General features: G+C 32.7%; 2 protein-coding genes, 1 long non-coding RNA gene and 1 pseudogene across 17 annotated transcripts; 3 read left to right on the top strand and 1 right to left on the bottom strand.

Annotated features, from left to right (window-relative positions):
• Window positions 1–43,370: 43,370 nt before the first annotated feature.
• LOC112744824 (polygalacturonase inhibitor 1) lies at window positions 43,371–45,648 on the bottom strand. The gene is made up of 2 exons (XM_025794570.3): window positions 45,060–45,648; window positions 43,371–44,033 (listed from the first exon to the last, which is right to left on the bottom strand). Exons 1-2 carry the CDS (start codon window positions 45,613–45,615, stop codon window positions 43,588–43,590), a joined length of 1,002 nt encoding a protein of 333 aa, XP_025650355.1. The 5' UTR covers window positions 45,616–45,648; the 3' UTR covers window positions 43,371–43,587.
• A 718-nt stretch (window positions 45,649–46,366) lies between these two features.
• On the top strand, window positions 46,367–53,677 carry LOC112744760 (uncharacterized). Of its 14 annotated transcripts, none has more exons than XR_011872875.1 (10): window positions 46,367–46,930; window positions 47,367–47,398; window positions 47,872–48,065; window positions 48,201–48,411; window positions 48,505–48,834; window positions 51,082–51,216; window positions 51,827–51,885; window positions 52,163–52,219; window positions 52,560–52,652; window positions 53,090–53,677. XR_011872875.1 is itself a non-coding variant. In XM_025794488.3 (10 exons), exons 5-10 carry the CDS (start codon window positions 48,810–48,812, stop codon window positions 53,569–53,571), a joined length of 861 nt encoding a protein of 286 aa, XP_025650273.1. In that variant the 5' UTR covers window positions 46,367–46,930; window positions 47,367–47,398; window positions 47,872–48,065; window positions 48,201–48,411; window positions 48,505–48,809; the 3' UTR covers window positions 53,572–53,677. The 14 variants fall into 14 exon arrangements, 12 of the variants coding, with proteins under 12 accessions (XP_025650273.1, XP_025650306.1, XP_025650314.1 ...); XR_011872876.1 differs by having other exon boundaries at window positions 48,505–48,839; XM_025794488.3 differs by lacking the exon at window positions 51,827–51,885 and adding an exon at window positions 50,905–50,973.
• Window positions 53,678–55,268: 1,591 nt separating this feature from the next.
• On the top strand, window positions 55,269–59,458 carry LOC112725630 (ABC transporter I family member 10-like; annotated as a pseudogene).
• Window positions 59,459–61,894: 2,436 nt separating this feature from the next.
• Window positions 61,895–66,709, top strand: LOC140173131 (uncharacterized). 2 transcript variants are annotated; one of them, XR_011872864.1, is made up of 7 exons: window positions 61,895–62,765; window positions 64,067–64,153; window positions 64,232–64,302; window positions 64,557–64,630; window positions 64,726–64,830; window positions 64,985–65,090; window positions 66,539–66,709. It is a non-coding gene; the product is annotated as an uncharacterized lncRNA (long non-coding RNA). The 2 variants fall into 2 exon arrangements; XR_011872865.1 differs by having other exon boundaries at window positions 62,063–62,765; window positions 66,542–66,709.
• Window positions 66,710–72,089: the final 5,380 nt, after the last annotated feature.

Below are 72,089 nucleotides of genomic sequence, written 5' to 3'. Positions count from 1 at the left end.
AAAGTGAGCTGACTTCGTCAGTCGGTCCACAATCACCCAGATAACATCAAAACCAGTCCTAGTCCTTGGCAATCCTGACACAAAGTCCATTGCAATGCTTTCCCACTTCCGTCGTGGAATCTCTAAAAGTTGAAACATCTCGGAAGGTCTTTGATGTTCAATCTTTACCTTTTGACAAGTTAAGCACTTTGAAACATATTCCGCCACATCATTCTTCATACCTGGCCACCAAAACATCGCCTTTAAATCATGGTACATCTTAATATTTTCCGGGTGAATGGAGAATCCGCTTTTGTGTGCCTCCTTTAAAATATCTTGCCTCAAAGTGTCAACATTCGGCACAATGATCCTACCCTTGAATCTCCATAACCCATCTTTTTCTTCCGACACTCTCCACTGTTTTTCTTGCTCAATAGCAGGTAACACCTTCCATAACGCTTCATCATTTTGATGAGCCTTTAGGAGTTCAGACTTAAAGTCACTTGAGATTTCTAATCGGCTCAAACACAAAGTTCCGAATACTTCTCGAGTACCAATTTTCAGACTCTCGAATCCCTTGAGCAACTTCTCCTCTTGAAGCATCATCCAAGCCGCATATAATGACTTCTGACTTAACGCATCCGCCACTACGTTCGCCTTTCTCGGATGGTAATGCAACTCAAAGTCGTAGTCCTTCAACAATTCCATCCACCTCCTCTGCCTCATATTAAGCTCTTTCTAATCAAATAGGTACTTCAAGCTCTTATGATCAGAGAAAACTTGGAACTTAACCCCATAGAAATAATGCCTCCGCACCTTCAAGGCAAACACAACCGCAGCGAGTTCCAAATCGTGCATAGCGTAACTAACTTTATGAAGTCTCAACTGTCGTGAGGCATACGCCACCACATTATGATGCTGCGTCAGCACGCACCCTAGACCTTTCAATGAGGCATCACAGTACACCTCAAATGGCTCGTTCGGCTCAGGTAACACTAACACAGGTGCAGTGGTCAACTTTTTCTTCAATGTCTGAAAGCTCTCCTCGCACTCAGGAGTCAAAACAAACGGAGTGTCTTTGCGGGTTAACTTTGTCATTGGCAAAGCTATCTGTGAAAAGCCCTTGATAAACCTTCGGTAATAGCCAGCTAAGCCCAGAAAGCTCCTTATCTCCGTTACGGTGGTTGGTTGCTTCCAATCCATCACAGCCTCCACCTTAGTTGGATCTACGGCTATTCCCCTCTTACTCACCACGTGGCCTAAAAACTTCACCTCACTCTTCCAAAACTCACACTTAGACAGTTTTGCATAGAGTTTTTTCTCCTTTAGAATCTGCAACACGGTCCTCAAGTACTCCGCATGCTCTTCTTCAGTCTTGGAGTAAATCAGTATGTCATCAATGAAGACAACAATGAATTTATTCAGAAATGGACGGAAAACTCTGTTCATGTAATCCATGAATACTGCTGGAGCATTCGTCAATCCAAAAGACATTACAGTGTACTCATAATGACCATAACGAGTCCTGAAAGCGGTCTTAGGGATATCCTCACCTCTCACCCTTATCTGGTGATAACCGGATCGCAAATCGATTTTGGAGAAAACTCCAGCTCCTTGCAATTGATCCATGAGATCATCAATTCTCGGCAATGGGTACTTATTCTTTATTGTAATCTTGTTCAGCTGCCTGTAATCCACACAGAGCCGCATACTCCTATCTTTCTTCTTTACCAGTAGCACTGGCGCACCCCATGGAGAGACATTTGGTCGGATAAAATTCTTACCCAACAAATCCTCTAACTGAGACTTTAGCTCGTTCATCTCTAACGGTGACATCCTATAAGGAGCACTTGAGATTGGTCCCGTCCCAGGCACCAACTCAATAGCAAACTTAACCTCTCGATTAGGTAGAAACTCATCAATATCATCGGGAAACACTTCCGGAAACTCACACACAACCGGAATCTGTTCCAACCTTTGATCATTCCCCCAAACACCCGTGATTAACAACAAGATACCCTGACATTCGATTTCGGAACAGTTCACCATCATCGAATTCAAGTAATAATTATTCACCATGACCGACTCTTTTGTATCTTCCGGCATAAAGTACACCGACTTTGTAGAACAATCAAGCAGGACATGGTTCTTAGATAACCAGTCCAATCCCAAGATAAGATCAAGACCGATCATCGGCAAGCAGACTAAATTATGAACAAAATCACGCTGCTTGAATCTAAAGGAAACTTTCGGGCATCCTAGCCTAGTTACCATGGCTTCATGGGTAGCATTATACACTTTTAGGTCATAACCTAAGGTTACGATCTTCAATCCTAACTCATGGGCTTTGTCAAATGCAATGAATGAATGCGATGCTCCCGAATCAAATAAAGCATTTAAAGTTTGACCAGCCATTTCACAGTTACCTCGGATGAGTGTCTCGGATCCCACGACACCTATAGCTGAGGTGGTGAACATCCGACCAGTCTATTGTGCTTTTCCAGCACCTTGTTTCTGCTTCTCTGGACAGTTTGGGATCTTATGTCCCGCCTTACTACAGTAATAGCACAAACCCCATCCGGCCATACACGGGGCTCCCGGATGGTGACTTTCACATCTAGCACAAGCTTGCTCATTCTGAGGTTGCTTCCCAAACCTTTTCCCTTGGGAGTTGTTGTTGTTGGGCCTCCTGAAAGAACTTCCCCACTTGAAAGGCGGATCTCTAGGTGCAAAGTTTTTCCCTCGGTTCTGTGGGAATGGTCCCTTGTGATTTCCTCTCTCAGCGGCTGCCTTCTTCACACACTCTTCAGCAACCCTACACTTGTTTACCATCACAGAGAAAGTTCTGACCTCTATTGGTCCCTGAGCTCTATTTCTATTGTTGCCATGATTGTTTATCCGTTGCCCAAGAGCTTCAGCAGTGGCTTGCATCGCAGCAGCCATGTTTTCCAACGTAGTCATAAGGTTCACCGGGTCATTAGGGTTAACCTCCGGTGCACGAGCATTAGTACGACCTCTACCACGGCCTCTACTACATCCACGAGGTGCCATCTGGTTCCTATACACACCAAACAATCGATATTAAGTTGATCAGTCTCAATATCGAAAGTTTAGTGCTTCAAGTCTCAAATGCATGCTCATGAACGTTTATGCCAATTATATCAAGTAGATATACTAATAGCACATAACACACATATAGAGAATGCATAGAAGCATAGTCAGTCCGTCCCTCAGGCTCTACAGGAACGAACTGCTCTGATACCATAATGTAACACTCCACCATACAAAGTCTTATGCTTAAGTCATAATTCAGAGATGGCAAGGTATTACGACCTCTAAAATAAAAATTTAGTACGTATAGTAATATGAATGATTGATTATAACTAGGAGCCTTTTTAGCAAAAGGGGGTAAATAAAAATCGCAACTCGGAAGCGCAACACTCCGAACGATAACGAAACGAACAAGGATAAGCCAGCACGAGATTATATATATACAAAGGAGTATCAAAAACGGGAATATCAAGACTCAAAAGCCGGTTGCGAAGATAACCGGTCCGAGCATAGCAACATATGTATATATACGAGTAAATAAAATAGGAAGCCCAAGGAAAACCCAAAGGGACACAAATATATAAAACCTATTCTCCAAAATCTCCTATAAGAGGAGTCATCATAATTTGTATTATTTAATGGAGATAAAAGTATCTAAGCAAAACATATAAACTAAAACAGAATCCCCAAGAACAAAGGATCTTCGCTAATTCAGAAGTCTCCAGCAAGCCTCAGTGAGAAACCTCACGTCCTGCATCTGAAAATCACAAAATCCGCATGGGTGAGAACCAGAGGTCCCCAACATGGTAACAGCTTCCACATATATAATACATAATAATAGAGGAAAGCCAAAGGCAATCCTAGAACTTTCTCCAGATAATATCAAAGCTTATAAACAAGCTAAACCATATAAGGGCATCTGACTAAAGATTCTTCAGTCTAACTAATACTTCCCTTTCCAATTCCTTCAAACCTCCCAACCACCAGTAGGAGTATAATGTAGCAAACACAGTTATATCAAACAAGAAATATACAAATAGGAACAAATAAGGCATTTAGATAATTAGCAAGTAATATGCAGTCAATTAAGCAATCTCAAACAATTCATATAGTATGCATATGATGAATGCCTATCCCTAGTGGCTGATGATATCATCTGTCGGTTATAGAGCCAACCCGACAAGTCCTGGCAGCTAACCATTGGACTGTCCCTCTGTCGTGTCTCCCTAACTCGAGTTATACTCAATATAAACTTGATCATAATCATGATCCACATCCATCACCCTCACTGGTGAATATTTATGGGGGTGAGCTCATCCGGGGCTTTCACAGTGCCCGGCCACCTTCACGACATAGGGTCAAAAGAGCTTCAAGTCTCAACCTGGAGCACATGGTGGCTAGCCACTGCTTTCTCCTAGGGAAACTCTCATCTCCGATAATGGAAGTGCAACATTCACAATTCATTCAACAGCATATATATGCATTATACTTGGCCATAATCATGGCTCCGCCGTAACACGGCAATAATCTAGCCATCTGGCTCACGGTTAAATCCATAACCAGCCACCCGGCTCACGGTTAAATCCATAACCAGCCGTTTCGTTAACAATTACGGCCTTTCGGCCCATAGCATAACAAGCACTTCCACCACCATCCTCTGCCTTTCACATAATCATCTTTGATCCTCATTGATCATTCATTTTTTCTTGCTTCACTTTCAAGTTACCACATCCCCTAGCTCCTCCTCCCATTGCTAGGCATATCATAATGATTTAAGACATAAATGGTGAGATCGGAGGCTTAGAAGTATGAGATTTGGCTTTTAAAACTCAAAAATCAACTTTGGGATGAAAACAGGGCCACGCGTACGCGCACTCCACGCGCACGCGTGGATGGCCACGAAACTCATCGACGCGTATGCGTCATGCACGCTAACGCGTGGATTGAAAATTAGCCAATCGACGCGGACGCGTCAGCCACGCGTACGCGTGGGTACTCTCGTGGCCCAGGCACAAAACTGGCACAATTCAGGCACAACCCTGTGGAAAATGGCTGGGCATTGGGTGCAGCACATCGGCGCGCCCGCACACACCAAGCGTACGCGTGGATGGCGCTTTCTGAAAGAACGGCGCGTACGCGCCAAGTGCGTCTACGCGCGGGGGATTATTCTGCTAAAATTTTTCTATGTTAAAAGCTGCAGAATTCACCGATTCAACCCCCAATCTTCCGACGGACATAACTTTCTCATTTTAAATCATTTTTCACTCGTTCTTTGAACGACATGGACATCCCGGATCCAATTTCATTTCTAAATAGATTTGGCACAAAATGGAGATCCGTAGTCCAAGTTATGTCCTGTCAAAGTATGCCCAAAAACTATATTTTCATACAAAACCACAAAGTGCCATTTTCAAAACAAACCATTTTCAACTCTTTTCAAAATCAATCAAAACATGCCAATTTCATCCCTTTTCTTTGAAATCAATCAAAACATACCAAAGTCAACATCAAGCCTCCTCAGCTCACACATTGACACTTTACCACAAATCACCAAAATTACTATCCCATCATTTTAACCCACTTCACCCAAGTGGCTCAAACTCAAACACATTGACATATCATATACTCTTCCTCATGCCAATTTTCAACAACACCAATTTCAATAAATCATCATTGTACACAATCAATATCATACTCACCATCAACATGGTTCCACCCACAATTCAACCATAATCTATCATCAAGCATATATCACAACATGCATATTTCTCATACATCATACCATCAAGGTATCAATAATCATCATCACATATATGACCACATCATATATATCAACCATTCAACAACATCAACAATTCAATGCCTATCTTAGGGCCTCTAGTTTAAGTATTTCCTTCCACATTACATATTAGATACGGAAAACCGAGACCATAACTTAGCCGATTTCCCAAGCTCAACCGGAGCACTTCCAAATCACTTTTTCCTCAATCTCTCAAGGCCTCAACACCTCCAAGAACAGATTTTTCACCACCAAACCCTTTTCAAGCTTTTCAATATCACCAAGCAAGCTCCAATATTCACATATACACCACCTAAGCCACAATCATCACACCCATACACAATATCTCAAAACTCAAACATCATAGAACCACAAATTACACTAGGGTTGAGAATCTTACCACACCCAAAGTCCAAGAAGACAAGTTTAACCTTCTCCTTCAAGAGAGTTGGGTCGTATAACATCAAAGAGCCCAAAATCTCAATATTTTTGCTCATGAAACTCGAAATCAAGGCTAGAAATTCGAAGAGCAAAACGTGGCTTACCTCAAGATTAATTGTATGGGTTTTATAGAGCTCTCCGCGGTGAACGCGTGGCCGCAAACGGTGCGGCAATCGGAGCTCTAGATCAAAAGTTATGGTGGTTTGAAGATCAAGTGAGAGAAAGAACTTGAGAGAGTGTTCTTCCCCCCTTGTGCCTCCAATTTCAGCGTGTAAGAGTGTTATGTGAGGAGAGAGAGTGCTGAAAACTAGGGTTTTGGTTTAGTTATGTTGGGCCAAGGGCCCACTTTAGGTCCGGTTGGCCCGGTTTGGCCCGTTCGGTCCAATCTTGGTCCGAATTCTATAAAATTGGTATTGAAATTCTCGTCTCAACCTCCTCTATCACATTAAGCCATAAAAATCACATTTTGGGCTTTCTAGAATAAATTCTCATTTATGGGTTAATTAGCCGTTAATTAACCAGGTCTTACACCCACTTTATTCTGATAGTATAAATTATGCATGACACGAAAGATTTATAAAATCAAATTATTTTTACAAAAAAAAAGTCATAGGTTGATAAAAGTCTCTGACTAAGAAGACTAAGGTATCTGTAGATAAAAAAATCAAATAATAAGATTTTTAGTTATTATTTTTATATGAAAAAAAATCTAATTTTTTTATTAATAATTAATTTTAACATTCGTTATCTAAAATTTAAAATAATTTAACGTGTATATTTTTACATTTAATTAGGTGTTAAGTTTATTGCACAAATAAAAATAATTAATTTTTATATTTTCTATTTAAAAATATTTTTTTCTATGTATATAAAAATATAATTAGATATTAGTATAAAAAAATTATACTGATAGTTATAAAATTAACTCATCTATAATTTTTTTAAAACAATTGAATCTTGATTTTAACTTTTAATTGTAACATTAATATTCTCTTCAAATTATATGTACTAAATATTTGAAAGAAAAAAAAATATAGATTAAAAAGATAAGCGGTAAAAATTTAAAACTAAATAAAAAAATAAAAAAATGTATATAATAATAATAATAATAATAATAATATTTTTTATATGAATTATATTATTTTGTTAATTTTACTTTATGTAAAACAAAAAGATAGAAAAAATAAAAAATGAGAGAAAAGAGAAAAAAAATAAAGAATTAGAGTGAGAGTGAGAGTTTGTTAATTATTTTAGAAGAAAAAATATTATTTTAATTGTAAAAAAATATCGGATGACATATTTTGAATTATCAAATTATCAATATAAAATATAAATTATATATAGAGTAAAAATAGTAGAGAGAGTAGAAAAATGGAGAGAAGTAGATGAGAGAATTTAAGAAGGGAGTTTATTTATTTTGAAAAAAAAATATTTTTTCTCAATTTTAATAAGATGGTGTCATGTGACACATTTGATTATTAAATTAGATAGTAATAAATAATACATAATATAGGTATATTTAAATTTTAATTTTAATATTTTAATTTTAATTTTAATGCAATTAATGAATGTCATGTTGTATATTTTGATTGAAAATTAGTAATTAGTTATTGATATTGATATTGATAATGATGATATATAAAATAGATAGAGTGGTTGAAAGAAAAAGAGAAATAGAAAAAGGAAGAGGGAGGATAAGAGAACTCTTTAATTTTGGAGGAAAAGATTTTATTTCAATTGTAATGAGAGAGTGACATGTGGCACATTTTGGTTGTAAAATTAGTAAGAATGGAGAAAGAATTCTTTAATTTTGTAGGAAAAAAATTAATTTCAATTACAATGAGAGAGTGACATGTGACATATTTTCGTTATAAAATTAGTAAAAAAAAATTTAATTTTAAAAAGAAAAATTTGATTTTAATTACAATGAAAAAGTGACATGTGGCATATTTTAGTTGTAAATTAATTAGATATATATTATAGATTTAAATTGTATTTTGTTGTTAATAATTGATATTGATGTATATAGTTAAAAGGGACGAACTATTTTAATATTACAAAGTTAATTAAATATTTGTATTGCCTTTTCTCCAAAGATGATTTTTTTTAAATGAAAACCATGTAGTGTTTCATCTGAAATAAGTATTATTTTTAAAAATTTTTGGTGATTGGCATCTTTTCAGTTCAACATATTTATTAAAAGAGTCTCGTTAGGGAGCTAATAAGGTATTTGTACAATGTGTACAATGGGCTGCTTATTTTAAAAATTACCCACGAAATAATAAATTTAAAAATTCTTATTCAATTATTTTACATCAAATTTCAAATTTCAAATTTAAAAAATATCTCGTTAGTTATTTCAAAAAAATAACCATCTAAAATCCTCCAATACTCTCTTCTTTTTCAACCGGCGGCTATTCCACCTTCATCAATAATCATTCCATTTCACCATCGCTACTTGACTTGCCACACGCCACTCACCCTTAATAAAAATAACCATTCACTTAAGAATAAAAATAATCATCCGCATACCTAATAAATTGAACATCTAATATATTTTAATTACATATAACTAAACTCAATCCAATCAAAATAATCATCTACATAAAAATAAAATAACCATATGCATACCTACTAAAATGACCATCCTAAATTGACCATTAAAATAGAAGAAGATGAATAAACAAAAGAAACTATTATTGTGGTGAAACATAATTTTGGAATGACTAGTCATGACAAAAGTGGCACTGTTGTAAAGCATAGGGTTCAAATCATGAAAGAAGTAACCATGCTTGGATCCGAAGAAGAAGAGCATGGTGGTATCATCGGTGTGAAGAGACTTGAAGAAATGGGAGAAAGCGAAGGCGCATCGGAGGAGGTGAGGACAGTGTCGGGAAGAAGGCACACACCGGCTGCAACGGAGGCGCTGGACGTCTGGGTTGCTGCGGTGCTGTTAGTTCGACCCACACAATATGTGCGTCCTCCTTTGGCGGTGGCCTGTACGGCAACAGCGCCAGTCGAAACAGTGTCGGTGCGATTTCCGATGACGGCTGGTGACCGTGGCGTTAGTGTACTGGCGAGACTCCATGAGAAAGACATAGAACGCTGATAAACCGTATTGAGAGAGAGAAGTGAAAGAGAGAGGTAGTTTATTTATTTCCAAAACCGACGATAATCCTAATATTTGATTTAAATTTCAAATTAAAAACTATTCAAAATTAATTAGTTGCCTATAATTTAAAATTAATTAATTATTTATCAAATATTTTAAATTTTAAATTAATCCCATTGTATGTATTGTACAATAACTCTATTATCTCTTCCTACTTTCCCTTATTAAAAAGTTATCTTATCCATTTTACCATGTTGGCTTCAATGCATTTTTAGTTTGATTAATGCTTTATCTATAAGTAAAGAGAGAATTTGATAATAATTTTGTAATTCTAAGAAGAAAGGAACAAAAAATGGAAATCGGATTGGGGAGACTGAAGAATAACAAATAAGTGAAATAACACTTCGCTTAGTTCACGTGCCTACGTGTTAAATATATTTTAGTTACTGACACTTATTATCATTTGTCTGACATGCATATCTTCTGTGTCTTACCAGCATTGCTCGAGAGGGTCTTCTTTCATGACACCTACATGAGCTTAGTGTGCATCACGAATTCCTGGTTTGCTTGTCATTTCTCTCCTGTAAATAGAGTGTGACATTGAGATGACTTGAGTTGCTGTTGGAAGCACGTATTAAGCCTAAGATTTGTTATGTAATTCTTTACCTAGCGGTGGTTACGTTACGTATTTCACGTTTATTGCTATATGATAGATATGAGTTACATTACTTCCTCCATGTCCAATTATCCATGTACCCTCTTTACAATTTGCCCATCAAATTAACCATTCAGTGTGAATATCTGGGCCTGAGGACCCAAGTCTTTGTTTTCTCAGATTTTCGTGTCATGGTGTTAAGAGACAGCAGCAATCCTCGATTTGCATATCAATTACTTACTATATAAATCATTATTTTCTTGTTAAATAACGCCAAAAATTTTGGAGGATAAAATTTTGTTATGTTATTCGGTTGTATTGACTATTGACTTTATCATTTAGAAACGTACCTTACATCATTAGTTAAACTTAATTTTAGTTTTGATCGTGCTGTCATGTAAAATAGACCGAATTTCAGTTTTGATCGTGTTGTCAAGTAAAATAGATCGGAAAAGCCCTTGCCGTTGACTTTATGGGTTGTATGGCACTTGTTTTACATCTTTCAAATTTTCAATACACTGCATCGTCCACTTTTCAGTCTACTCACTTTTGACTTTTGAGAGGTTGGGAACTTGTCATGTTAACGTTAAATTATGAAACTTAAAAACTATATAAATTGGGGTATATTTTGAATTACCTGTATGCTGGTTGGGTTGTGCTACGCTGTCGAAGTAAATTTTTCTCAGCAACTGCTAAGATGAGGTGTCAACAAGGTGAGTTGAACGCGTCGTACTGTTTTACTTGCAATCGCAGATAAGGACGGAGGGAGTAGAGCAGGTGCAGGATTGTCTCAGTTTGTTTTGGATTAATTACTTAATAAAATATATTAATTTAAAAATATGAACACATGATTAAGAAAGATAATATTTTTGTTTATAAATGATATTTTTTTTATTTGTAAAATATATATTTTTTATAATTTTTAAAAAATCTTTTTTAATTTATTTTAAATTTTGTGTCAAACTAATGTTAATTTTATTCATTTTTTTAAAAAATAAATTATTTTTTATAAAAATACTTTTTAGTAAAAATTTTGTTTTTTGTCATTAAATTTTGTTTACTAAAATACTGTATAATAAATTATTTTTTTATTAATTAAATTATGTTTTTTTAAGATATCTTTCAGTAATTTTTTAATTATTAAATAGTAATTTTATCAAAATTTTTGCTAAAAATTACTTTTATATTTTACTATTAATTTTTTGATATCAATATATATTATTTTAATATTAAATAAAAAAATATTACCATTATTAATATATATAACAATTAATATATATTGATATCGAAAAATAATTTTATCAAGATTTTTTTATTTATGATTTTTGTAAGACCCCTAAATTTTTAAAAATTATTAATAAATTATTTATGATGTATTATATTTATTTAAGACTATATTTTAGAAATTTTTATATAAAAATTGAATAAACTTCTATTTATTATTTAGAGTTCTTATAATTAAAAAATAATGAGTATTTTATATGCCTGAATTTTAATATATAGATTTTTAATCTTATTTTATAAATGAAGGAAAATTAATCTAATTATAATCAATTTTTGTTGAATTATTATTTATTCAAAAATAAATTTCAAGTTGATAATAAAATAGTATTTTAAAGATAATCATTTTATATTAAATTTTAATTTGAATTATTACTTAACCCTATTATCTTATTAATATTTTTATACAAATCCTAATTTTTTTACACAACACAACCCTAACTTTAATGTTTTTTATTTCCCTTTTCCAGCTGCTATTACCCTTCCCATTTCTTCTATTCTAGAAACCCCAAACAAGGGGAAAAATCAAAAGGGAAAAAGACAGAAAAGAAAGAATGAAAGAAAGGGAAAGGAGGGAGGGAAGCCGCAGGAAGAGAAGGAGGGGGAAGAGGAAGGGCAGCGCCGGCGGACATTACTGCCGCCGTAGAGAGAGAGAGAGCGCAAAGAACGGAGAAGCAGGAGAGGAAGAAGGGCATCGACATTGTTGCAGAGAGGGAGACGTGAGAAGCTGCCAAACTCCACTGGTGTCACGAAGCCGTTGATGTCGTGCTCCGTCGCCGTTGCCTCAGACTGTCGTCGTCACTGTCGCACCGCTCCTGCCGAGCCACCGCCGAGTCGGGAGATTGAGGCAGAGAATGAATGACATAGAGAAAGGGAGAAGCGCGACAGATGAGAGGGATGGAAGCGTTCTCGTTACCATTTTCTCATCTATTCGCCGCCACTGGGATTTGACGCTACCACGCCGCCTTAGAGACTCTGCCGTTGCTGAGAGTCCTTCGCAAGAGAAAGGGGGACAGCGAGAGAGGATGAAGTGGGTCCTTCGTTGCTGCCATGACCGTCGTTGAGTTGCAAGCTGTTGCTGGAAGCATTGGTGGAGATGTTGCCGCTGCCAAAACTACCGCGGAGGTTGTTAGGACTGCTGCTTGTGTGGCTACGCCATGGTGGTTATAACTACCATCACAGTCACCGTCCAAATGCCCTGGAATTTCTATTGTCTTGCCCCCAATTCAATGTTATTTCTGCATTTGATTTCATCAAATTCGAATCCTACAGCAACCATTGTCATTACCGTAGGAAAATTGACGTTGCTGCAAATTAGGAAGAAAAGGGGATTGTCATGTTTAAATTCCACGATTTTGGTTAATCGAGGTAGGGGTTTTTTTTTAAAATATATTTTATATTACAGAGTTATTATAAATAGATATTAATACAAAAAGATATACTTCTGTGATTATATTTATCTTGTTGATGTGATAGTTTGTTAGACTGAATTATTGATTGCTTGAGTGGTATACGGTTGTTGATAAAAAATTTGTTTGAAAAGTTATTTACTTAGTTATTATGAAAGGTGGTTTTTCTTGGTTTTGAAGTTATTTAGTAATGTAAATGAATTGATTTTGAAAATAATTTGAGATATGAAAATAAATTGATTCTGGAAGTGGTTTTATTTTGAGTTAGTCTAATTTTATAAATGATTTAATATTTGAGCTGGTTTGATTTTAAAAAAAAGTTTTATTATTAGAATTAGTTCGATTTGAAAATAATTTGATATTGAAACTAGTTAAATTTTGGGAAATGATTGAGATTTAGAAATGGTTGAAAAATGTTTGGATGAGACCAAAAAGGGTAGCAGAGTCCATGTTTTAGAGGAGATGCTGTCGAAATTTTATAAAAATTGGAAGATTCGTTTGAGGTAATTATTTAAAAAGATTTGGTTTTAAAAATTGTATGTTTCAAGTTTGATTTATTTAGAAAAGAAAGAATTATGTTTTGAATTGAGATTGTGGATGTACGGAATGGAAAGAAGGATGATGAGGATTGACTTTAAAACATGATTTTTGATTGAATTTGGAAATGAGATATGGATTGACGAATGATGATGTTATTGAGAATGACTTAGATATTAATGACTGTATGAACGGTTTATAATGAATTTGAAAATGAAATTATTTTTGAGCTTGACATGGCAAGGATCGTGGTGATTTATCGCTTGTCCAGTGTCGATATGTTGTGGGGATCATGGTTATTTACTGCCCACTCGTGTGTTATTTTCTAATTGAAAACGTCTGTGGGGATCGAGGTGGTTTACCGCCCACAAATGGTGGGAATCGAGGTGGTTTACTACCCACCAAGTGAGGATCGTGGTACTGTACCGCTGACCAGTTTTTGAGAGGATGATGCCCGGGTTAGCTACCGGACATGTCGGGTTGGCTATATAACCGACAAATGAGCTCATTCACCATAGGACAGGAATGCATCATATGCATTTGTATGTTTTGCTTGGGTTTGAACTTGTTTTGGCTTGCCTAATTGCTAAACTGTTCTTAACTGCTATCTGAACTATTTGCTGTAACTGCTACCTAAATCTGTGCTTTCCTTGTCTGTCTTGCCTGTGTTTGTCTTGGTGTGCTACATTTGAGAATGAACTTTGGTACTGAATTAATGATTGTGTTGATTGATTACATGATTGGTTTCAAATTGAGATTTTCTTATAAGAAAGGGAAGGTTTAAACGATTACTTATTGGTTTTAAAAGATTCATAAGACAATGATAATTACTGAGCTGGAAAACAGTTTTCTTATTAAATATCTTCTTATGACAATTTTGAAACTCCGTGGTGAGACCGTGTGGTTAGGTTCTCACTCCCCTACAGCTTTACCTTTTCAGGAATCGGAGAAAGGAGCGTTAGGGAGAGTTATACCGCGAATTGGTTTATAGGATGTTGTATTAATTAGATAATTTTTTTCTTCCCTCATCTTTCTTATTACAATTTGTAAGAGGGATAGGAGTTGTATGTTTTATATATATATTATGTTATAAGCTATTATGTAAGAAGTCTTGTATATGAACCTATGCCTCTTTATTTTTTTTATGGAAAGTATTTATTTTCGGTTTTGAATGAGGTCAGCGTTACGGTGTCGAGTCAAAGGCTCTTACTTTAATATTAAGTATATAAAGTTAGTCATAATACTTCTTGTTATCAGAGTAACGCAATCGGAAGCGTGACATTTTAATAGTGAGGGTGTTACATTTATTGGTAGATATCTGAGAGTGTGAAGCATTTAAGATTTAAGATCTAGGATTTAGGATCATGTAATTAGAGTTTAGTCATTAGAATTTACAGTTTAGAAATTAGGATTTATATTTAGAATCTAGGGTTAATAATTTGAATTTTAAGATTTAAAATTTAATTTATGGATGATGATAAAGGATTTAAGGTTTAGAGTTGAGCAACTATAGTTTAGCTTTGAGGGTATAAAGTCTAGGGATTACAGTTATGTAAATAAATTCAGTTAGTTAATTATCTTTTTTTTGTCATATTTTTACTTTAGGAAATACATAACAAAAAATTTCATACTTTTATCCTTTTTTTTTCATACTTTTACTTTAGGAGAATAATTTATTTTTATTAAAGATGTAGTTTGCAAAAAATAGAATTAGAAAATTGGGAGGTATATATTAGACTTAGGTCGATAAACTATATATTTGAAAACATTATATTTTTTATGATAATAGTAAATAATAATAAATCTATTGTAATACTATATACATATCATAAATTAGATATTTTTATGTTAATAATAAATAATAATAAAATAAACTAATATGATACTATACAAAAGATAAATAGTGTATGATATATTTTTTATCTTAATAATAAAAAAAATAAATCTGTTATGTTACTATACAAATGGTAAATAAAATATTTAATTTTTCATATTTAATATTAAAGTACTTTATGTTGGTAATAAATAATAATAAAATTACTGTAATAAAGTACAAATAACAAATAAAATATAATATATTTTTTATTTTCATTATTATATTTTTCATGTCAATAATAAATTAAATATTATATTTTTTAGGTCTAGTATCATATTTTTTGTCTTAATAATGGATAATTATAAAGAATTTATTATATACACAAAAAAACCATGAATTCAAATTGTTATTTGAGTTAATCAAGGTTATAATAAAAATTGATATTTATTTATTGAATTAAAATTAGTATAAGAAATTGACAAAATGTATTTTATATGAAAAACATAAATAATTAGTATATGAATAATATATGAAAATATATTTTATTAAATTAGATTACTCATAATTTATTTAATGTTGTTTTATTTAGTATTGTTTTAGGTTATAAATGTTATTTTGATATGATTCTATTGTTAGTTATAGTTAGTTTTTTTTATTTTATCTTTTTTAATAAAGTGAATAATTTATTATATTTTAAGAAAATTCCAATAATAAACATAATATACAACTATCATAATTATAAATTTTAATAGAGGTAAAAAAATAATATAAAAAATTTGTGCAAAGCAAAGACAAAGTACAACAAAAAAAAATATAAGACAAGAATTTGTATAAGGAGAAAAATAAAAATTCTATTAAAAAATTGTTATATATACAAAAGATGTGAGAATTAAAGAGACTATGAAAAAAAAATAAAAGTCAAACTTGGTAGGAATGAAATAAAAATAAATCAATTGTTGAACGTAATTTTTTTAACATAGAAGATAGAAGTTGTTACATTAACATTAATGTGAGTTTAAGGTTTAGAGTTTAGGGTTTATGATTTAAAATTTAGGTTTTAGGGTTTATGGTTGAGAGTTTGAAGTTTGAAGTTTAGGATTTTAGATGTAGGGTTTAAAATTTAAGGTTTATAATTTAAGATTTAGGGTTCAGGGATTAATAGGAATGACAATACCACTCGAACTTGTGGGTACTCACTCCACTCCTATTCATTCGAGACGAATTTTTAGCGAGACGGGTACTTGGACGGAACGGGACGGGGCCGGATTTAGGTAATACCCGCCCCTATCAGCTCCGGTATATATATAATATATATAATTTTAATATATAATATGTGTAATATATGTAAAATAATTAGTAAAATAATTAATAATATTGTATCATATTTAAAATTTTACTTTAATTTATGTTATGTATGTGATGATGGTTATATAAATTTTGAAATTTAATTTTATTTATTAGATTTTAATAATTATAGAAGCGGGTATAGACGGGATAGATATCCGCAAAAGTGAATTAGGCTTCAACTTTTTACTATTTGCGAATATAAAGGGAGAAAATTTTATGCGAATTGTTATAGAGTGAGTAGAGATAAAGTTGGATAGAACAAAAATTTGCTCCTACCCGCTCTGTTGTCACCCATAGAGATTAGGGTACAGAAAATTTATAATAAAAAATTTTTTACTTTTATTTAATAAAGTGTGCTGAAAATTTAGGGTGAATGAATGAAGGGTTTAGGAATTTGTGTTTAAAGTCTTAAAATAGCCGTTTTTATTATTTCAGCATAGAAATCATGATGACGGAGTAAGTATGTATGATGATATAACTTTGTGAAACTTATTTATGTATTTGTGTGTATATATATGATGTAACTTTGGGAATGCGTAGAAAATTTTTTTAATCATAAAAAATTTCTTTTTTTTACTATTTGACAATAATTTAAATTTAAAAAAAATAAAAAAAAAATATTTAAAATATTAAAAATTTTGGTCTTTAAAATTTTGTAACATTTTAAAGTGTTAATAAATATTGTATAATTACTAGAAGGAATTATAAGTTTTATTTATTTGAAGAATATAATGTCTAAATTATTTATAAATATGAGACAATATTCAACTCCTCTCTTAAAGAATTAAAATTATGTATTCTCACTTTTTACAGGTTAAGATTTATGGTTGTAGTGTTTATGATGTAAAATTTTTTACGTAAGATTAATAGTTTAAAATTCAGAGTTGAGATTTTAAGATTTAAGATTTTTAATTTATAAAGAGTCAATTATATTTATCGTTTTGTAATTAAGTGTAAAATACAATATATAATTTTATAATTTGTAACTAAAATTAAAGTTACTCGGTTAATGAATTAAAATTAAAGAAACTAAGTACTTGGTCATCTAGTGATTTTGATCTTTTGTTTTTTATAAGAAAGTTGAACAACATAGTAAAGAAAGAGTAATTGTTGTTAATAAACAAATTTTTTTTATGTTGGATTAAAATGAAATTATTATTGTTATCGTTATTATGTAAATTTGAATTAAACTTTTTTTTATGGCGCAGAATGTGATTTATTAAATTATACAATAATTTATATTTCGGTATCGTAATTGCACCAAGAAAATTAGAAATTCATCTAATATTATTAAGCTAATTATTAGGATAAGGGTTTAGAGTCTTAGTTGTGGGTTTAGGGTTAGTGAATTCATCTAATGTAAATTCTAATGGCTAAACTCTAATTACATGACCCTAAATCTTAGATATTAAATCTTAAATACTTCACACTTAGATATCTAATCCAATAACCATGAAAAAATTTTTTTTATTAAGATTATTTTTCGATATCAATATATATTAATTGTTATACATATTAATAGTGGTAATATTTTTTCTAATGTTAAAATAATATATATTGATATCCGAAAATTAATAATAAAATATAAAAATAATTTTTAACGAACATTTTCGTAAGATCACAATTTAATAATTAAAAAATTATTGAAAAGTGTTTTAAAAAAAATAATTTAATAATTATTTTTTTAAAAATATTTTGATAAAAATATAATTTAATTAATAAAAAATAATTTATTAAACGGTTAGTAAGTAAAATTTAATGACAAAAAAATTTTTTTTGTTAAAGAATATTTTTGTAAAAAATAATTTTTCTAAAAAAATAGATAAAATTAATATTAGTTAACACAAAAAGTTTAAACTAGATTAAAGAAAAATTTTTTTAAAAAATATAAAGGAGAAAAATGTACATTTTATAAATAAAATAGAGAAAAATATTATTTTAACATCTCTTAAAGGAAGGAATAAAATTTTCTTCTACTATTATTATTATTATCGCAACCAAAATAGTTTTTTGTCTAAAGTCACGGATTCTCACAATAGGTCACTTGAAAAAGAAACAGCATATCCATACCATTAACAATAAAAACAGACAAAAATATTATCTTTTTTAATCATGTGTTCACCTTTCTAAATTAATATAGTTTATTAAGTAATTAATCTAACACAAACTGAACAATCCTACACCTGCTGCTACTCCCTCAATCCTTATCCGCCATTACAAATAGTACCACGCGTTTAATTCCCCTTGTTGATACTTCATTTAGTAGATGTTGAAAAAATTTTACTTCAACACTGTAGCACAGCCCTTATTCCTTAGAGTGAAACGTTCAATTATTAAAATTGGTAGATGAAATTGAAAGCTTTTATTAAGAGAACATGGCTGACATGTGAGTATACAATATGAGCTGTGTAATTTTTTAATAAGGCGAAATTTTTTTGTATAGATGGCCTGTTAACTTCTACAAGTATAAATTTATGGTGGCAGCTTATATTATGGTTACAAGAGGAAGAGGCGAATTTAGGAGGACTAGCGAAATGATTGAGTTTTAGACTCCCTCAAGAATTAGTTGGCAAGTTCCAGAGGTAGCCATTAGCAAGTGAGGACTAGTGCCCCCTTATTCTGCACTATACGAGGATAATGAATTTCAAAACGAAAGAAGTTGACCTCAAATTGACAAATGTTCCTCTCATCCTCAGTCCGATTTTATACTTAGGCTTGTGCGCCTTTAAAGAAGTACAGATAGAGTTGGGACTTTTGCGGCATCTCTATAGTCTTCCTGAATTTTTGTAATTTAAAAAATATTTGATATGATATCTAAAATTTTTAACAATATATCTTTTAGTATAGCAGTTGAAAAGAAATATTTTATACTTTAAAACATGAATTCAAATTCCATTTCATACATTTTAAATTTTTTTTTGTTCTTTCAAATTTTTCTTTTTTTTTTTTTGTAATTCTTCCATTTATTATCATATGAAAATTCTTTAGTTTTTATAATAATTCCTAATTGAATTTTCTTTTGTTCTTTTAATTTTTTTTTGTAATTCTTCCATTTATTATCTTATGAAAATACTTTAATTTTTATAATAATTTCTAATTGAATTTTCTTTTGTTCTTTCATTTTTTTGTAATTTTTTCATTTATTTTCATATGAAAATACTTTAGTTTTTATAGTAATTTCTAATTGAATATAATAAAAAAATATATACATAAAAATAAATTAAATTAAATTTTATTTTTTATAATATTAAAATAAGAATATACTAAATAAATTATTTATTAATATAAATATATCTTACATATTATATTCACTAATTTATTTTAAATACATATATTAAAAGTATTAGAGAAATAAATTTATAGTATTAGAGAAATAAATTTATATTATTTATGTTATATCTTTTATAATAAGGATAAAAATTAAAATTTTATGAAAAAAACTTTGATATGAATAAAATTTTTTAAAATATGAAAATATGAAAAATTTTAAGAACATGTTTATGCATTCAAAACCTTAATCATATGCATTGAGAAGAATAAAAAAAAAAGCAAGTAATAAAAGGGGACAAAATGCCCCAAAGTAAGTGTTGGTATCAATGCATATGTATTAAACTCAATTTTAGGATGCATGAACATGTAGTAAACACAGTTAATAGGAAGTTAGATTTTGTATTTTAATTAAATGAATTGTCTTAAGTTAGGTGAAAATTTTTTGTTAATTAAGGATTCAGATTTTAGTCCACTTGGCCAAATACAATCCTACCTTGACCCTAACCCCATTACAACCCTTAAAAGACCTCTTGATTTGTGTATTGGTGCATTAAATTTTTGTTGATTGTTAGATGAAGAGCAAGCTATAGAAAGAAAGATTAGTAGAGAATTGAGAGAATTGACCCTAGACACTTGAGAATTAGAATGATATACACTACTAGTAAGGGTTCAGTGCTTAATTCTATGTTCCCTTTATATTGTATTTTGTGATTTGAATTAGTGAAATCCAGTTCATATTTATTCTTGAAAGATTTATTTACTTTTTCACCAAGTAGGTAGAATCATTTTAGCATGTAGTTGCATTCACATTCATAGGTTGCATTGCATGAGTCTTGCCTTTCCCTACTCATTTATTTGGTCTCCTTGAGTTTAGCATGAGGACATGCTAATGTTTAAGTGTGGGGAGGTTGATAAACCACTATTTTATGGTTTATATTGTATTTAATTGAGTGGTTTTATCAAGCTTTTCACCCACTTAGTCATATGATTTGCATGATTTTACAATTCCTTCCTAGTTTAGTTCTATGATTGAAAACATGCTTCTTTGGTCTTAATTTAGCTAATCTTAATCTTCTCCTATTACCATTCGATGCCCTAATCTGTGTGTTAAGTGTTTCAGGCTTTATAGGGCATGAATGAGTGAGAGATTGGGAAGGAAGCTTGCAAAAATGGAAGAAACACAAGAAATTGAGGAGATGACCAGCGAGAAGTGACGCGTGCACGTCAGCGACGCGACCGCGTGGAAGAAAAGAATTCGCAGTGACGTGGCCGCATGGCTTAGCGACCGCACGGATTGGAAAAGCACAAGTGACGCGGAAGCGTGGACGACGCGAACGCGTGGCAGGGAAAAACACGAATGACGCGTCCGCATGGATGACGCGATCGCGCGATGTGCACGATTTGCAGAATTATAAAAGTCACTGACAGAGATTCTGGGCCGCATTTCAACCCAGTTTTCGGCCCAGAAACACAGATTAAAGTCAGGGAACTTGCAGAGACTCATCAAGCTTTCATAATTCACTTTTCATAGTTTAGATGTAGTTTTTAGTGAGAGAGGCTCTCTCCTCTCTCTTAGGATTAGGATTAGGATTTTTAGAACTGAGGAATATTTTTATCTCATCTTTTTATCAGGTTCAATATCTTTTTATTTCGACTTCTCTTAATTTTTTATTATTGATGTTGCTTATTTGGCATATGACTCTTCATATTTGGATTGATTTATTTTATTAATGCAATTGAGGTATCTCAAACTTATGATTGTTTTCTCTAATTTATGTTATTGATGCTTGTGCTCTATCCAAATTATTTTCATTCAAGTAGATTTTATTCCCTTTTGGCTTTGGTTGATTAATTGGTAACTCTTGAGCTATCAAACTCATTGTTGACTGAAAATTGGAATTTTTCAAGAATTAATTCGAGATCCAATAACTCTAACTTTTCCCAAGGAAAGACTAGAACTTGAGGATTCGAATTAATTCATTTACTTAACTTACCTTCATAGTTAGAGGTTAACAAAGTGGGAGAAAAATCAAATTCTCATCACAATTGATAAGGATAACTAGGATAGGACTTCCAGTTCTTATATCTTGCCAAGAGTTTATTTTATAGTTATTTATTTATTTTAATTGTCATTTGAATTACTTGTCATACTTCTTCCTTATTTCCAAAACCCCCAATTTTACCTTTTTCATAGCCAATAATAAGAACACACTTCCCTGCAGTTCCTTGAGAAGACGACCCGAGGTTTAAATACTCGGTTATCAATTTTAAAGGGGTTTGTTACTTGTGACAACCAAAACGTTTGCACGAAGGACATTTTGTTGGTTTAGAATCTATATCTACAACACGACTATTTTTATAAAATTCTTTACTAGCAAAAATCCTAACGTCATCAACACCATCATTGTTGGCTTGGATGCTATGGGAATAACACATTCTGATTCTGTGCTTGTGAGAAGAGTGTTGAGATGTCTCACTAAAGAGTGGGAAACAAAAGCTTTAATTATTTCTGAGAGCAGTAACCTAGATTCCATGACATGTGATGATTTGAGAAGAAACTTACTTGCTTTTGAAAATACTTATTTGAAAAAAGATTCAAAAAAAAAAAAGAATTGCTTTTTCTTCTGTAACTAACCCCCTGGATGATGAATCCAGTGATAATTCCTCTGAAAATGAGTTTGTGTTGTTTGCCAAAAAATTCAGGAAAATGGTGAAGTTCAAAGGGAAAGGCAAAGGTAGCAACTCAAGGAAAATGAAGAAAGACCTAAGCAAAGTTACTTGTTATAACTGCAAGGAAATGGGACATTTCAAATTTGATTGTCCCAAATTGAAGAAGGAGGAGAAGCCAAAAGGAGGAAAGAAGAAGGGACTGATGGTTTCATGGGAAGACTTGGAAAATGACTCAGACGATGATGAAGAATCAGAAACCAAGTCACAACCTTGTCTCATGACAGATCACATAGATCAGGTAGTCTTTCACAACCCTAACACTGAAGATCTTCATCTTATGATAGACCACCTTTCTGGAAAAATAAGATATTTTTTACTTGATAACCATGATCTTAAACAACAAATTATCATTCTTAAAACTGAAAATGGTTTTCTCAAGGAAAAGCTAAGAGAGGCCGAAACTGCTTGTGATATTGTTGAAGAAAATAAGCAGTTAAAAGTCCAACTTAGAAGTTGTGAAAGTAACCATTCTGTTGTTGCATATGTAAATTGTTTTAAGGAGAATGAAGAGTTGCTAAAAAAAGATTAAAAATCTTGAAAATGACTTAGCCAAGTTTACTCAAAGTTCTAAAAAATTAAATCAAATATTGGCTAGTCAAAAATCACTCTTTGATAAAGGTGGTTTGGAGTTCTATAAATCTAATGAGAAATCTTCTTTTGAAAATAGAGCTTCATCTTCTAATGACCCAAGGTATCAAGATCCCACCTACTTTAACAAATCAGCAACTCCAAGGTTTTGTAGACTATGCAACCGAAATGGACACTTTCCCATTCAATGTTTTTTTGGTGAAAGAATGATTGGTGACAAAGATTACAAAGTTATTTTTTATTACAATGTCTTGGGTCATAGGAGATGGTTTAACGTGAAAGGATCCAAGAAGATTTGGATACCTAAGATCACTTGAGCTTGTTTTGTAGGTGTGTCTGGCATCCAAACGGAAGGAAAATATGTGGTACATGGACAGCGGATGCTCTAGGCACATGACTGGAAAGACAACCTTCTTCATAAAGCTTGATGAATATGATGGAGGACTTGTCACTTTCGGTGATGATGGTAAAGGAAAGATAGTGGCTGTTGGTAAAGTTGGTAAAAGCTTTTCATCTTGTATAAATGATGTTCTTCTTGTAAATGGTTTGAAACATAATTTACTTAGTGTAAGCCAATTGTGTGATTTATGATTTGAAGTTATTTTTAGAAAGTTTGTGTATTTGTTTGTGAAAAAACTAGGATATTCTTTTTGAAGCTAAAAGATGCAACAATGTGTATGGACTAACTCTTGAGGACTTGAAAGAACAAAATGTAACATGTTTTACTTCTCTTGAATCTGAAAAATGGCTATGGCATAAAAAGTTGGGTCATGCTAGCATGTACCAAATTTCTAAGCTAGTAAAGAAAAATCTGGTTAGAGGAATTCCTAAAATCAAATTTGATAAGGATCTTACTTGTGATGCTTGTCAATTAGGCAAACAAGTTAAATCCTCTTTTAAACCAAAAATGGAATTTCAACCAAAAGGCCATTAGAGATGTTACACATTAATCTTTTTGGTCCAACAAGAACTCAAAGTTTAGGAGGTAAACACTATGGTTTGGTAGTGGTAGATGATTACTCTAGATTTGGTTGGGTACTTTTTCTTGCTCATAAAAATGATGCATTTCATGCTTTCTAAACTCTTTGTAAGAAAATTCAAAATGAAAAAGATTTAAAAGTGGCCTATTTGAGAAGTGATCACGGAAAAGAATTTGAAAACCAAGACTGAAAAATTCTGTGATGACTTTGGAATTACTCACAATTTTTCATGCCCTAGAACACCTCAACAAAATGGGGTTGTTGAAAGAAGGAATAGAAGCCTTCAAGAGATGACTAGGGCTATGTTGTGTGAGAATGAGGTTCCAAACTTTCTATGGGCTGAAGTTGTAAATACATCATGTTATATTTTGAATAAGACCATTATTAGAAAAGGGTTAAAGAAAACTCCTTATGAGCTATGGAAAGGAACCCCTCCAAATCTTAAGTATTTTCATGTTTTTGGATGCAAGTGTTTTGTGCTTAATAACAAAGAAAATCTTGGCAAATTTGATCCAAAATCATATGAATGCATGTTTGTTGGATATTCCACTACTAGCAAAGCCTATAGAATTTATCTCAAAGATCATAGAACCATAGAGGAATCCATACATGTTACTTTTTGTGATTCTAATTTAATTCCCAATGCTGTGATAGATAATGATTCCGATTGTGAAGAAGCTGGAACAAGCAAAGAAAATCCCAAGTCTGCCCAAAATGAAGAATCTGCCAGTCCAGTTTTGTCTCGTTAGATTGGAGGAGATATTTCCATTTTATCTCCTGAGCCAGCACGAGAAACTGAAACAGTGAGATCCACAGAAGCTCATCAAAGTTCAACACCACTCCGGAAGCCTAGAGAATGGAAGTTCATGAGGGGTTATCCTCGTGATTTTATCATTGGTGATCCCTCTCAAGGTATAACAACAAGATCCTCAAACAAAAGGCAATCCGAACGAAGCAATCTTGCCTTCTTGTCACAAATGGAGCCCAACAATGTGAGACAAGCTCTTGAAGATCCATCATGGGTCAAAGCCATGCAAGAAGAGCTTGCTCAATTCGACAAGAATGAGGTTTGGACATTAGTACCTCATCCTAATGGTAAGAAGGTAACGAGTACTAAGTGGGTTTAAAAATAAACTTGGTGAGGATGGACAAGTTGTTCGTAACAAGGCTAGATTAGTGGCCCAAGGTTACGATCAAGAAGAGGGTATAGATTTTGATGAGTCTTTTGCTCCGGTAGCTAGAATGGAAGCAATTAGGTTGCTTCTTGCCTTTGATGCCCATAAGGGTTTTAAAATGTTTCAAATGGATGTAAAATGTGCTTTCCTTAATGGCTTTATTGATAGAGAAGTGTTTGTGGCACAATCCCCCGGTTTTGAAGATAAAGAATTTCCAAACCATGTTTTCAAACTCTCTAAGGCTCTTTATGGTCTTAGACAAGCTCCAAGAGCTTGGTATAAAAGGCTTAGTGCCTTCTTGTTGGAAAATCAATTTCAAAGGGGTGTCACGAATACTACTTTATTTATTAAAGCATCTAATGATGATATTCTCCTAGTTCAAGTTTATGTGGATGACATTATGTTTGGGTCGGCCAATGAGTCCTTGTGTGAAGAGTTTGGAAAACTCATGAATAGTGAGTTTGAAATGAGTTTAATGGGTGAGCTAACTTTCTTTCTTGGCCTCCAAATTAAACAAACTCCTAGTGGTACATTTATTCACCAAGGAAAGTATGCACTAGAACTAATCAAGAAATTTGACCTAGAAAATTCTAAACCAATGGGAACACCAATGCATCCTAACACTAAACTTGAAAAGGATGACAATAGGAAAGATGTGGATGAAACAAGATATAGAGGAATGATTGGTTCACTCATGTATCTAACCTTCTCTAGACCGGATATTGTTCAAAGTGTGGGTGTATGTTCAAGATTTCAATCTCACCCAAAAGAATCTCATCTTTCAGCCGTTAAACGCATCATTAGATACATTAAGGGAACTAGTGATTGTGACTTGTGGTATCCAAAATCTGATTATTTTTGTGTAGTAGGATTTTGTGATGCAGATTATGCGGGAGATAGGGTGGATAGAATGAGCACATCCGGCATGTGTTGCTTCCTTGGGAGATCACTCAACATGTGGTCAAGCAAAAAACAAGCAACCGTGGCCCTATCCACAGCTGAAGCTAAATATATTTCTGCATCTGCATGTTGCTCACAAATAATTTGGTTAAAAACGCAGTTGGAAGATTGCAAATTAAAGATCAATAGTATACCATTATTTTGTGATAACATGAGTGCTATAAATATTTTAAAAAATTCTGTTTTGCACTCAAGAACAAAGCACATTGAGATTAAATATCATTTTATTAGAGAACATGTGCAAAAGGGTACTATTGATATTCAAATTGTAAAATCTGAAGACCAACGTGCAGACATTTTTACAAAACCCCTCTGTGAAGACAGATTCTGTTCACTAAGAAAAAGTTTGGGAATGATTGATTTAAGTTATATTAATAACTTGTGAAATTCTGATTCTGCTCAGTTTTGTCTCGTAGGAATGTACGAGATAAAAATAAGAGTGATGGAAGGGCTGTGATCAAGGGGGAGGTTGCACAGAATTCAATTTTCATGGGCCCCACCAAATTTCTTTGACCTCACCATGACCGTTTTGTTAGTTCCTCATTTTTTTTGACAATCACAATCTCTTTGTTGTCTCATCAAATCTTGTTGGAAGAAGCATTGTGTCAAATCAAATCTTTCCTTTCACCAAATCCCTTGATTCTAGGAAACCACCTTTTTCAGTTTATTTCAAATAAAAGAGAAACTCCTTGGGTATTAACCGCCACTTAATGGACATTTAATTCCCTCAATTCTCTCTCCAATCCACATTTATTGCCTCTCTAACCTCCTTCCACTCACCACACCCTTCGGCCTTCTCTTCAACTTCTATCTCCATTCATCCTCTTCACATCATGAAAAAGAAAATGGCTCCAAGAAGAAGTAGCCGAACCACTCTTCCAAAAAGTCCACCATTCTCGTCACCCTAAACTCACACCCATATACACCTCCACTCCATATCTTCTTCTACTCATACACCTCCCTCCAAACAAACCGAGACAATGCGCCGGAAAGTAATCGCCTAGAAAACTTCAGGGAGAAGAAAATCTGGAAAAAACAAACAACTAAGCGTTGAAGAAGAGGAAGAGGAATCTCACACATCACCCCCTCCATCACCACCAAAGAAGTCCACTCCACATGCATCTGGAAAAAGCTCTCAGAAGACAAAAAGTTTCATGTTACATGACACCAGAGAACCTACAAACTTGGAATCACTGGATTTCAAAAACAAATTCCATAAACCTCACTCACACTATGATCCCTCTCGGTTCTATTCTTGTGCCTTCTACGAATTCCACAAGGAGGTATTAGAAAAACGTCATCTTTGCTCATCATTTTTGGTGAATCTTGACTCTCTGGCTGCTAAAGGGATCAATTTCACTCCTCTGTTCGATGCCCTGAAGTGGACTCCCCTGCTCCATATTAAGAAAATGGTTTACCCGGGGCTGGTCCGGAAATTCTATGTGAACATGCGCCTGATAGATGGCTCAATCCACTCCTATGTAAAACGTGTTTACATGACTCCTCAACCCTCAGACCATAAGCGCTGCTCTAGGGTACACGAATGAAGGATCAAAAGTATACATGACTGAAAAATGGGATGACCAGGTTGGAGTCACTCATCAAACTGTTCTGCAACACATTTGTGCAAACTTGTCTGGCTTAGATGGATCAATTCCCACTCATAAAGCTCTTGGCCCTGAGAACTCACTGCTACATCGGATCATCACTCACATCCTGACACCACAAAGTGGTTCTCACCACAGAGTAATGGTTTCTGACTCCATTATTCTCTTTGCTCTTGTTACCTCTTCTCTAATTTCCTTTGCTTATCTTATGATTCGTCACATGTGGGAATCGGTTAAAAGTACTAAAAAGGCTAATCTTTCTTATGGAATGTTCTTCACTAGTATCTTTGAGTATTTTAAAGTTGATTTAACTAATGAGGCTGTTGAGAACAAGGTTTCACAGATCAAAGGAGGAGGAGATTCTGGTAAGAAAAGCAAGCGCTCAATGCCTTCTGAGCCGTCACTCAGCGACCTTGAGAGCTGCCCTACCGAACCATCTAAAGTGACTGAATCCATCAGAAAATTTCTTAATGAATTCCTTAATATGTCCAAGCTAATGTTTCAATCACACAAGGCCGCACGAAAGTTAGCATATGAAAATGAAAGATCTTGGCAGAAATGTCAAAAATGGGTGGGCTTAATGATTCGAAGCTTTGAAGATGAGATAGGGACAGAGGACAAGGAAGAAGACTCTGGCTCGGAGTACAACCTCTCAGATGATTGATGGCTGTTCTTTCTTTCTTTATTGATATTGGCATGTTTTAGGCTCAATGTGATACTTTGTTTTGTTTGTGTGAATACTGTTAGTCCCACAACTCTGAGACACACTGTGGATACTTTTGAGAAATATTCTGGCTATTTTTCTTGCTATGTCAAAATTATTTTTGCAGGTGCCCCTTGATGACAAAAGGGGAGAGAAAGTGCTAAAAATTAAAATTGGAAAATAGGGGATGAAATTCTTTTTAAGAGTTCATGATCACCCTTGTTGATGCTTGATAATGCATTTGGTTTATGATATTTGATAATGCATTGCTGCCGTTACTTGATGTTTATCTTGGTAAAATGCTTAATTGATTATAATTGTGATTCTTTTGTCTTACCTTGATGAAATAAATGCTATTTTGGATTTATTTTTGACAGTTCCTTTAAATTGAAATGTATGAAGCTTGATTGTTGCTAAGGATTGAGATGACCATGCTTGTTTAGAAAATTTTCCTTTGTCATTATAAATTTGCTCTGATTTGATTGGAAAATATTTTAAAACAGGAATTTTTTTGGTTAATTATGATGTGAGTTTGAGCAGAAAATCAAATTATTGATAACAAATGAGTTTTGATTATCATTCAATTCTACTCATAAATCAAGCCATTCAACATTACAAAATTTTATATGTTGAATAACATAGTTGCCTTAGGCTTGATAAAAATTGTTACAGGTTGGAGCTTCCCTTGGTAAAAATTGTATATATTAAGGGGGAGCCATGTGACAATTAGAAAGGGGAAAAAATTCAAATATTTAAGGGAGTACTCTATACTCTAATTTTTAATTTCTTTCCATTTCAATTTTAATAATGTTCGTTATCAAGGGGGAGATTGATGAGTTTGGAAAACTCAAATTTATTTTGATGGTGAACAAACATTATTGAAATAATTAATTACAAAATTATTAATTTGATTTTCATTTAACATATGTTAATTAATAATTTTGTGATGCAGGTTTTCTTATTGGGCCGAATAGAAAAGCAAAATTATTTCAAGCCCAATATGCTTAAAACCAATCAGCCTTGATTAATGTTTCCTATATTATATGGCTGAAGCAATTTGTGACTATTTGGGCCAAAATTCAAACATTATCATAAGCCAAATTAAAGTTAACATTCAGCATTGATATAAAAAATCCTTTGATCCATATGGCTGAATTAATGGTTACATTAATTGGGCCAAAATTTAATTATTGTTGCTACAAGCCCAAGTTAATAATTGTTGCTACATGATCCAATGCTTGATCCGAAACCTATTGTGAAAGGAAGCAAAATAGCTTCTTGCCTCCAATGGATCCCATTCCTTCTCTTGGGATGGATTTCAAAATTTAATTTGCTAGTATTGGAAACATGAGAGAGATTGTCATTAATATGATTGATGGCATTGAAAGCTACACACTTTTCAGGGAAGTAAAAGTAACTTTTTCCAATTAATTTGTTTAACTCATTTAATTGCTTTTCTTCTAGCTCTATCTTCTCTCTCATATCTGTCTTCTCTTCGGTCATATCACAAGAAACTATAGAAGCTAAATTAAGCTACCAAAAGAAATAAGGAGCTACATGCATCAAGACCATGGAGCTGATGGCAAGAAAATATAAAAAATATAGTGGCTAAGATTCTTATCACTTATGGTAAGATACGGTGATGAGATCTTGGCTTCTCCATACCAAAAATGGTTGAAGGAGATTCGGCCAGCAAGGAGAAGATCCTTGGAGGAATGGCTTGTCTCTGCTTTTGCGTTCACTCATCACAGAAGGTAGCTAGGGTGGCTACGTGAGACAGGAAGCAAAAGCGGAGCAGATGAAGCTATCATCATCATGAAGCATCAAGGGCCAGAAATTTATCTTGGAGAGCAAGCCAAGGATGGAGCGCTCGGATTGATGAAAATTGATGACCAAGGAAGGACTAGAGGTAATTGCATGTTGGGTTTTGCATGTTGGGTTTTGCATGGGTTATCTCTTCTCTCTCTCTGGCTGAACCGATTTTGTTCTTGGAGAAGAAGAAGTTAGCTTGGTTTTTGGCTTCAAAGGTGGAGGCTTCCCTCTTCTATAAAAAGAGAGAACAGCCACAGTTTGGAGTAAGGAGAAAGTGTGAGAGTGCAAGGCACAGTATTCTCAGAGCTACCTGAGCTAACAGATTTCTCTTCTCCTTCAATGTATTCTATTTTGTATTTTTCTGTTTAATTTTGTCATGTCTTGAGTCTCATGGAAAAAGGCAAACAGTGAGGTTTGAATGAAAAAGCCATAGAGCAGAAAAAGGTAGAGAGTGCAAAATTAAAAAAAAAAAGCCATAGATGTCCTTAGAGGTCCTTTGTTCATCTATGTTGTGTTTCATGATTCTTTGAGAATCCCCTTGTAAGTTGGGTTAGCACTTTACAATCTGTAATCCAGAAGATTATAGTGAAATTCCATCATTGTTATGATGGAGACTGGATGTAGGCTGCACTGCACTTAGCAGCTGAACCAGGATATATCTGGGTGTAATTTTCTCTCTTCTCTACTCCATTTCTGTTTCTACTGCACAGGAGCTAAAACTAAAAATATCTCGTGCCAAATAACGAGACAAAAATAAAAGTCTCGTGGCTAGGGATGAGACAAAAATAAAAAAAGTCTCCTGAAGTTATTATAAAAGGACAGCAATTGTTACTGAGCAAAAAGGGGGCTAAGATTCAACCCCTCTCTCCCTCCTTCTCTTAGCCACTGAAAACCATCAATGATAATAACAACTAAAGAAAGCAATAATGACATGGAAACTTAAATTTGCATAAATTGAAATTAAAATTAACAAAGAGTGTTCATAAAATAAAAATGACAAAATAAAGGGAATAACAAGAGAAATGAAGAAGAACAAGATAAAAGAACATGGAAACATAAAGGAAACTACACTAGAACAAGAATTAAAAACTGAAATTAAAGAGAAATTAACTAAACTTAACCTAATTCTAGAGAGAGGGGGGAGCTTCTCTCTCTAGAAACTAAGAGAAAAGCATGTAAAATCTAAACTTAATTTCTCCCCTTCATTCCTCTTTGCTTTGTCCTCAAATAGCTTCAGAAAATGAGTTGGATTGAATTTTGGGGCCCATAAATTGCTACTAGCGAGTTGCAATTAATGAGGTCATGTGCCAGGACCTGTGCGTACGCACAACACACATGCTAAATTCTGACTTGTGCGTACACACACTTAGACTTATGTACACTATAGCAAATTCTATATCATTTTGAAGCCCTAGACGTTAGCTTTCCAATGCCACTAGAACCGTCTCATTTGGACCTTTGTAGCTCAAGTTATGACCAATTTAGTACAGAAAGGTCAAGACTGGCAACTTTCCAAATTCTATTTCCTTCATGATTTCTTCCTTTTTGCATGCTCTTTTTCTCACTTCTTCAACCCATACTTTCCTTGGAAACCTAAAATCACTCAACAAATACATCAAGACAACAAATAGGATTAAAGTGAATAAAAATTGACTAAATTAAGCATAAAAGAGCATGTTTTCACTTTCAAGCACAATTTAGGAAGAAATCTCAAAAGCATGCAATTTAGATGAATAAATGTGGGTTTATGTGATGAAATCCACTCAAATCAAACCAAAATATATCGTAAAATATGGATTCATCATAGGGTTGACTAAGTGTGATTAATTCTTTATAATTGCCATATTTGTGGTCAATGACTAGGATAGAAAATCTTGACTCTCAACCCTTGCCAAAACCCTTTTTAGCATTTGAATCTCCTTTCATTTTCTTAGTTAATTATCTTTATTGCTTCTTTATTTTCTTGCAATTTCTTGTCAATTGCTATCTCACCCCCGATCTCTCATACCCAATGATACGCACACCTCACTGTAATTTCGTGGAAGAATGACCCAAGATTTAAAACTCCCGGTTTCTATTGATTTAAAATTCCGTGGAACTATACTTGCAACGCAATTCTTTTTAAGAAATTCCGAAACGGCATTTGGCCCTTATCAATAGTGTCCCTCCGAATAAACTCGAGCTTATCTCGGTGTCGCATGCAATTCATAGATGTAACCATCGAGATGTTAGTTCCTTAGAACACGATTATAGACGTGGAAGGTGAAACTTGTGAATATATGACCTCGCAAGGAGTTGTGGGGCTTTGATGCTCGCGGATAGGTTTTGATTAGTGACGTTAGTGTCAAGCGACCGTGTGAGAAGGAAGTTCTGTTAATTAAAGTTACTTGGAGTCAGGCCGAAGTGGAGTAGCATACATGGGGACTCGAGTCTGATATGAGGAATAATTATCCTCACCTTTCTACATGTAATTGTGAAGTTGGTAACCGAATTCTAATTGCGTTGTAAGATATTGGAACACCCTATCTATTCATAGCTTTTGACAGAAATGAGGATTTAAAACTGAAAGTGTTAAGAATAGTGTCAAGCTTGGAACCAAACTTAATTGTTTCGTATAGAATGTTGCCGTTAGGGCTGGCAAAACTCAAGGATATTTTTGGTTGACGTGGATGTATAGTCAAGATCTTAATGGCAGACGATCAGAGTGGGGCAGTGAAAACGCGATGATTTTTATGGTTTTTATGGCTACTATAATGTGGAAGAGGAGTTTTGGATATAAGATTGTTTTAAGAATTGACGGAGAATCGAGGAACAGAAATTTTGAAGGCAAAATTTCTATTAAGGTAGGTAGGATGTAAAACCCAGATAAACGGTATGTGATAATTTCCGAAAAATGCATAATGACGTTAAAATCAGCTGTATCGGCTTAAGTCTGTCTGGTACTGCGTGTGCGGGAATCAAAACTAAAGAAATGACAAGAAAAAGATTTAGAATAAAAAACTGGACACTTATCTTAGAGATTTTGGCACAAGATAGGGTCAAAAGGCCAAAAACACACAAACTGGCCCTTGTTGGGACCAAAGCCCAACCTGAGGCACAAAATCCATCCACACTTAGCGAACCATCAGCACACTTTTCCCTTTCATAGAATCACATACATTCAGCCCTTGAGAGAAGAGAAGAGAGGAAGAGAATGTGCCTTTGTGCACTATTCACTATTTCCTTCAATTGCTCATAACTTTTAATCCGGAGTTCTGATTGATGAGCCATTTATGGCCACGTGTTTGTCTTAGATCTCTCTTCAATTATATCTAAACAATGTGGTACGTAAACATGAAATCCTTACTCCGTTTTCCATTCTCTCCCAGTTTGAATTTTTGAGAATATGTTGTTGAGAAACTTGTGATTTTGGTTCTTTATGGTACTCTAACATAGATTCCAAGCAGATTCCATTCCATTTTCAAATGAGTTAAGGTGAGAAAGCTTAACTCCTTTCATTATCCATAATTTTTGAGTAAAACCCTAGTATGAATATTGAGTTATTGTTGTTATTAGATTATATGGAGTAGCTTGGCTTGTTTCGTTGTTTTGGTACGTGATTGGGTGCTTGGTGTAAGAACCAGAGTTTTTCACACAAAACCATTTTAATAAAATAATTTTAGTGCCCGGAATAGATTCAAAGTTTAGGAGTTTTAATTTGAAAATAAAAAGGTAAAATTTGATTTCAGTGAACTTTTCTGAGTTGGAAAATGTATCTTTTTCGAAAAGTTTTTGTAAGAATGCATACTGGCGCTTAAGTTGGCAGAACTAGCTCTTGTCTGTCTAGTACCGCGTATTTTAGAAAAAATGATTTATTGTTTTAAAAAGGCAAAAATAATTTGGAATTGAAAATCGGGCACTAATCTTAAAGATTTTGGCCCAAGTGGGCCAAACGGACCAAAAACGCTAACGGGTTGGACTGGGCCCAATATATATATATATGCTCATTTAATGAGCATTTCAGCCCATTCCACTTCATTTTGAAGAGAGGGCGCAGGTTGAGAAGAGAGGAGAGGTGAAAGTTTGGTTACTATTCACATCCATCTTCTGGTGACCATAACTTGAGCTATGGAGTTCCCATTGACGAGCCGTTTGAAGCCATGCGAAGCTCTCATCGAGCTCTTCGATTCTATCTAAGCAAACCTAGTAAGAAATTGCATCTCAATCCCCAGTTTCCATCCCTAAATTTCTGCATTTTTTGGGTTATAATTTTGAGTAGATTTTGTGATTTTGCTTGTTTAAGTGATCTCTAGTAGCAGGTAATTGTTGAATTTTATCTCTAATCTCATTGGTTAAGGTAAGGTTTCACTAAATCATTGTGTTTAGTTGTTTTGTGTATCTTAGATTTTGATATTGGTGTATATATGATGTTAGTTTGAGCTTTGGTGGCTTGTTGGTGAGATTGAAAGCTTGTTGGACTCCAACCTTGGTGCAGTGTACTTTTTGGGGAGCAGCCAATGTATAGTTTCGGTTTTCTCTATGTAATATATAATATTCATGGACACTTATGCTAGTTGACCTTAAGATAGGTTGAAAGGTGTGATTGTATGGTTAATTGTATATAAATGTATGTTTGATGATTATTATTGATGAGTTGTGTTGGTGTGTGTTGAAATTGGAAGATGGGTATTGATGATGATTTTTTATTGTTGTTTGTTATGGATTATGGTGGTTGATGATGATGGTTGGAAATTATTGGTGTTGATGAGTATTGATAGTGATTGATTATATTGATGACTCATGAGGATTCTAAAAATTCATGGTAATATGTAAATTTACAATGTTTATGATGGATTGAAATTATGAATATGTGACCTATTAATTGATGAATAGACGGTTGGTGATAATGGAGATTATGTTGACGTTGTTGAATTATGATGATGAATAGTGATGATTGTGTGGAAGAATAACAACTATGATTTGTTGATGTTGCGATTGGATTATTGTGATTATGTGAAATTATGATGAGATAGGGTAGATGATGCCTATGAGTAGTGAGATTATGTTAAAGTTGATTATGTTGGATTCTTAATGTAAGAATTGTGTAAATTATTGATGATTGAGAATCTTGATTGAGGATTATGGTTTTGTGTTGATTTATGGTTAAATGTTATGTGAATTAGGTTAGATTTAGACTTGTTGAATGGTTTAGGAGATTGTGTGATTGAGAAAATGGTTGAAGCAATGCTTGGTATGAATTTAGAGTTGCTTTGGTATGGTTGAAAAGTGTTTGAGTTGGTTTTGGATTGAGAGTTAGTTAAATTTGAGTTTTTAGTATTTTTAGTAAAAATAGATTTTTGGTGAACTTTGACGGATCATAACTCGAGCCTCAGTTTTCAAATTTTGTTGAAATTTACTTTAAATTAAAGTTCTTTGAAAACTCTTTCAATTGATATAAATTTTGTAAGAATTGAAATTTTGTAAAGGAAGTTATGATCATTCAAAGTTGGTTGTCAAAATCTGAAATTCTGCAAAGCTGCAGAATTTTGTGATTTCTGGTATGTGCGCACGCATAGCCTTGTGCGCACGCACACCCCTGTGAATTTTTAAACATGTACACACACACAGCCTTGTGCGTACGCACACATAAGGGAAGGCTGTCTGTTTAGAGCGCTAGCACAACCTGTGCGCGCACATAACAAATGAAGTTTTACAACCTGTGCGTACGCACAGCCCTGTGCGCACGCACACGTTAGAAGATGTACTCTGTTGAGGACGTTCGCACGCCTTGTGTGGATGAATAGAGTTAAAATTTTTACTACCAGTGCGTACACATACCTCTATGCGTACGCACACATTTGAAAACTTCATGGGCGTGCGTGTGCACACCCCTGTGCATACGCACACGCCCTATTTTTCAAACTTAAGTTTTATTTTCAACTATTTCACCTTCTCAACAAGATTGAAAGCTTCTGTGACACCACTTTAAGACTCTTGAGCTTATTTTTTAGTCATTAAAACATGGGAAAGGTCCTCGGAGGTTTGGTTTGGAATTATTTTGAAAAGTTAGAGAACAGAGGCTTAGGTTTCTGGTGTACTGATGATGGGTTTGGTGGAGTGCGAAAGAAGAAAGATCTACGAATTGAGAAAATTAGCAAACTTGTGAGTTCGGGATGGAAAGTTATGAATTGATGATGGTTGTGATGAGTTGAAACTTTGAAATGAATGATTATGGTTAATGAAATGAGTATGAGTGGAGGTGTGCTATGAGGAGTGGCCTCTGAGATTGAATACATGATTATGATATGTATTTTTATCCACCGTAGGGGCTGTGGCAGTCTCCCACCTACGTTTGGATGTGAGGCTTCAAGATGGGCTTCTCACTCACATTACTGCTTGAAAAGATGGTGGTAGGGCACTCTCCCTCGGAACGTTTCTCTCTGAAAGGAGAAGGTGGTAGGGCACTCTCCCTCAGAATTTTTCTCCTGAGCATGGGTTTCTCTCTAGTTGTAAGGTGGTAGGGCACTAACCCACGGAATGATGCGGCATCCACAGGAAGGTGATAGGGTACTTTCCCTCGAAATTTTTCTCCTAAGCATGGGTTTCTCTCTAGTTGTAAGGTGGTAGGGCACTAACCCACGGAATGATGCGGCATCCACAGGAAGGTGATAGGGTACTCTCCCTCGGAATATTTCCCTCTAAAAGGAGAAGGTGGTAGGGCACTTATTCCTCGGAATTATTCCTTCTGAGTATGCGCAATAGAGAGACTAATCCAGGAGTTGCCGTCTGGATTTTCTGTCAGGTTTGGCATAATAACCGACATGTGATATCACAGCCAATAGGACAGACATTCATCATATGCATCTTCTATATGCTTGCTTGCTTTGTTTAGTTGAGCTTGCCTAATTGTATAACATGTCTATTTGTTTCTTGAATACTATCTGTGCTTTCCTTGCTTGTATTATCTGTGGCTATTCGGCGTTGAGGAGGTTAGGTAGGCGGCGGCGATGGGATCGCACGTAAGATACGTTGGTGAAGGCTGTGAGACAGCGGTAGCTAGTTTTAGATAGAAATCCCCTAAGTTTAGATACCTTTATTTATTGGTTATGGTTTAAGTTATTTATTTCATTAAGCTTGAATATCTGTTTGGTATGAAGCTCTAGGATTGCCTCTAGCATCCTGGAGTCTTACATCTTACATTACTAGGTACTGTTACTATACTGAGAACCTCCGGTTCTCATTCCATATGTTGTTATTTTTTTTCAGATGCAGATCACAACCCACCTCAGTGAGTTGTTTTATGGTAGCAGAGTGGAGGATCTTATTCTATTTTGTTACTAGTAGGATTATTTTGATTTGTACTCTCACTTTTGCTTTTACTTTTTCCTAGAGGCTTACTTTGAGAGGAAAAACTTGTATAAGCTGTTCTAAATTCTTCAGATTTTTGTATTGTCTGTATATTGCTAGCCGGCTTAAACTTCGTGAGCCATGGCTAGCTTCTTATGCTATTAAACTTTTATATTTTGTTATATTATATCTATATCTTATGCGTTAAGTTAGTAGCTTCGTGAGTACATTTTGCGATTTTCAAATCCTATTTTTGAGTTGCCAATGAGTTATAACTTAGATGGCATAGTCTCCTCATACTCAATTAAGAGGTTGCGGGTTTGAGTCTTCTATCTTTGGTAAAAAAAATCCTATTTTTGAGTTATTTTCTTCATCGAGCTTCTAGAATTATTATTCCTTCTATATATGTATTTATGTATGAGCCTTAGAATTGTCGTAACCCTTGATTAATCTTTACTTTACAGCATGAGGTAAGGCTTAGGGCAATTAGGATGTTACACTTGGTGATTGCGGAGCTTTTGTAGAAGCTTGGTTTGGCCAAAAAGTGAGGGATTCAAGTGTTGAAAACCTGCCGTCATTAAGGTATGTTTTTGGTTTAGGATAGGTGATAAACCACTATTTTATGGTTTATCTTGTGCTTAATTGAGTGGATTTTATCAACTCTTTACGCACTTATTCATATGATTTGCATGTTTTATATTTTCCTTCCTGATTCTGTGCTATGATTGAAAACATGCTTCTTTGGCTTTTATTTCCTTTTATTTAATCCTCTCTTATTACCATTAGATGCCTTGATATGTGTGTTAAGTGGTTTCAGGAATTACAGGGCAGGAATGGCTTAGAGGATGGAAAGGAAGCATGCAAAAGTGGAAGGAATACAAGAAGTTGAAGGAACTGCAAAGCTGTCAACCTGACCCTCTCGCACTAAAACGATCATAACTTGATCTACATAGGTCCAAATGATGCGGTTTTATTTGCGTTGGAAAGCTAACGTCTGGGGCTTCGATTTGATATATAATTTGCCATAGTGGCCATACAGATAGGCGACGCGAACGCACGCTCCACGCGGACGCGTCGCATCTGCAAACTTCAATCCGCGCGGACGCGTGGACGACGCTTCCGCGTCACTTTGCCGCGACCTGTACGGACCAGATTTCACAATCAGTGACTTCTTGGCTGTTTCTGACCCAGTTTTCGGTCCATAGAACACAGATTAGATGTTATAAAGTGGGGAATGCATCCATTCATGATCATGCTTTTTCATAATTCACTTTTCATAGTTTTAGATGTAGTTTTTAGAGAGAGAGGTTCTCTCATCTCTCTTAGGAATTTAGAAATTATGATTTTTAGAAATTAGGATTTATTTCAACTCTTCATCAGGTTCAATATTTCTTTTACTTTATATTTCTCTTCTACTTTGGGATACTTTAATGCTTTTATTTGTATTTGATTTATGTTGCCCAATTGGCTTATGAACTTTTCCATGTTAGATTTTACTACTTTGAATGAATGCAATTGAGGTATTTCAGATCTAAGATTCTTATTTAGTTTTTTTTTATATTATTGGCTTTAATTGATTAACTGAAAGCTCTTGAGTTATCAACTATTCATGATTGATTGTTATGTCGGCTAATTAACTGGAATTCCACTAACTCTAGTCTTTCCTTAGGATTTGGCTAGGACTTGGGAAATCTAACCAATTAGTTCACTTGACTTTCCCTTGCTTACGCAAAGGTTAACTAAGTGGGATTAACTTCCATTCTCATAGGAGTAACTAGGATAGGACTTCCGAATTTTCATATCTTGCCAAGAGTTTATTTTATAGTTAATTATTTATTTTATTTGTCATTTACTTTACTTGTTCCTCACTTTCAAAACCCCAATTTACAAAACCCTTCCTTGAGAAGGCAACCCGAGGTTTAAATACTTCGGTTATCAATTTATTTAGGGGTTTGTTACTTGTGACAACCAAAACGTTTGTAAGAAAGGACTTTTGTTGGTTTAGTAACTATACTTACAACGAGAATTTATTATGAATTCTAGACCACACAAAAGTTCTCTCTTCAGTAGCCATTATGTAAAGTTGTATGAAAACCTAGGTTAATTCTCCCTAGGATAAGATTGAATGGAAATGGTGTTTGTTATGATTAATTGGTTGGGTTTTATGAGTTGTGTTTGTTGTTGAATGATATAAATGCTTACATGTGAATGAATTTGAATATGAGATTGTGCTATGATTGCCTACATTGGTAATCGATGTGGAAATTGGGTCGGAGACCGTGATAGGATTAGAAATATCCTTTTATTTGGTAACTTAAGGTAAGTGGTGTGAATTGTTGAATGTGAATGAGAGTATTGATGTTTAGTTTGATTGTGAATTCTTAGATTGTAGGAGTGTTGTGTCTTGTTGTTGTAAATGGATATAATTGATGAAATGTGCTAAATGAGTTAGAATTGGGTTGCTTAGGCTTGGAGTAGTTGGTCATTGGTAAATAACTTTTGAGGAATGGTTTTGGGGTTGTTTTGGAAGAAAGACAGTATAGGATTTGGTGAATTGGTGATCTTATGAAAATTGGTAAAAATGAGTTTTTGACCAACTCGACGGGTCACAACTTGGTGCTCGAAGCTCGGAATCGAATAAAATGTATCGTAAATTAAAGCTAGTGGAAAGATATTTAAAACCATTTAAGAATGACAAAAAACACAATTTCGTAGAGAAAGTTATGAGAGTTTGAAATTGGTTATAAAAATCTGAAATTTGAGAGTTTGCAGAAAATCATAAATTCTAGTATGTGTGAGCACGCACAAGTTAGAACGGGTGAAGGGACTCGTGTGTTTGCACAAGGGTGAAGGGACATGTATGCACGCCCAGAAAATTTTCAAGTTGTGCATACTCACAAGGGGTCATGCGTACGCACAAGTTGGGAAGCACTTCTGATTTGTGCGTATGCATAAGGGTGATGCGTATGCACAAGTCCTGTTTTTTTAATTAAACTCTGCTTTTGACTGTTTTATATTTTCAGTAAGCTTGTAAACTTTTGTAACCCCCAATTAACGTCTGATAACTAGTTTTTAGGCTTGGGAATATGAGTATAATTAAGGGATGAAATTGATGAATTTGAATAAGATTGTAGATTGGAATGTTAAAGATATTGATGGATTGATGAAAGCTTGTGGGTAATGAACTTACTAGATACTAATTTGACTTAAGACTTGAATGATAAGATTGATGATGAGATATATTCTGGCACGGTCAGTGGTAATCCTGCTTGCTCGTGGTTTGATGTGATTGGCAAGGACGGAGGTTAGTCTTGCTTGCGTGGCAAGGTCCGGGTGTTATCCCGCTTACGTATTGATATGGCACTTCCTCCAGAGAAAGGTGGTAGGACACTCTTCTTCGAAATGTTTTTCCTACATCTTTTTTTAATTGTGTATGTTGCAAGTGGGGAAGGTGTAAGGCACTCTCCCTCGAAATATTTTTCCACGTTTCTCTCTGGTTGCAAGGTGTTAAGGTACTATCCCATGGAATTTTACGGCGTCCAAGGAAAGGTGGTAGGAAACTCTCCTGGGGATGCGCGGCAGAGAGACTAGTCTGGGAGTAGCCGACCGGATTTGTGTCAGGTTTGGCAGAATAACCGACACGTGAACTCATGGCCAGTAGGACAGACATGCATTATGTGCATTTATTTGCTATTGCTTCAGCGTGCATATTGTATTTGGTTTGCCTACTTGAATATTCTATTAATTGCTAATTGTACTACTTGCTATACTTGCTCTCTAACTGCATTTGCTTTGTACTACTTATTATTTGTGTATGATTTCGCTATTTAGACTATTGGGATTATTGAGATTTACTGAGATTGAAAACGTTGATAGACAGAATAACTATGACAATTTGATAATTGTTTGAGACTAATAAGATCAGAAAAAGCTTGATACCGAATAGAACAAATGTGATATTGGATCATAATGTATTAGAAATGATTAATACTAGACGTAGATATGGAACTGATACTTAGTATGCTTACCTATTTAGTTTGGTAAAATCCTAAACTTGCATCGAAAATGTTGAAGTTTAGGATTGCCTAGCAAGTTCGTGTAGTTTGCATCGTTTCCATTTAGGTTAGATATAAAAGGAGAAAAGATTCAGCCTTTCACGCTCTCTTCTCTTTTGCTTGCTGATTCAACACTTTCATACTTTTTACAACCCTAGGTTTTTCTCTGAGCCATGAGCAACTAAACCTCCTCTGTTAGGGTTAAGAGCTCTGTTTATTTTGATGGATTAATACAATTGTCAATCTACTCTTAATTAATGCATTGATTTATATTCAAGGATTGCTTTCGTTCTTCATCCTAGGAATTAGAGTATATTAGAAGATAAATCTTTTTCTAATTGAATTCTTGTTGAATATTGGAAAAGTTAAAATCACTTGAATAACAGCTTAAAATCAATTCCTCATAATTCTCTAATTAACTAGACTTAACGTGATACGTGACATATAATCATCTTATCTTTGGGTACTTAAGGTTTGTGTGGCTCATATACCAGATTTGGACTTAAACCCCTAATTTAAATTATGTGACAAAAGAATTGGCGGTTGATTAGGTTAGAAGAGATTAAATTATTAAGGAATTAGGGTTTAATCAATTAAAGTTTGCCATAAATTGAATCTTTGCATGATTAAAGTAGTTGGTAAGAATTGTTAATTCGAAAAAATAAACATCTCTAAAACTTTAACTGTTTTCTCATATTAATTTCACAACGCATTCACTGTTTGTTTACTCGAATTTTTTGAATTAACTGTTTGTTACAATTTAGAGTTCAAAACACTCTTATTTGCTTGTCTGACTAGTTTAATCATTCAATTATAGTTGTTTGATCCATTAATTCTCGTAGGATCGACATTCACTCACCTGAATTATTATTTGGTACGACCTAGTGCATTTGCCAGTAAATTTGTAGTATTCGAAATCCTCACCAGTCCTATAATAGATCTTAATTCTCTTGACAAATCATTTTCTATATAAAGATTGTATTTATATTTAATAAAATCTTTGTGTAAAAAATTAGATTACATCAAATGCTCCATATATCATAAGCAAATGTCTTCATGTAGTTTATATTATTTTGAGTGCTTAAGGCTGATTGAACCAACTATATACTAGTAAATATAATGTGGCTATTTAATATGTTTGATTTTGGAGACATATATATTGGGATGATGATGTTGTAGAAATTATTTTTAATATAGAGATGAGGATGGTGTTTTGATTAAATGTTGATATTTAAAATGTATTATAATATTGTGAAAATGTAAAAAAAGTTCAATATACATTCTGCTTATTGCTAGAATGATGATATGTGTGCAACATATTTTTTGCGTGTTAACTTTTCACCTGTAAAATTTAACCACATATAATTACACTAAATAATTCTATTTTCAACAAAAACATCAAATTTTTTTCATATAAAAAAATGAACTATGTTATGTGTACTAAATAATTATTTTTGGTATAGATATATAGGATGATAAGATACTCTATCTGCTTTTTATAAATTTAATTATTTGGGTTGTTAAGGGACTTTGAACGCCAATAATTATAACTTGATTTGAGTCATGATAAATTTAAACTTTTTAAAATTTAATTTAAATTAAATAAAAGACTAATTAATTTTTTTTATCTTACAATAACATGCATGTAAAAAGTATACAGTCCTTTGAATACCAAAATGGTTGTTTAAGAAGAAATTTTGTTTCCAAAAATAAATACTTTCAGCATAAATAAACAAATTAAACTTTGCACATCCCAATTAGGAAAAACAAGAGATAGGAGATCAGTTATTCAAAGTTACCATCAATTGGTGAGAGGTGACCATTATTAAAACTTACATAATTATCTCCATCCATTTGAAAATAAAAAGGAAATTACAAAAAAGAAAAATGAAAAGCACAATGGATATCATGAACCTCTCAAGAGCATATGAAATTAATTAACTAGAGCTTACATCCCTTTGTAACAAACATTGTTCACTTGCAACTCGGAAGCGGAACCCCACACAAGCACGCATTATGGGAGTATGAAGACACATTAAAGCTCTGCAAATTTCCTCCCTTTGGAATCTCACCACATAGTCTATTGTAGCTCACATTCAACGACTCCAAATTCTGCACTCCAACAGGGAGTTTTCCGTAAATTCGATTGTGACTCACGTCTAATGTTGTCATATTCACAGGTAATTCTACTCTTCCAAGGTCGAACTCCAACATATTCCTGGAGAGAAACATTCTAACTGTCCCTTTGTTGGACCCAAAAAGCATGTATGCATCACCTTCAAGCCTATTTTGTGACAAACCAACATAGTACAAGTTGTTCATCTTTCCTAAGGACTCTGGGATTCTCCCTGAGAGCTGGTTATGCGATAGGGCCAGAGTGAACACATTCTTTAGGGAGCCATATGAATCAGGGATTGTACCTGCAATGGCAATAAGAAAAAAAATTAGGGGAGCGGGAAATATATATATTATAATTTGAGGAGAGCAGCTACCACTTAACTATCAAAAGGAACTATTAGATACAATCTCACACCATTAAAAATATTATTGATAGCTAATTGATGATTACAAACCATAAAATTTACTGATCCTAGACTTTTTTTTACAATTTTTAAGATTCTCTTCTTTTTTAAGCTTTTAAGATGAAAAAAAGTTAGGAAAAAGTTTTTTTAGTTATTTATTTTTATTTTATTTAAAAAATGTAGCGGACTTGTTTTTTCGAAAAAAAAGAAAAGAAAAAGAAAGCAATGTAAGATGGAAAATGCAAAGATTGATTACTATTAATATATAGAATTAATATGCTTCAATATTATTCTTACAATTTTTAATAAGATAAATCTAACATTTTACTATTAAATAAATTTTCTAAAAAAAACCTAGCTACATAATTATGTATATAACAATTACTTCTATTTTAATATATACACTACAAACAATTATCTTAGCTTTAAAAAAATGTTAACATATTATATCGAATATTATTTTATTTATTAAATTTTTAATATTAAAATACAAAGAATATAAAGTAATTAAGTTTCATTTATTATTATTTTTATAAATAATTAAATTATGTATAAATGTGAAATTATTAGTTATTTAAAAAATAATTATGTGATATAATTTTTTTTTATGGAAATACAAATTAAATATGACTTTATTTTTAATTTTAATAAAATAAAAAGTACTTCTGGAAACTTTAATTATTACTAATAAAAAAAGTACTTAGCTTCAAGGATTGTACTGAAATGCAAAATAATTTTTGGTTCTCCATTTAAAAAAAATATTCTTTTTAATAAATAAATTAACTAATATATGTAATTAATTATATATATAAATACATAATAATTAATTTTATAATTAATTTTTAGTGTCCGCATAATACTTTCCTACAATATATATGTAGTAACATTTTTATTATTTTTCGTTTTTAAAAGGGGAAAAAAAACCTGTAAGCTTGTTGTTGTCAAAATCCATCCTCGTGAGAAGATGCAACTGAGAGAGAGAAGGAGGGAGTGTCCCAGAGAGTTTGTTGAAGGAGAGGTCCAAGTCTACCAGGTTCTTGAGTTTGCCCAAGGAGCTTGGTATTGGACCAGAGATGGCGGTGTCGGATATGGTAAGGAACATGAGATTTTTGAGCTTTGAGATGGATTCAGGGATTGGGCCAGTCAGGTTCGGGAATGCGAACAGAAAGAGGCGTTCCAAGCGTGGAAGGTTGCCGAAGGAAGGCGGAATCTGAAAGGCATGGCGATCGGCAAGGTTGCCGATCAGGGTGATGTACTGCACTCGGTTCGTTTTGTAACCGCAACTCACGCCACTCCATGACATGTCGCAGCAATCTGTGTGTGGGCTCCATGACGACAGAAAGGATGGGTTGTTTGCTTCTTTCTTGATTTGGAGAAGGACTCTTTTGTCCTCTTGGTTGCATGTTGATGATGATGATGATGATAATGATGCTTGGCAGATTAACGTAATGAAGAAGAGACACAACACTACGCTTGTCATTGCTTCTCAACTTGTTTGTATTTAGTTAATTGGGGAGACAAAATAACCTTCCTTTATATAGCCGTCGATATCATGATGTAAGTAGGTATAGTTGCATGCTAGCAGCTTTGCATAATTCTCTCATCCCGTGACTATATTTTCAACGACGGCGGTAACTTGTCCAAAACAGTTGTCTGCGCTCATTGGGTCTATATACCGATGAGGAGACAGGAGAGTAATGTTTTTCTCACGAATTTAGAATTTGGAATTTGAATCGCACTCTTCTAAATATTTTCTATAAACAATTTTTAAAATGAAGAATATTATATTATTAACAAAAGTTATTATTTTTTATTGAGATTTGATAAATTTTAAAAAATAAAAATTAAATTTTTAATTTTTAAATTTTAAATTCAAATAATATAGTAAAAATAATATTGATTAAAATATTAACTAATATTAATAAAGAGTGTTTGTTCTTATTGACTTTTTCTTTTAATATTAGTCTTTGTTAACAAAATTAAAATTTCAATTTAAAATTGGAGTTTATAATCTAATTATTAATAATCTAACATATATAAAATATCAACTAATACAATTATTATTATTATTATTATTATTATTATTATTATTATTATTATTATTATTATTATGGGCTTAGTTAGCATTCAAGAAGGAGAAATACTATCTGCGACCACAGAAGAATTGAATATTTATTTATTCAATTTCAATGTGCCAAATCTATACATACTAGAATTCAGGAGGAAACATCACCGACGTGGATTTTTTTTGGATTTTTGAGTTTTCTTTAAAATAAAAAATAAAAAGCACATGGTCTGAGTCAAAGAAAGTGGTTTCCTTTCACATCACTCTCAGTCACTCTTTTTAACTTTTCATCTTCTTTGGTGAACTCTTCAAGACACCATCTTCTTCCTCTTTCACCCCATTTGGACAGCTTGATCGTTGTAGTGGAAAGCAGTGTCTCGACCGGCGTAGGGTGTTCGACCAAGAGGCGCAAGATGAACGGCGATAGACCGGTTCTTCCGATTCTTGAGCATTCAACTTCTGTCATCATCGCCATCCCCTACGGTGCTGCCGTTACCGACTTACTGGCGCCGCAATGGGCTTCTTCCTTTATTGTTCTGAGATCACCAATCGTTATGATCCCCACCCACAGTCCTAACCGTAGCTACTCGAATGCATCGTCTGAGAGCACAATGATGGCAACGACGCCGGTGGGATTCTGGGGACTCTGAACGAGTGACGCTCTTTGGAACCTCAAGAACCTGGTTGATACATTCTCCTCCTCCTCCGAGATCAACCGGCGCACCCTCATGTACGGATCTTTTCGAACCCTGCTTCTGAATTTTTTTATCTTTTTTTAATTTAGGGTTTTCAGCTGCGTTTTCTTTGGCCAGGCTTTGCGCTGTTTTATTTTATAAAAGTTAACTTATATCAAGGCTAATAATTGTCAGTTGCATCCTGATTCCATTGAATAGGTTTCGTTTCTTATGGGAGTTGCTAATTCATTTAGTTCTATTTTGTGTTTGAATCCTGTATTTCGTCAATTTTCTATTTCTTTAATAAGTTGATGTTGCGCTTTATAAACTGATAGAGTGATAGAATCATAAATGCTCTTTGCAAAACTCATCAATTTTTGTGTGGAAGGTTTTTCATTCAGCATAAAGCTGTTGAGTGATGTTTGTTGTTTTATAATGCTTCATGTATTTTTGTCTCTTTCATTTGATGAAGATCTTGGGATGTAATTGCAGTGATTTCGCACAGAAGCCTCAAGGAGGATCAGGTAATACAGACACCTCAGCCCCATTTTGATTTCTATTTACTCAGAAGTTTGATATTTTTGCTGTCGTTTTCTTCTGTATTGGATATGTATTCTTTGATTGGTATCTATATGATGTGGATATGTTTGGGTTAATATGTTATTTGACGTGTTATATAATTCACCAATAGTAATATTTGATATGAAGTTTTGGTTGCAATGAGTTCGAAGGACACAAAAAATAATAATGGATAATTATGAACACGTGGAAATCAGAATCTTAGGAGTGTAAGGAACAACATAATATTTCTGTATGAATTTATTTAGAAACACATTTAGGTCTGCACATCAATTTGATTCATTAAGTGCGTGCTTAGTTTTTAAACTTTAGGGATCATTTGAAATGTTTCAGGAATTTTTTAATTGAAAGTTGCTTTAATTTAAGCTTGCAACGGAGATGATGGCTGAGTGATTGATATTGTCTTTGGTTTTAACAGCTGGAGTACTTGGAGGAGAGGAGGATTAAGGATCTTGTGAAGAAGCACTCGGATATGAATGCTGGGTTGGGTAGTTTTGCTGTAGCTATTCAATCTCCCAAGTTATGGGTCATGAACGTTGTGCCTACCATAGCTGAGAAAAGTACCCTGGGGGTCATATATGAGCGCGGCTTGATTGGCATTTATCATGATTGGTATCGCTTTCTAGCTTCTTTCTCGGGTTATATATATTGCATCTTTTCGTTTAATGTTGAAATATATGATATAGCTGTATGAATCTTATACTATTAGTTGGATTCCTTATTTATGTTTGTATTTTTCAAATTCAGGTGTGAAGCCTTTTCAACATATCCAAGGACATATGATCTCATTCATGCCAATGGCCTCTTTAGTCTGTACAAGGATAAGTAAGTGTTTGTTCGGTCAAACCACTATTCAACATATTCAACGAAGGAAATAAAGAAATGAGGTTAGGAAGAAGAAGAGGTGAGGAAGACAGAAAAATAGCTATGGCTTCTGATTCTTCACCCATCAACAATGGTAGGTAGCTCTCTTCTTCTTCTTCTCTTTGGTCTTCTTTCCATTTTGTAATATTTTGTATTTTATTTTTTATTTAAACCTTTTTGGTTTCAGGTCCTTCATCTCCAACAATTCCCCTTCAACCTCAACCGGCAACACCTTCTCCTCCCTTGGCGATGCTTCTCGCCGCAATCATCGTCGTTGAACTCTTCCGTGACATCCGCCTTCGATACCCCGCCAGTGCATTGTTCCCGGTTTGCCGCAGCCACTGATGCTCCACCTACTCCAATGTGATTCAGAGGCTCCTGAAGGATTATTCTCCGGTAGAGAAATTTTCGATTCCGACACAAAGTTTCATGAGTTTTGTGAGGAGTTTTATCAGTCTGTGAAGAACAGGGGAGTGGCAAATTCGGGGATTGATGAGGCTGAAAGTTGAAGACCAAGGTATGGTGGGTTAATTCTATCATTGATTTCCTTTTATGATCTTTTCCTTTTATTCAAAATCAATATCTCTGGAGCTTTATATTTCTATACAAAAAATTAACAGAAAATAGCTAACAATTTTTTCTGGGTTAACTGCATTTTCTTTTCTCTACCAATTGAATCTAATTTGCTATGGTTATTGTAGCTTGTGTTTTGCTTTTACATAAATATTAGGAATTATGTTGGATTATTTATCAGAGGTATTACTATATTAATCATTCTTGCATGGCTTTATATCAAGAATTATGAGGAATCTATTAGTTTTCTTTCAAATGCCTTCTCTGACATCGATATCAATTATCAATATCTATTATTAGATACTAGAGATTACAGATTAAATACAGTTGGATATAAGTTTTGTGTCTTGGAAGGCAATTTTCTTTTATTTAAGTGAAAGAGCTAAATCAGATCATGGGTTAAAGGTCATTTCATTTATTTAAATATGCTAATATATCACATTAATTGAGATAAGTATATATGAATAGTGTACTTTCCTCTTGAATGAGAATGAGAATATCATACCCAGTATCTCATCAGCTATGGCTAAGTGAATAGCCTTTTGAAATTTTTAGTGGTTGATTGCTGTGAAATTTAGGATGAAGTCATTCTTAGGGTAACTGTTTATTCTCAGTGCTCAGAAGTGTTTATGTAGAGTTGTCAAATATAGTCTAGGAGGTTAGGACAGTTAAGGTAGGTAGTTTTTCTCTATAGATACAAGTTCATTTTGATAGAAAGTAACCTTGAAAATTGTGTAGTTGATGTGATTGGTTAGGTACACGTTTGTTGAATTTTATTATTGTTATGGTCTTTGGTGTGAGACAGAATTCTTTTCATGTGATTTCAAGCATGTATGCTATTTATTAGGTTATGCAAAGTTGTTTTAGATGCATTAGGAGAATGTCTTCATTCATTCTTTTCATATTATACTTCACTTTTCCTCTCTCTGTTTGACTGAGAAAAGAGTTTCATCCTTCTCTTCTCCTCATTTTTATAAAAATATTAAAGAAGAATGTAATATGGTTCTGTCATATTCTCCTATTGTTTTTCTTTAATTTCAGATCCCTCTTTGTAATTTTATTCAATTTCTTGAAATTTCATTATGTTTTGGTGCTTTGGGATCTGTATTCGGGAGCCATGCATAGATGACTTTGTGATTCCCACAATTTCATTGATTTATTGCTACAATCATGTGATTTTGATATGAATGTGGTTTATATGTTCATTTTCATTTATGAATAATGTAGTTCCTTCATATCATCATATGTTCTACTATCTATCTGTTCAAAATCAGTTCTTTTATATATCCTATGTTTTTCTTGATAATTATGGTTGGATTAGGATTATTGTTATAAGGTTATTGGTTTTGCACATTGTCATGCTGATATCATTAGTATATATGTATTATGGTGTTTAGGGTATAAGTTTCTTAGTTAATTCAGTTTCTCATTTTATAGTTCATTGGTCAGTTTTGAGTGGTAATTAGACGAATTTGGTGTTCTTTTATTCTTAGTAATTTGGAATTAATAGCTGTGATGGGAGTTGGTTTTTGTCAAAGTGCTCATCAAATTATAGTTAATTCAATTTCTCATTTTATACTTCATTGATCAGTTTTGAGTGGTAATTAGACAAATTTAATGGTTCTTTTTTAGTAATTTAGATCTAATAGTTGTGATGGGAGTTGATTTTTGTTAAAGTGCTCATCAAATCATAGTATGTATAGATTGTTTCTCAATCAGTTCTAGGGAGGTGAGGTTGTATTTTTATTATTATATGCTTCAAATTGTTGAAAATATAATGTGAATTCCATTCTTCTGAAGTTATGATGGGATGTTAGTTTGAATGATGTTATTTGTGATCTCATCTTATTCTTTTATACATGATTCTGATGTCAGTCAAAGTTGTTGCTTCCTCATTTTATTTTGTCAGTTTCGAAGTTATGATGGGATGTTGGTTTTTGAATTTTTCTTCAAAAACAAAAAATGGATTGGATGTGGTTAGGTGGGGAAAGTGATTCTCTTCCCTGTTTTTCAGTGTACCCTCATGAAAAGTCAGATTTTGGTGGTTTGGTGGGAGAAATGACATCATCTTCTATAACAAATAGTACTATCTTTTATTATTCTATCAAAAAAGTTATTTGGTTAATGAGAGTAGGTATCGTTACTTGTGACTAACTCTCCTTTGTCATTTGTTGCAAATCAATCCCATCAGCAAGTACTTTCATGGCCTCTCTGGTTATAGGTTTTCTTTCAAAAAGGAAAAACATTCCCCTTCTACAAATCACGTCAGATCTCCTGCTCTTCATTCTTCGGATGGATGATTATCAGCCTTCTGCATATTCGATTGGTAGGTGTTGATTGCTGTCAAATTTTCGATGATGTGATGGTCATTCATACTGTTTTGCCTCATAATCAGTGCTCATCCTTCTTTCCAGCGTAGTCCTTATATATGTATACATTCCCTTAAGAAATATACCCGCCAATGAATATATCAATTCCACTTTTGATTGGTTTCAAAGTGAGTCTTATATACACAATGATCTTTTATTTTTTTCCTCCATGGTTCAAATTTTTTAATTTAAATCCTGAATTGGTTTCATTTCTCTGTCTATAAATTGGATCCTAAGTTTCACAAGTCTGTTGCATTACTTCCATGCTTTAAGAATATTCTGAAAAGCCTTTCTACTTATTCTGATTTTATTTTTTGAAAGTGAGGGTTATAAGTGTATGCAGTGAGAAAACAAGTTATACTCCTTCATTCTCATTCATTCCCTTCAAATGAACTTACAGGGGTTCTTTGATTTCTTTTTTTTTTTGGGTTATATATAACTGAAGTGGTGTCTAAAAAGGAAGTACTACTTTTTTCGAAATACCATTATGGTGAATATTAGTTGGTTCTAAATTTCTTTAGCTTGGTTAAAATTTCATAAAATGTCTCAATCTTATGCTACTGCAAGATTATATAGAAAAAATTATTTGAAGAGAAAGAGAGGACAACAAGTTGAAGATAGAAGAGGTCAGTTTTGCTATATTCATTTTTGGGTTTTTTTGAAAGAAATTAAAATTTACATCTTTTCATTACAGATGTTTGTTAATATTATAAAATTGGTGTTCAATTAATATTATTGGTTGAATTTCTATGCTTTATTGTTTGATGTTGTTCCTACTTCTAATGTTTCTCTTATTTTAAGTTCAAATATATTGGTATGTGGTATTTATTAACCTACCTGTTTAATTTTTTTGATCTTCCCATAGTTTTAGTTTTACATTTAAAGTTCTTTTTTTTTCTTTAGAGGGATCAATTATTTTGCAAGATACTCCAATTATTAATGCCAATTTCATATTATCAGGTATGACTTTATTATTTCAAATTTTTTAATTTCTTTGTTAACTTAGAAAGTATAGTTATTATTTACATTATTTTTTCAATTATTTTAAAATATAAAAAGGACTCTTTTCTAATTATTGTTATCATATTTATATTTTTTGTTTATTTATTTTGGTTTATATATTTTATTATTGAATTAATTTTTGTATATTTTATTTTTTTATGTTGTTTATTATGCCTTTAGTTATTAATAAATTCATAATTTATGATTATATGTTTAAATATTTCTTTGATGTGTATATCTTTATATTTGATTTATTTATAATAATTTTTTTTATTTCATAATAAAAACCCAAATCAAGACGACTCTGAAATATATGATCCTACTGTAAATTCTTGGAATGAGCTTCGGTCTCCTGTTGATCATCCACTTTTTTCACAAAGTGAAATTCAAGGTATTTCAGTATACTTATAATTGATTTATTTATGGAGTTTGCATTTTTCGTATTAATTTAGATATAATCTACTCATCAGTATATTTAGTCACGTTATGTTCCTTTTATAATTTCAATATTGTGGTCGTAATAAATTTTATATGACATTTTTTTACCAAATATAATATGATAAAAATAGTATTCATTGGTTTTAAATACTTTCAATATAAGTGTCTCAAATTTGGTTAGATTAATATTATTATTAAATATTTATATTTTCAATTTGTAGACAATGAATATCCAGTGAATAATTTCTGAATCTTTAATTGTTTTACTGGTATATTTTTTTAAGTAAAAAAAAATTAACAACCATTTAAGTCTTCATTTAATATCATTTTTTACTTAGTTAAATCTGTAAGGATTTGTTTATTATTTAAATTTTTTGTTCATTTTTGTAGGTTGTCTCGATATTGGTGACTCTGTGTATAGTTGTCTATATTGTGGTGTGTCGTTTTGGTTACTAGAGCGGGTTGAAAAACAGTCAAGAATTAATCAGCCTCTTTTTACACTTTGTTGTTTTCAAGGAAAAATTCAATTACCGTATCTTCAGAAAGCTCCAGATTTATTATATAATTTGATTCATGGTCATGATAATAAGTCTTTACAGTTTCAGAAGAAAATTCGGTATTATAATAGTATGTTTGCTTTCACTTCTCTTGGTGGTAAAGTAATAGATTCAGTGAATGATGGAACTGGCCCACCGCAGTTCATCATAAGTGGCCAAAATTATCATAGGATTGGAAGTTTATTACCTCAGGCTGGTCAAGTTCCGAAATTTGTCCAATTATACATATATGACACAGAACATGAGTTAACGCATAGAGAAGGAATATTTGGGTACGGTCAACTCTTACAAAAATTTTGTTACGATTGTTTGTAATTTTAATTTGTTTCTTTTATTTTCAATTTAATTTTTAGTTGGTAAAATACTAATATGGATGTAATTTTGATTATTATAATCAAAATGTTCGTATCTTATTGTTTAATTATTGTTGTTAAGATTCATTCTAATTATAAAAAATGCATGTTTCTTCATTTTAAGTAAAATTAGTTAGTAATATTGTGTTACTATTTTCCTTAATTATAGGCAAAGTTCAAATATAGATAGACAGCTGATAATTGATTTGACCCAAATGATTGATCAACACAATCCCATAGCACAGTCATTTAGAAGAGTGAGGGAATTCCATGAGAATCACCCATCTGAGGTGTTTTCTTTGAAATTGTTTAGTCAAAGAGAACGTGATCGAAGAGTTTATAATTATTATTATCGTTTTAATTTTGATTTTCTATCCGTTTTATTTTTCATTTATATTTTTGTGGTAAATTGCTAAAAGATAATTATAAAAAATAACAAATTAATGGATTACATGCTTACATATATAATCTTTTCACACTTTTAACTAATTGTATTTACCCATTCTAATTGAAATATCAAATTATTTATTTTTCATATCATGTACAAGACCGTGCAATTGCACGGGTCTTCACACTAGTATTCAAAGGTTTCAAGTTTCTTTTCGGCCTACCAATTATGAGTCACCAACTACATGCGCATAGCTCATTGTATCTAACATCAAAAGTAACGCCTTTGTATTATTATTAAAATATAATAAGTAGAAGTTATCCACATCTTTTGTGAGGAAAATTTTGCTTCCGATTTACTTCACAACCGTAGTATGATTATTGTAGGATTGTATGATTATGCAGTTTGAACCATATTATTTAGAGTTCCTGCTTTTGTCTAATGAATTTTATTTTTCATCTAATTTACATGAGATTCAAGGATAGTTAAGAGATGGATTTAACTAAATTTCATTTTTTTAATATTTATCGGAGGATAAAATATATTTTTATTTCTAATGTTTTTTAAAGTTTTAAAATTGTACTGTCATTAATATTTAATTTAATTTAATTTTATATTTGCCTTAAAAATATTTGAAGATCAACACTTTTTATTAATATTAATTAATATTTTGGCTAACACTTTGTTAAATTTAAAAAATTAAATTATGATTTAGATGATGACTAAATATTATTAAATTATTATCAAATTGTTTATATGATAGATTTTGTTTAGTGTGTAGAAATAAAACAAAAATTGAACCACACCCAAGAAGCATGAATAAAAGTCCAATGTTGATTCAGCAAAGCAATCATGCAATAATTCTTGATTCAAAGGTTTAGTTGCCGAACCATGAAAAAAAAGAAAATAAATTGGCGCATAATCAAACCAAAGTCCAAATATTGGTTCACCATGAACAAAAGCTTTCACAAATATTTTCCATCAAAAAAGAAATCATCAGGAAAGAAAGTGAGCTCGTATCCATGACAAGCCTAATAGGTGGTCCATAATCAAAATTTACTTTCCTAAATTTGATTTTCATTTCATTTGAATTTATTTTATTCGAACACTATTATCCACCGAATTAAAATTCTCTTTTCTCATTCTTTCACACCACATCACTCTGAAACAAGAAAGAAAGACTAGAAAATTCTGGAATTAGGGCACAGTAAAGAATAAAAAACTAATTTTTATTCTCATACAAGAAGAGAAAGAAAAAGAGTTACAACACAATGGAAGATCTCATCAGAACAGAGAATCACAAAAACAAGGTTTTTTTATTTGTGCTTCATCAAAGAATGTTGAAGAAATTCTCTGTGTCACAAGCACCGTTCTGGAATAATGAAGAAAGTGAAGTCAATGGTGCTTTGCTGCTTATCAACTGTCAAGAAATAAACTTGGGGCCAAAGTAAGAATACACGGTCCGGATTCAAGAAGCATGAAGAGAAAGGTTAAAAGAGAAAGGTATGATTGCATGTCATTGCTTCTGCCCTCTCTATCCTCTGTGAACGCCCCTGATGATTCTGATTGTTGGAGAAGAAGACAAACAGAGTGTTGAAGATGTTTCAAGCTTTGGAAGGTTCACTCCTCTATAATAGAGGTAAACGGCTAAGGATTGAGCAAGGAGTGAGAGCATAAGTTTCGGTTCCCATAGCTCACTGAGCTATCCATTCTTCTCCTTCATGAATTTCATTTTGTATTTATTTTTCTCAATTTAGTCTGTCTGAGTTTCAATGGTAAAAGAAAAAATAGTGAGATTTGTCTATAAAAGCCATTGAGTGAAAAAAGGCAGAGAGCTAGACTTGGAGAAAATGGCTAAGTTGTCTCAGAAATTTTTTATAAGTTTTTTTATTTTGTGGTCATGATCCTGAAGAGATTTTCTTACAAGTTGGGTTAGCACTTTGCAGTTGAAAGTTAGGGTGAGTCCTATTCAAGTTTAGGTTGGGTTAGAATATAGACTTGTCCTAGATAGGATTAGGTAGATCCTAGGAAGAATTGGTGATTGTAATCTATTGAAAAGATAGTGAAATTCTATCATTGTTGTGATGGAGATTGGATGTAGGCTACATTGCATTGAGTAGCTAAATCAGGATACATCGGTATGTCATTCTCTACTCTCTTCTCTGTTTCTGATTCTATACTAAAGAAGAAAAAAATATAGTATCTCTTAATTTCTCTAGTAAACTTCACTTCATTATAACTCTCCTTGCAAGTAACACTGTTCTGGCTCCTACCGCGTCAGGGGATAAAACCAAATTCTCTCCTATCTTTTACTCTCAGATTCTCTACAGAACGTAAGGTTGAAAGCTGAAGAAAAAGGAGGCCAAATTTCAACCTCCTTTTTCTTAGCCACTGATAACTATCACATCTTATTTTATATTATTAGAATTTTAGATTTAAGATTTATGATTTAGAATTTAAATCTTAGTGTTTAAAATTGACCAAAAATAATAAAAGATAAGAATTATTGGGGCTTAGGGGTTTTAATACAATAGATAAGGATTATTTAGTAAAGGACACACCTCAAAGGACACAGCGGAAACACAAAAAGATAGATAAATGGGATTTTCTTACTAGACCTCTAAGAAACTTGTTTTTAGCAACCTAGGTCACCGGAAGAATTTTTTCTACTAGACCTTCGGAGAACCTGTCCTTGACAACCTAGATCAGAGGGATGAAAATTGAAAGAAACCACCACGCAAATCATCTTAGTGTTGGATCCATCAATCTTTTTCGTGCAACAAGCGAAGTAAATCACTCACCTTACTTAATCACATTAAAAAACGTGCATAAAAGCATTAAAGAAATTTTATTCATAAAAAGTTGTGTAAATGATCTCACCAAAGGTGTTTAAATAGGCCCTAACAAACTAACAAAAAGATAAGATAAGATTTTAAAATTTAAATCAGATTTGATCTTAATGGATTAGATTAGATTTGATTTAAATTTAAAATTTCTAAAAATACTACTAAACAAATCAGAACTAAACAAATCTTCTAACAAACTCTAACCACAAAATAAATTAAAACAAAGGCCTAAAATTTCAAAATTTAATGATAAATTATGCCTCCCATTGAATTTGAAAAATATTATTGGACTTCTTGCTGTCCTGACTTATCCTAATGGGCCTTGTCCATTTTTCGTTGTTTAGAATTTGATGTAACTCCTTATGCATAAGTGCTACCAAAGCTCTCCTTGAACTTCTTTGCACGTGCTCTAGTGATGGAGCCCTCTAAAAATGTGAAATTTTCATTATGCTCTTTTGCCTTAAAATGCCCCAATTGTCTTTTGGAACATTTTATCAATAAATTTTGTTGGCCAAATAATATTACTCTTAATTATTATTTTATTTTTTAATTTTATCCTTAACCAAACTAGTAGAAACACATGCAAATAGTTAGATAATATTTTTTTAAAGTTGCATTTTTGCTAGTGTTTTGTATTTGGAATTTTCAAGAGCAGTGTTACTGTTGATAATATCACTATTGAAGGTTGCAATTTGAATTTTTTATTCACAGCAACGAGGCAATCGAAGATCGTGCCTGTGCTTAGAGATTGTTCGTTTCGCATTCCTTGTGGGCAGTTTTGGATGCTTCTTGGACCAGATGGGTGTGGAAAATCTACCCTCTTGAAGGTACTTACTTTTATTTTTATGATAATAATTTGCAACTTGTGATGTAACACCTTAAGCCAATGTTGCAGATTTTGGCTGGTCTATTGAATCCAACTTCAAGAACAATGCATGTGAATGAACCTAAGAGTTTTGTTTTTCAAAATCCTAACCATCAGGTTTTTTCTCTTTCTCAGATGTTATACTCTCTCTCTATTTTATTTTATTTTTTTATGTGCTAGTTAGTTCTTAAGCTCTTCTCAATAGTAGTGTTCTCTCTATTGGCAATAGTGTCTTCTTATGAATTTGAATAACTGAACTACATTTGAATGTTATTTTGATGTTCAGATTTCAGTTATAGATGGTACAAATAAAAACTGTGTCATTCACAAATTAAAGGGAAAAATGTAATTTTTTGTTGTTATCAACTTGTGTACACATAGAAGATTACCTGAAATCTCAATACTAGAATGTATATATATATGATGCACATAAGAAATATGTCAAGCAAGAAGCATTACACATGTTATAGGTGGTGATGCCAACCGTAGACGCCGATGTTACATTTGGTCTTGGTAAGTTCAGCTTGACTAATGATGAAGTAAGGTCTAGGGTATTATTGAGAGCCTTGCATGCTGTAGGCCTCTCTGACTACGAGAAGGTATTTGAGTTGAAATAGTTGAACTTTAACCTTAAAGCAAATATCCGAGTTAATTTTGAGTGGTGGTCAGAAGCAGAGGGTTGCGATTGCCGGTGCTTTAGCAGAAGCTTGTAAAGTTCTGTTATTGGATGAGCTCACAATATTCTTAGATGACAATGACTAAGTGATCCATGAAATGTTATATATTACCAATTGGGCAGAGCTTGTGTTACCATATGTTTGTTTTTGTGCCTCTAATTGAATCTTCTATTCATAGTAATAACTGCGCCAACAAGAGATAAGATAGATTTGATGCAAGAGCAATATATTCTACTAGATAGTGTAGGTTTATTTTGGCTGTTATATACTTTATATGTGTCAATGAAAATTTGGTACATCCATAGATCAATGTATCCAAGAATTAATTTAGGTTGATTGATCCAAGAATGTACCGAATTTTCACAGTGAGTAGCTTCTAATTATTCAAGTCTGCTTTCATAACCTAGAATCATGCATGGATTTGAATTTATTCATAATGACAATTGTGCAAGTATATATGAATACTTTTGGTGTAAGACCTACACTTTCTGATAGATATAGATTGTTTGCGCTTTTGTTTTAAGGTCGGACTTATCAAGGCTGTTAGAAACTCTTTGGATACCTCTGCAGAAGTGACAGCATTATGGGTGATCCATCGTTTGGAAGAACTAGAATATGCATGTGATGCCATATACATGGAGGATGGGAAAGTTGTCAAATATGGAGATGCAGCTAGCATTAGGAGTTTCATTGAAGCCAAGCCATCTGAATATCTTTCAAATGCATATTAGGTAACAGGTACTACTGTTTTTCCTTGTCTAAATTCAACTTCATGTATGTGGTTTTGTTGGAATTTGTGTAAGAACCTCCCCTCCTTTCTTTTTTGCTCCTCAGTAATTTCGATTTATGCGAATTTAAATATATCTATTAATTTGTTATTGATGTTATGCGTACAACTTAAATGCTTTCCTAAGGCACTTACTTCAGGCCTTCTTTAGGAATTGCTAAAATTTAATGCTTCAAAGTATTTTTCTTTGTTTTTCCCGATTAGATTGTGCAACTATTTCTGTTACTTGATTACTTGATTCTGATAGGAATCAGCTAGTTGTTAGTGGTGTTTATGCATTGTGTGTTTGAATCTGTATTAGTAGTTAGTGTATAAATAAGACAACTAAAAGGAGCGTATATTGAAGAGAGATATTGTGAAGTATTGTTCATGGAAAATTGATAAATATTGCATATTAAAGAATATACAATGTGGTTTTCAATATATGCTCTCTTATTTTTTTGGTAAAATATAAGATGCACCAATACAACAATATTTAAAATTATGTAGCACAATAGTAAAAACAATAAAGGTTGCAATGGATGATCAAACTAATCATAAAGTTTGATATTTTGTAATGAAATATGTATTAGAAAGTAGATATGTGATAGATATGTAAAGTATCATACTTTGATTTTTGGTACTTTGTGATCAAATTTTTTTATTTTGGTCACAAGTTTATGTATGTTGAATTAGTTGATCTAAAATTATATACATAATTTTTTTGGTCATTGTCTGAATTACTCTTTCAAACTATGATATAAAATTGGATAAAGTATATTTTTTGTCCTTGAAGTTTAGCATAAATTTTCAAAATACCCGTAAGTTTTATTTTGTTTCAATTTCGTCCAAAAAATTTTCGATTTGCATAAAATATATTTTCGACATCTCTAATAAAAATGCATAAAAATTATGCTTGATTTGCTTGTGTTGAAGGCTGTTCTTATGAAATTGTTATTGACTTGTTCCTAATTTTTTTTAAAAACTAGTCGTGTGAGGTATATTTGATACAAATCGAAAACTTATGGAATAAAATTAAAATAAAATAAAATTTAGAGATATTTTTGAATTTTTTGTAAAATTTTAGGAACAAAAAATATACTTTATCCTTTAAAATTATATATGAATTTTGCAAGGTTTTATCAAGAAGATTAAAAAAGGAGAACAATAGGTTATTGAACAAACCTATAGCCTACGCTTAAAAAGAGTAACCATATTGCACAACAGTCATCAACAACCACACTTCAAAAGCGTAGTCATATCTTCCACTATTGGCACGCTTGAAAAGCATAGCAGTATCTTCCACTTTTGGCTACGCTTGAAAAGGGTAGTCATATCTTCCAATATTGACACGCTTTAAAAGTGTATCTATATCTTCACTATTGGCACGCATTTAAAGTGTGGCTATAGGATATACATACGATCACGTTTTTAAGCGTGGCAATCTATAAAAGCATGACAAAAAATAAAGCTTGGCGATAGATCACCAAAAACGTGGCGATAGAATAATCGGCATGCTTGCAAGTATGACCCTATCAAAAGCGTGCCGATAACTAAAAAAGCGTGGCCAAAAGCTATCGTGCTTTTTCCAACTTTTGGCCATGCTTACCATAGCCAAATCGATGTTTACTTGTAGTGAAAAACTTTACAAGAGTGATACTAGAAAAAAAATGTATGTATTATATATATTGTCTCACCACAGATTCAAATATTTTGTCAATTAAGTCTAATTAAGTTAGTTCACATACAATAAAAACCACTCGCATATGTGCGTGTGAATTACACTTCTTCTTTCTTCATGTAAAAAATAGCATCGAAATTTTATAACCATAACACAAAAATCTTTTAACTTTGACACTAAGATCTTAATTTTTTTCTTCTTCTTACTCTTCTTGTTTCCTCTTTCTTTGTGTTGAATTTATGTGTTTTTTATTTATAAAATTACTTATTTTTCTTTCAAAAATTTGTGTGTTTATTATCAAAAAGGATAAATTAATAAAATAAAAACTTACATAATTCATTCATTTTATTCTTTATTTTTTACTTGATTTTTTCTTTTTTTTCTTTTTTGTTTTTATTATTCTTAGAGGATGAAACAAGAAGAATTAGGAGAGTGAAATAAGAAGAACTATAAAAACAAGAAAAAGGAGGAGGAGAATCAGTTGTTTGGGAGAAACATAAAATAAAAAAATAGCACCAAAATGTCTTAATTGCAAAAAAAATGTTTAAACTTTGATTCCGAATTTTCTTAATCGTGATATAAGAATTTCTTGACCGAAAATTTCAAGGTTTCTGGACTTAATGCAATAGTTTCTTAACAAGATCTTAATTGGCTTCTTCTTCTTCTTGCTGCTCTTCTTTCTTTTTATCTTATGCATTTTCTTTAGAGAGAGAGAGAGAGGTATCTAAAAGATGATGATAATTGTGCAAAAGAAGAGAAAAGAGGTAGAAGAAGAAGGAAGAAGAAGATGCAATGCATGTATCTAAAATTTAGTTATTTATGTTTTCATTTCGGCTAAAATAAAAGTGATATGTGAATTTAAGATGTATTGTTTCAACTTGATTGAATTTGGTTAAATAAAATGTTTGGATGCGTAATTTTTATATTATATTATAAGAGTAACTTTAATACACACTGCATATCAAGATTCTCTTCAAGACTCTAACTGCTAGCTGTAACCGAATACTAGAGTTGACTAGCTAACCAACACTTTCTTGTTCAATGTTAGTAACTAACTCTTGGGACTCTATCCTAACATCCCCATTCAAAGTTAGAGATTTCAAACCATTCTGATTTCTCTTCTAAGCTTTTCAAAGGTTACTCTAGAGAGGGATTTTGTGCGAAATCAGCTATTTGAGAGATAATCATATACCTATTCTGTAAAAAGAGAGTTTTCAGTTAGTGAAATTTCTACGTGTCTTGAAAGGGCATGTTTCACTGTAAGTTTTTATTTGGTGTTCCCTGTTGTTCAAGAGCACATATGCTCCATCTTCATCTTCCACAAATTCATTAATTCAATTTATTTTAGTCTCTCTTCCCATCCTATCTGATTTGGTCCCCTTTCCTATGGGTTTCTAAATTTTCTCTTCTCTTTTCTAACATCTTTCTTCCCTAATCACTCTCTTCATTCATCATCACTTACGGTTTGTAAATATATATTTTTTAATTTCAACTCTCTATTCCCTCACCACGACACTGCCCAATCCTGTGTTCTTTCTTTCCTCATTACAATCAATGATATCTTCTCTTTCTTTGCTGAAGAAGCATGCCAAGCTGTATTTGATGTCCCCCATTTCAAAATTCAAATTTAAATTCATTTTTATATATTCATTTCAAGGTAAATCATAACCTCAACTAATTCATTCGTTCAAAACTCTAATCCTAATCAAATCAATGGAATTTTCGGTGAGCATCGGATTGTTCAAGGTGCATCCCTTGGTGATGGTGAACATCTCCGACCACTACACTCGCAAAAGTCTAAGCTCAACCTTTCCAATCCAAATTCGAGCGCTTCTTCCAATTCCCCTGCTTCACGTATAGTGGCGTCATAGTTTGTCCAGAAGGGTTACATCGTCGTTTTCTTCAACTTCCGTAATCTTCATCAATCCTCATGGTTAGTTTGCTTATGGTTCTGATTTTTCTCACGGTTGATGGTTTTGATTTTGTGCCATTCTCTTTCCCTTTCCTCTTTTGTAAGATGTTGTAGTTCATTTTTTGTATTTTGGGGTTACGGTGATTGACGAGGCGACGATGATTGTGGATTTCTTCTGCATTTAAATCCAATTATATCGAGTCAAAATCTTCCTTCTTTCCTTTTTAACAAAATCAGATTCTTCAATTATCTATATCTTCCTCTTTGGTGCGTTTAAGAACTGTTCAGCATTGTGCATAGCACCCTCAGCTCCACTTTGTTAATTCTTTTGTTGTTCCTGATATCACACATAATCAAAACGCATGTCTTCTGCGAACACATCTTCCCTGCAAAATATAGATAAAGTGGTCTTTCATGTACTACCTTTCTTTCTTCTTTTTTTTTTTGGGTTTAGTGTTTGCCGTTGAAAACTTTTGACAAAGTTAACATTTTCAATCAAATTGGTATCTATTGTTTACACCCCAATATTTTTTTTTTAAATTTTTTTAGTTATCTTTGTGGTTGATGTTGTTAGTCTTAAATTAGAACTTCTGCTGTGTTCTTCTTTCCAATACCATTTTTGAAAAAAATAATGAGATGCTCAGAACAATAATTCGATTTCGTGCTTAGATTTTAGGCAATTCTAAAAATGAATGATGCTAGGAAGCTTGGATCCAGTGCTCATTATTGTGCTGATTCTGGGAAAAGTAAAGACTATTAAAAAATTTCAGTTCTTTGTTTATGTATATCTAGGCAGTGCATCATTTGAACAAGAAATATGCATTATCCATGTGAATCCAAAGTAGAAAATCCTCTCAAATTGGTTCCTTTTTTTTAATGGATAAAATTTTCTTAACTGATTTGTTGTTTTGAAATCATTGCAATTTACTTAATGCACCTATTATTTTCACTAAGTACTAACATCCTTCACTGTTGTTTATTGTTTAATTTCATCTTCCTCAGTTAATGGTCTAATCCTTAATGATTTAGTGAACATGTTGTTCAAAGGATGACTTCCTCATATGTTCTTTTTATTTTTTGATTATCTGGTAAAACTATGCATACTTTTGTAGCTGATATATTACTATGAATACCTTTTCTTTTGTTCTTTTGAATTTTTTTTGTATGAGCATTGTATTTGTGTTTGCTATGGTGCTTCTATTAATTAATGCCTATAATCCTGTTTTCTTAAACGAAGTTATAGGTGTTAATTTATTTGTTACACATTTGTATGTTGTTGTATATCATTAAATTATTATTACTTGATTTTTTTTCATCCCAAGGTTCTAAGATCTTTAAAAAAGAATGCACATAATTAAGGAAAGAGAATGCATGAAAAGATTTGGAAGGAAGCTCATGAGAAGTTGAAGGTGGTTTATTTACTTTTGTTTTGATTTCATTATTAATAAAATCTTGAAAGGAGATAACAGTTATATTGGTTACTTTAGGTGGAAAAGGGTGATGTCGTGCGCTACAATTATCATGATGAAAGAAGCAAATGAAGATTCTCATGGACAAGGTATTGGATTCTTGAACTTTGTGTATGAACTATTTGTTTATTTTTAAATACTCTATATTAAATTGTGAGCTTGAAATCATTGTAATATTGAACTTGGTCTAGACAAAAATTATCTATTTGATTCCGAAGTCTAGGTTCATCCAATATCTTGAACAATTTGTAGGATAAAAATTTTCTGAAGTCTGTCATTTTTTGTGCATTATCATTGCTAATATTCTTCTTCATGGAGTGTGACTTTTTTTACTACACTTTAGGTTGCACTTGGTGATATGGCTGAGCTTGCTACAACAAAGTATGATGTTGATAAGTTACATGAAGGATAGCTTAGGTTGGTTTCTTGAATTTCTAAATTGTCAATATTTAAGTATCTGAAGTGTCCGAGTCAAATTTTCTAATCAAAATGTTTACAATTTCATGCTGCAGCACAAAAGGATTAGGAGTAACCTCACCAATTTTTTCAGAAGCTCAGGCACTTGAGGACAAGTCGTCATCTCCCTTAGGAAGCCCAAGTACAATTTAGGCTTTAAGGTGAATGGGTTAAAAATTTCAATCTATACTTGCGATTTGAAGATGATTGGCTTATTACATGTGCCTCTTTTTTCACTTTAAATTTTGGAATTGGAATGCATTATGTGGTATTTGTTGATTTGCTTAACTGAAAACATATTTTATTCATTCCTAGCAAAGAAGAGTTTTGTAGCTGGTTGGAGGCTCAGTTTATCCTTCTTTGACCTTGCTTATAATGCTCTCAATGCAACTCACTTGGCTTCCTCAAAGAGAATCTCTAGGTGGCTACCTTCTCTTTCTATGCACTTAACTATTTAAGTGTTTCATATCTTCTCTCATTTTAGTTTTGACTAAACTATCTTCTCATTCATGTAGTCTTGACTAAACTATCTTCTCTCATTTTACATTTTATATACATGATAGAGTAAACTAACTGGTGTATGCTATAACGATGTTAATGCAACTTTGGCAAAATATATATATATATATTTCTAAAATTAAAACAAATTTTTTAATAGGTTTCTCATTTTAGTGGATCTTGAAGATTAAAAGTGTTTTATCCAAATACAGTTTTAGTATTAATCTTAGGTTTTTAGCTATTTTTTCTTTTAATTTAGCTTTTTTCAAATTTTTAAAAGGTGCAGATGATTCTGCTATAAGTTGAGGTTGTCTCTGCTTGATTTTGATGGTTGATTTATATAACTCTATTGCATCGGGTATCATTTGTTCTATATTAATACATCCCATTTTATGGATGACTGCAGTAGATTTTTTATGTTGTCTTTGTTTTTATTAAACTTGCTTAGCTAATTTCATATTCAGACCAATTTTACTTTATAAAAGTATCTTTCTCTTTCCAAAAGATTAATTATTCGTTGTTAATAGTAGAGTTTTCTGTTATTCTTGAATCTGCTTTCTTTTTTTATCTGTTCTGAATTTGCTTTGCTATATCATATGATATTTTCTATCTATTCTCAATCTAGCTGATGTGTTTGTTACATGTCTTTGGTTGCTACAAACATTAGTTGAATACATACGATTCAGGCATTCATCTATTTATTTTTTGAATTTGATATGTTCTGTTTTGTTTTGTTTTCTTTTGCCTTTTCTAGATTTATTGCAATTTGAATGCCACTTTATATCATTGTTGATTTTAAATTTTTTCTTTTCCTCCTTTCGGTAAGTTACTGCAGATTCTTTTAAGCCATCACCCCTATTTTTATTTTTTTTCTATTTTCAAATTTTCTTATTATTATTATTTGATTCATTGGCAAAAATAGTTGAGATTAGTTAGAATGGTAAACTAACAGAGAGATTTGATATATGAATGTAGCCGAGTTTGAGGAAAAATTATTTTTAGCAAGTGATGCTAAGGTATGATGATTGAAAATATCTTCAATGATTGAGTGGTATATGCATTGACTATATGGTAAGTTCTCAAATATTCATTGCATAAATTGATTTCAACGGTCTCCATATCTATTTTTTTTTCCATCTCCGTAGTCCCTGGAATATGATATAATAAAATTGAATATTGTGATTGTTTTAACTCAATATTGTTATTTTCTCTTGTATTGTGATTCATAATAATTCAATGATTGAACTCTTTTGATGTATTAAAATGAGGGTAGAGGTGATAGAGTTTTGTAATTTATTTTCAATTGTGAAATAGATTCTGACATTAGTTGTTATTATTTGTTAATGAGTTTGATTTGTTGTTACTCTGAAGAAGGATGAGTGAAGTAGCTGGTGTGGGGAAGAAGCCTTGGAGAGTTGGAGTAAATGGAAATAATTTCATTAATACTGGCAATCGGAACTTGAAAATTAATGCATAAATTTTGTAACAATATCTAATTGTGATAAGGTTTATGATTAAATAATTCATAAGATTTTGCACCAAGTGCTCTAATATTCTTATTATTTGACTCTCTTCTCGATTGAGCACACGAATATTTAAAAATCAATGGGTTAAGTACTTTTTTCGTTCTTAAGGTCTAAGGCCAAAATCAAAATCATCACCGATCTTTTTTCGTTATTAAAACCATCTTCAACTTTACAAAATGTTATAAAATTGTTCTTTTGTTAAAAAATAATATTTTTTAGACAATTTCATCCTTAAACAAAAATAATAAAAGAATCTCCACAGCCTCACCATTAACTTTATATCATCATCGCTTCGCACCTCCTCCCTCTTCCTTTCCTCACCACCATCACCACTGCCACCATAGCCATTCATTATTTACGACACTTTTTTTCCAGCAACAACAACCCCAAAATAAATTAACAGCAATATTTACAAAATAAATCAACAAAAAATTCAGATTAAACGATAATTCAATAATCATCAACCACAATTTTAGTTTTCAGATCCAAAAATAGCAAAACAGCAGAAATTAAAAAAATAAAAAAAATAAATGATGTTTATGTTCTTCAAAAATTAAAAAAAATAAAAAGAAAGGAAGAACGATAACAACTTCTTGAAACTTTGTTCGAAGTTTCAGAATCCCCACCACTACTGTTAACCACCACCACCACCGTAACTGCCATGGTTATCAAAATTTCTGAGATTCTGTGGTAGAGAAACAATGGATTACTACTGTTGTTGTTGTTCCCAAAAACATGAATTAATAGGTTATTCAAATGCAAAGTAGAAGAAGATTGTGGATCCATGTAAGCATGGTGATGGGAAAGGAAAACTGAAAAGGAGTTAGAAGAAGGAGAAGAAGATGAAGAAGAAGAATCGTTGTTGATGGCGGTTACTACACCAAACCTCATCATCATTAAACCAAAACGTTGTTGTTCTTCTTGCTTCACTGTACAAGAAGAAGCGAATAAGTAGGGCGGCGAAAACGGAGAAAAGAAGAATGGGGTTGGGATTGGGGATTTGGGGCTGAGGTTTTGAAGAGAGGGGTACGAGAAAGGGGATGGGAAAGGGAAAAAGTAAAGAGATACGGGAGTGGGGTGAGGGGGTGGGGGTGAGGTGGGGGTGGGTTTTGTTTTAGTTTTTTAATATTATTTTTAATTATTTATATTAATTATTAAGGATAATTTGGTAAAATATAAAATTGAAGTAGAAAAGGACGATTTTATAATGTTTTGTAATGTTGAGGATGCTTTTAATAACGAAAAAAAGTCGAGAACGATTTTGATTTTAGCCTAAGATATTAGGGACAAAAAAAGTATTTAACCCAAAATCAATAATAAAGATAAGATCTTATTCATAAATGATTTGGGTCATCTAATGTTATCCTTGACTTACAAATTCAATAGTTTTAAAATATATTACAAGTTTACAAATTATAATGTCATTTTTGTTTTTCTAACCTTTTTTTACCTTCAAAGTGTTGAATCTACTGTTCTTTACATCCTCTTGAATGATAAACCCCATGTTGATGATTCTTTTACTATACTTGAAATTTGATAATCTAAGTTCTTACAAGGTCTCAACCACTTTGTCATTATTCAGGCCAATAAAATTAGAGCTATAGAAATAGTTGCTTCAATGCATTTGGACATAATTAGGTACAAATGGTCATGTTGATTCATGGTGTTTAGGCGTAAGTGCAGACATTTGTGATTGAACATTATGTACAAAGGGATAAATTAAGTGTGTCACAGAATTTCAAAATTTCTTAATGGTTAATCAATATTAGAATTGAATTATGCATTCATTGAGTTCTAACTTCCTGTAGTGTTATGACATTTTAAATAATTCCAGTACGTATATTTTTATCTGAACATTCAAAGTATTAAAATTTTACAAATTGAATGGATTTTCTAATTTATTATTTTGGAATAACTTTCATTTTTCAATCTTAGAAGATACATAAACTTCATAATCCAGACAAGCAATGTGGTATCGTGCTTGCAACAAAAAAAGGTCGCTGAGAGAGAGCATCTATGTTGGGCATTGGTGTGAAGGTTGTCAAAAAAAAAAAAAAAATGATGTGCAATGCAATTTAAGAAAATTCAACTTTTGAGATCTTTATTCTGAAAAATTTTTTATATTATAAATTGTAGTTAAAATTTAGTTTGTCTTCTTTCGAATACATTATAACTGTAAAAGTTGCCGATGATAGTGGGAGGATTATCTCTCAGTCTTCAATGAAAAAGCTGAAAAGCTTGTGTGTTTGGTTGTCTTTGTATAGTTGATTTTGGATATAATTTATTTAATCATTAATTTCTTTTTGTTTATTTCAGCATGTTAACGTATGTTGAGATTTTAAAAAAGTAACCCTTTATTATTTTAGGGTTGCTAGAGGATAATTAGAATTTTTTTTCTTCTCATATTTGCTTATTATAATTATGTTTTTTTTTTTTTTCAAACATTGTATTTTACAGCTATGCATGTGTTGTGTTTTTACTGAACATATGTAATTTTATTGCTCTATTTTTAGTTATATCATATCCTGTCACTTAAGTCTTAACACTTATTTCTTGCTATTATTTTTGACATCCTTATCAATAAATTACAAATAATAATAATAATAACTTAATCTGTGTATATTTTTTTTTTTGATGTCCAATATCTAAGATATATTTGATCTCAAGTCTCGTATCCTCTAATAGTGATGCTAATTATATCATCTAAATACTTATGTGATATATTAAAATTCAAAAATCATGTAGAAAAAATTTGGACGACCATAATTCTTCTAACCCTTTTGTAGATTACACTCTCCGTCCATAAATTATTTTTTGTTATATTGAATGATAAAAGCATATTTCTTGTACCATCTAATTTATATGATAATCACATCCTATATCACTATATTTTAATTTAGCTTTCCAATAATCAGAATATATTATTACATATCACATGTTTTTTATTTTTTATATCTTAATTGCTTTTTTTTATTATTTGGTTTATTCCATATTTTTACTTTTCTTCTAAAATTTATACTTTACAAAGACAATATTAAAATGTATAACACGATTCTATATTGTATTTAATTATTTATAGTTGACTCATTTATAAGGATATATCAATTCGTTCATTCCGATTTTCAAATTCCAAAAAAAAGTATTTTATATATATACACACTTTTCAGTTTTCTCATTGCTATTACATATTATATCATGTTTAGTTTTCATATTAAAATTTTAATTAACTATTTATTTTCACATTTTATAATTTATGTTTTTAATTTTGATAATTAATATATTTTTTCATTTAATATGATCATTTTTTGGGTTAATAGCCAAATTCGTCCCTGAAATATCACTCATTTTTTAAATTAGTCCTCAAATAATTTTTTTTAATTATATTAGTCTTTGAAAGATAAAACCTAAGTTAAATTGGTTCTTTCGTTAGTTAGATAATAACGTGTCACGTTAAGTGTCATGTAGCATGATGACGTGGTAGATCAATGCCATGTGTCACAGATGATTGGTTGACATGTCAGGTCAGTGACACCTGGCACGCTACGTGTCACTTGACATGTAAACAAGTTATTTATAATCAAAATAGTCGCTGAAAGTTCAGACGTAAGTCATTTTTATCCCTAAAATTTTAAAAGTGTATCAAATTAATCCTTATATAGTTTTTTTTATTTTTTTATGATATTAAATTTAAAATTTTTTTAATAGTATTAATTTTAATATTATTTTTTAGACTTTAATAAACAAAATTCTCTTTAGATAAAATAATAAAAATAATTAAATTATATAATGTTATTTTGTTATTTGTATTTTAAAATTTTATATTTTTAAATTATAATTTTTATAATTTATGTAAAAAATATTTTATATTATATATATATATATATATAATTAAAATTCATATATTCGTCGTGTTATGTCCTGTGATATTCCGAGTAAATCCCTAAAATGGTCCTTCAGATTGGACCCGTATACCAATGTTGCCCTTTAGTTTCTAAATGCTCTAAATGCACCCTCCAATTTGAGCTCTGTGCGAAATCCTAGTCCTTCCACCCAATTCCGGCATGACTTAGCAGCCGGAGTGCTGAGCTGGCGGTTCTACCACCTCCACGTGGGCTTCATCACCCTCCACCATCACCATCGTTCCTCCTCTTCTCCCAACGGAGCCACTACCCTTCTCTCTTCTTCCAATCCTCCTTTCCTTTCTCCCTTCCTCAAGCATTGCAGCCTTTCCTTCTCTTAGTTCACCAGCCTTCAAATCACTACCTCAGAACCACCGTCGCAACCCTTTCTCTTTTCTTCTTCCTCTCTTCTTTTCTCTTCTTCCTCAAACTTGAAAAATATTTCCATACACTTTCAGCAACAATCAGAATCCAACAAACTAAATTAACCTATCATAACCACCTAAAATCAATTAAAACGGATAATTAAACTAAACTAAGCCTAAAACTGGTGAAAATTAAAACTAAATTCTAAATAAACCTAAACTAATAGGGAAAATTAGGGTGATCAGACATGGAAAGAAGGCAAACCGAAATGTGAGGAAGGAGAGGAGGGTTAGTCATCATGGATGATGAAAATGACAAGGGGAAGCAGACGAGGGGAGGACACCAGCAGAGTAGTGGTTACAGCGGCTATTGCCGTAGCAGTAGTTCGGTGATGAGGAACAAAGATAAAGGTATCCGGCTCTTTAGCTGAAAAGAGGAAATGGGGGAGGAAGATGTGGCGGAGCTGGATAAAGGCCAGAGGTGATGGTGGTGGCGATGGAGATGCTGGAAGCTGCGATAGGGCTAGGGTTCGGTGCGTGGAAGAGGGTGATGAAGATGGCAGATTGACGGCGATAGTAAGCTCGGGCCCGGCGAAAGTGGTTCGCCAGGAAGAAAGCTCGACGTTTTTGGACCTGATGGGGAAGGAGAGGATAGAGGGAGGAGGTTGGACGCGGTGGTCGCAGATGGTGGAGGCTATAGTGGCTCGCGATGGTGGTTCCGCCTTAGGCCAATGGAAAGGGCTACAATGGGAAGGGAGAAAGGGAAATGAGGATTGGAAGAAGAGAGGAGGGTAATGGCTCCGTTGGAAGAAGAGGAGGAACGATGGTGATGGTGGAGAGTGATGAAGCATACGTGGAGGGGGGTGGAATCGCCAGCTCAGCGCTCCGCTACTGAGTCATGCCGGAATTGAGTAGAAGGATTAGGATTTCGCACGGAACTCAAATTAGAAGATGTATTTAGAGCATTTAGAAATTGAGGAGTAACATTAGTGTACAGGCCCAACCTGAAAGATCATTTTAAAGATTTACTTGTAATATTCCATATTTCGTATGCAATGTCAATGCAAGAAATAAACAATCAGTGAATTATAAATTAAAGCAAGGGAATAATCAACATAAAAAGAAAGGGAAA

This window comes from Arachis hypogaea, chromosome 2 (genome assembly GCF_003086295.3).
Source record: "Arachis hypogaea cultivar Tifrunner chromosome 2, arahy.Tifrunner.gnm2.J5K5, whole genome shotgun sequence".
NCBI classification, from domain to species: domain Eukaryota; kingdom Viridiplantae; phylum Streptophyta; class Magnoliopsida; order Fabales; family Fabaceae; genus Arachis; species Arachis hypogaea.
Note: the sequence above shows the minus strand (reverse complement) of the source record. Positions and strands in the feature narration are given on the sequence as shown.

What these genes read in the sequence shown, in the direction of transcription:
- LOC112744760 (XM_072217977.1), top strand. Translation starts at nt 50,853, where the DNA reads ATGGATTGGATGTGGTTAGGTGGGGAAAGTGATTCTCTTCCCTGTTTT. An exon ending in GCCTTCTGCATATTCGATTG is followed by an intron (nt 51,217 to 52,162) that starts GTAGGTGTTGAT and finishes TTTTTTCTTTAG; the next exon opens with AGGGATCAATTATTTTGCAA. An exon ending in TTCACAAAGTGAAATTCAAG is followed by an intron (nt 52,653 to 53,089) that starts GTATTTCAGTAT and finishes TCATTTTTGTAG; the next exon opens with GTTGTCTCGATATTGGTGAC.
- LOC112744824 (XM_025794570.3), bottom strand. Translation starts at nt 45,615, where the DNA reads ATGACAAGCGTAGTGTTGTGTCTCTTCTTCATTACGTTAATCTGCCAA. An exon ending in TGACAACAACAAGCTTACAG is followed by an intron (nt 44,034 to 45,059) that starts GTTTTTTTTCCC and finishes TTGCCATTGCAG; the next exon opens with GTACAATCCCTGATTCATAT.